Source organism: Ixodes scapularis, unplaced genomic scaffold (genome assembly GCF_016920785.2).
Source record: "Ixodes scapularis isolate PalLabHiFi unplaced genomic scaffold, ASM1692078v2 PGA_scaffold8__174_contigs__length_109621045, whole genome shotgun sequence".
Classification (NCBI taxonomy): Eukaryota; Metazoa; Arthropoda; class Arachnida; order Ixodida; family Ixodidae; genus Ixodes; species Ixodes scapularis.
The window spans coordinates 18,961,743-19,033,831 of record NW_024609883.1 but is presented as its reverse complement, the minus strand read 5'-3'; positions in this window follow the sequence as shown (position 1 = coordinate 19,033,831).

Genomic DNA, 72,089 nt, shown 5'->3' with positions numbered 1-72,089 from the left:
TTTGAGGTGCCCACAGCTCGGGCCCGGGACTAAATAACAATCTGGAAACAAAATAGTTGACCTGCATTCACGTAGGGTTATCTGACATTCATCTTGTCTTTCGTTTGTTCTTTGCATTGCTTTGTTTACCTAATAAAATGTGTTCTGTTTCATCCTTAAACTTAGAAAATTTTTGTAAGTGCTCAAAGTTGCGGAATAGTCATATTGGGTACGAATCGAATGTCATTCACAAAATCGTTGATTCATGCTCTATGCATTCTTGCAAAGACCATTCACGCGATTTTTCGCATGAATGATCTTTGCATGAATGATCTCTCCGATTCCGGTTTTTAAACATGGAATTCGCTCTACTGTCTCTAACTATCGCCCGATATCTTTAACATCTGTCTCATCCAAACTATTTGAACACATACTTTACTCTCACATCATGACTCACTTAACAACAAACAGATTCCTCTTTAAGCATCAACATGGATTCCAAAAAGGACTATCATGTGAGACGCAGCTCTGTGACTTCATTCATGATCTACACACAAACCTCGATTGTCATGCCCAGACAGACGCCGTCTTTCTTGATTTCTGCAAAGCTTTCGACCGTGTCCCCCATCAACGTCTCCTTTCCAAGCTGTCCTCTCTCCACCTTGATCCTTTAGTGTTTGCATGGATACGCGACTTCCTTTGCTCCCGCGTACAGTTCACGGTCATCAATGATCACGAGTCCCCCTTAACAAATGTCTTCTCTGGTGTTCCGCAAGGCTCCTTTCTCGGGCCTCTGCTTTTTTTAATATTTATCAATGACCTTCCTTCCACCATTTCCTCTAAAATACGCCTCTTCGCAGACGACTGCGTAGTCTATAACAATATAACATGTGTGCATGATCACAACCATCTACAAGATGACCTTCTAAAAATTAACCAATGGTGCAACACCTGGTTGATGTCACTAAACAAATCCAAATGTAAATTAATCCGCTTCACCAGAAAGAAATCTGTCCTATATCATCAGTACTTCTTCGACTCCGCCCTAATCGAAACCGTTTCAATGTATAAATATCTTGGTGTAAGACTAACATCGGACCTCTCATGGAATAACCACATTGAAGCCATACATGCTGACTCATCGAGAACTCTAGGCTTCATCCGACGTAACTTGCGCAGTGCTCCTCCACTCGTCCGCAAAATGGCGTACGACACGTTCATCAAACCAAAATTAGAATATGCAGCTTCCGTCTGGAGTCCCCATCAGGCCTACCTCATCAACCACCTGGCAGCAGTGCAAAACCGAGCCGCTCGATTCATCTTGTCTACTTACGATTTTTCTGTCAGTGTATCCGCGTTAAAAAGTCAACTAACCTTGTCTTCTTTGCAGCTCCGCAGAAAACTCTCTCGCCTCTGTCTTCTTCATAAAGTCTACTATCATTGCCCCGACCTCAAGAACTCTTTGTTATCACCTCCTGACAGAACATCTTCTCGTCTTAACAACTCCTGCACAATCAAACGTGTTTCCGGTTCCACAAACGCATTCAATCAGTCTTTTCTTCCTCAAGCCATCTCCGACTGGAGCAGCCTACCATCCTCCATCGTCACCATCGTGGACCCAGAAGTATTTCTGTCAAGCTTACGGATTCATTTTTCTTGTTATTAGTATTTTTTACCAGTTTGTACGATTAATGAGCTTGACCTGGATGTGTAAATTAGCTTGTGTTTCTTCCTTTTCTTGTTTCTATAACGTGTATATACCCCCCTCATGTAATGCCCTAACCGGGCCCTTAAGGTGAAAATAAATGAAATGAAATGAAATGAATCCGCGAGCTCAACACGAAAAACCAGAAAATTGCGGTCCGAAAGATTGGTTCTGTCAACAACTGTGCCCTCTGCCGACGCCTGTGATGGCATCCTGCGATGCAATGAAGCACAAGAAGTGAAGGTAAGGATGCCTCTATTTCAAATGTTTCCTGCAAAATTGGTTGTGCAGCATGTCCAACCTGTTTTGGCGACCTGTCCTCAATTTTAGAGCGCAGATCTTAGGCGCCCGTTTCCGGCTTGATTGGCGTCGCCGTCGCCGTCGGCGTAACCAAGGTCACCCCAAGGTCACGTGACCCCCATAGGTCACCCCAGGGTCACGCGACCCCCCAGGTCACGTGACCCCTCCCAAGGTCACCCCAAGGTCACGTGACCCCCAGGTCACCCCAAGGTCACGTGACCCCCAGGTCACCCCAAGGACACGTGACCCCGGTCACGTGACCCCTCCCACGGTCACCCCAAGGTCACGTGACCCCCAGGTCACCCCAAGGGCACGTGACCCCCCAAAATCACGTGACCCCAGGTCACGGTCTCCCAGGTCACGTGACCCCCCCCCCCCAAGGTCACGCAACCCCCCGAGGTCATGTAACCCCCCCCTCCCCCCGAAGTCACCCGACACCCCCCCCCCCCCTCGAGGTCACGTGACCCCCTCCCCCCGAGGTCAGGTGACCCCCCGGAGCATATTAAAGAATGAGGGGATGAGGAGGAGAAGGAGGAGGAGGAGGAGGAGGAGGAGGAGGGGTCTACCCTCCCCTCAGTACCCTTCCCTCCTCCTCCTCAAGCGCTGCGCTCCAATTCGGCGTTACAGGGAGTTGTAAATGGCTTTCACTTTTTTTTCCAATTATTAATGGGAAAGCATTATATGCCCCATTTTGCGAAATTTCGTCGTAGTTGTGACGGAGTGATGGCACCAAAAATTGCCGACGGCGTACGTAGAGCAAAACACGTCACAGATGTTCAGAATGACGTCACATTTCTTAGGGAAGGTCCTGTGAACAAAGTAAATTAAGTACTTTGAAAATAAATGTTAGACGCGGTGGGAGTCGAAACTGGGCCCCTGGGTTGCCAAGTTGTTTTATTCTGCGGGGCGCAGAATGAAAGAGACATAGTCGCTGTGGACTAGCAAGACAAAAGGGTTTATCTTACACTAAGGTCAGCAACGTATGTACAAAAAGAACACCAACCAGTCCGCCATGCCAAGCCATGCACACGCCTGCGAGAGTCTCACCGCGCGTGAACAACCTCGACGTCTTTTACTTACGCGCGTGAACTCCGACATGCTATATCCAACATCCCCCTTCCTTAGAATATTGGGAACATAGCTGGACTGTATACAGTTCTACAAGTCTTTCTTGAGTTCCGCGAGCTCATAGCTCTGGACACATGAATTGCTCCAAAGCTCTCTTCACGATGGCTGAAAACGTTTTGGAGGAATTATGCACCTCCCACTCCTAGTGTGCTCGTGTGTTGGGTCGTAACACTACGTAGGGACTTTAGTGCTTGTAGTTGTGTCTCCACTGTCATCCATAGCAGGCGAAGACTGCTCCGGAAGCGGTACTAAGTGAGTGCGGTCACGGCGTACGGACTCTTTCTCAGTTTCTACCCAGTAGGATCTGGGCTCATCGGCTTGACCACTGACGACGCTTTGGCGCTGGAGGTCTATCAGCCAGGCGTCTGTACCATCGTCTAGAGGGGACAGGTCTCGTACGCCGTGACGCCGATCGAAGTCTTGCTTGTGTTTTCGACGACTTTCTCTCTCGAATAGCCTCAGCTGTTTTCTCGTCGGGAGTATGAGGACGAAGACTCTCGGAGGCCACTGGGAGAGTCGTACGAAGCTTCCTTCCCATCAAGAGTTCGGAGGGGCTGTACCCGTTCTTGAGGGGGCTTGTCCTATATGCGAGCAGTGTCTCGTAGGGATATTTTGATTTGTCTAAGGACCCTTTTATTATTTTTACCGCCGCTTCGGCGAGCCCGTTGCTCTGAGGGTAGTGCGGACTCGAGGTCACATGGCGGAAGTTATACTCTTGTGCAAACTTCGCAAATTCAGAATGGCATGTCTTAGAAAACTGTGGTCCGTTATCTGAGATAACCACTTCCGGAGTGCCATGTCTGGCGAAAAGAGACTTGCAGTGGTTGACTACCGTGGCTCCGGTAAGGCTGCTCAGGCGGACTAGCTCTGGGTAACGCGAGTAGTAGTCAACCACTATCAGCCACCACTGACCACCGAGGTAAAAGAGGTCCATTCCGACCTGTTGCCATGGTCTTTTAGGGAACTCCATTGGCTTCAGTGGCGTTTGTCTGTTTCGGCTGTGTTTTAGGCTGATGTGGCACTTTTTAACAAGATTTTCCACGTCTGCGTCGATGTTGGGCCACCATACAGAACTTCTGGCTCTTGCTCGGCACTTTTCTATGCCGAAATGTCCTTCATGAAGTTGGACGAGGACTGACTTTCGGAATCTTTGAGGAATGAGGATCCTGGTTCCGCACATCAGGACGTCTCCGCCCATAGCAATGTCGGACCTGTGAATCCAATAGTCTTTAAGGTCGGCTCCTATATCTCGGCGACTTGGCCATCCAATCGCACAAAATTTGCTGATACGTTGGCATTCGTTGTCCACTTTCTGCTCAGCAGAGATTTGCTTAAGGCTTGGCGGAGTCACCGGCAGAGATGACGTCATGTGGTCTACGAAGCCTCGGATCTCCTCGGCGAGCTCCGTCGTTCCAGGCCGTTGAACTGGAGACCTAGACAGGGCGTCAGCCGCGGTGAGATCCTTTCCTGGAACGTAGGAAATGGTATAGGTGTATCTCATGAGACGCATTCGCATCCTCTGGAGCCGTGGCGTTAAGTCGTCGAGTGTTTTGAATCCGAAAATTGAAACCAGGGGTTTGTGGTCAGTTTCGAGTTGTAAACTTCTCCCAATCAGGAAATCTCGGAACTTTTCACATGTCCAAACTAGGGCGAGGCCTTCCTTTTCAATTTGCGCGTAGCGGCGCTCGGTGTCGGTAAGGACTCTGGATGCATACGCGACGACCTACGACCTTGAAGTGTCCGTTTTCCTGCTTTTGTCTCAGGACGGTACCAAGGCCGTACGACGACGCGTCAGCCGTGAGAACTGTCTGTTTTTTGGGGTCGTAGATGCCGAGTACAGGAACCGATGACAGGAGAGCCTTTCAATTTTTGAAGGCTTCTTCTTGGGGGCTTTCCCAGACGAAGTTCTGCTTCAACGACATCATTGACGACAATGGCCGCAACACTTCGGCCATGTTGGGCATAAATCTTGCTAGATATGTTGCCATCCCCATCACGCGCCTCAGCCCTTTTTTAGAGGTAGGGTGGGGCATCTCGGCAATAGCACGAAGTTTTTCCCTGTCGGGCCGCACCTCGTCGTTTTCAAGGATGTGCCCCAAAAACGATATGCTGCGCTTGCTGAACTCGCATTTGTCCTTGTTCAGGGTAACTCCGGCTGCTCTGAGACGATCCACCACTTGTCGGAGTCGTTGGTCGTGCTGCTGTCTTGTCGACCCCCAGATGAGTACATCATCCATATGGCAGACGACTCCATCCAGACCTTCCAGGATCTGAGCCATGCGTCGCTGGAAGTGTTCGGGGGCGGAAGACATGCCAAACGGCAAACGGTTAAAGCAGAAGCGTCCGAATGGCGTGATGAACGTAGTCAGGAGCTTGCTGTTTTCGCTGATTGGGATTTGCCAGAACCCAGAATTTTCGTCTATTTTGGAGAACATTTTTGCACCTTGTAGCATACCCAGAGTGTGTTCCACGGCAGGCATTGGATGCCATTCTCGCAGTATGTACCTGTTTAGTTCTGTGAAGTCCACGCAAATGCGGAGTGCCCCAGATGATTTTGGCACAACTACCATTGGCGCGCACCAAGATGTTGGCTCCGTTACTGGTGATATCACTCCTTCGTTCTGCATGCGTCGAAGTTCCTGCTTTGTTTTCTCGTACAACGGCAGGGGTACCCTCCGAGGAGACGTCAGCGCGAAAGTCTTAGCTTCTGGCTGTAGCTTGACGTCGTATTCATCTTTCAAGGTTCCTAGACCTTGGAAGAGGTCAGGGTACTCGGATTCGACGTTTCCTTTTTCGATAACGCCGATGCGTGCAGCGAGTTCAGTTAGAACATCAAGCTTCTCGATGGCAGGCTTGCCTAGAAGTGGTGACTTTAGGCTCTGAAGTACGTAAACTTCTTCAATGCTTGTTCGTCCGTTGAAAGTCATGTGCATCTGGAACGTGCCGACAACGATAAGTGGCTTACCGTTGGGGTCGTCGAGGGGCCGTTTCGCTGGCTGGAGTTGTACACCTTTGAACAGATGGCGGAAAAGGCCTTCTGGAAGCACTGTTTCATCCGCTCCTGTGTCGGCTTTGAATACAACTTCCTTGTTATTGACGACCACTGTGACGTCCCAGTTTGAAGACCTTCCGTGACTTGTGAGACCCAGGAAGCCTGGTTCTTGCTCTTGAACGCTGCGTACAGCTGGCGCCGACCGACAGACGGTGGCGAAGTGTCCTTTCTTTGAGCACTGTCTGCAAGTAGCGTCTTTTGCCGGACATGCATTCTTTGAATGTCGTTCGCGACCACACCAGCCGCAAGAGCTTGTCTGGTTCTTGCTTTTTGGGACCTTTGCAGTCGTTGACGGTAGAAGGCTCGATGCACCATCGGGGCTTTTTGTGAGGGTCTTCCGTGAGGACGGTCGATGTTTCCCGGTCCGCACGTTGTCTATGGTGACTTCGCTTAATGGCTCCTTGTGCATTACTGCTTGTTGCAGATGGACGGCCTCGTGTTGGCGTGCCACAGTCAATGCTTTCGTATAACTTAGATCCGCATCGAGCTGCAGTTTTTCAGAAACTTTCCTGTCTTTGAGGCCAACAACGAGCCTTTCTCGGATTAGCTGCTCTCGAAGGACTCCGTAGTTGCAGGTCTCTGCCAGAGCATGCAAAGCCGTAACGAAATCTTCGACGGACTCAGCGTCCTGCTGAATTCATGTGTTGAAACATGCCCTTTCAAAGATAATGTTCCGACGGGGAATGAAGTAGGTGTCGAACTTGCTCAGGACTAGATCGAACTTCTTCTGTTCAGCATCGCTGAGGTTGAACGTGTTGAACACCTCTTCAGCCTGTATACCCATCAGGTAAACTAGTGTGTCGACTTGGCTGGCTTCTGGCCTGTCGCTCAGTCCCGATGCCGTGTGGTAGCGAAGAAATCGTTTCTTCCACGTGGGCCAATCATTGGGATTCGCGAAGGCAAACGGCTCCGGTAGCGTAATCTGGAACGACGTCTTTTTTCCCCTTTTTTCATCATAACGGGACACGTCACCACAAGCCTTCGACGCCTGGCGGACATCGTCATCTTCCCGCCCGAGTTGCCACTAGCCCACAACCCTGAGCCCAGGACACGTCGATCGAAGCTCGATAAAAGGACAGCGCTCAGCGAGATCCGTCACACTTGCACGGCGGTGGTGGCGATAAAGACACCAGCAGGACGCTAAGAACTGCTTTTGAAAGCTGCAGACTCTGGCCAACACGAATTCCTGACTCTGATGCCAGGAGGACATTGTCATCTTCCAGCCCTCACTACCGCCAGCAAACAACCCCGAGGTCGGGACACGTCACCACAAGCCTTCGACGCCTGGCGGACATCGTCATCTTCCCGCCCGAGCTGCCACCAGGCCACAACCCTGAGCCCAGGACACGTCAATCTAAGCTCGATAACAGGACAGCGCTCAGCGAGATCCGTCGCACCTGCACGGCGGCGGTGGTGATAAAGACACCAGCAGGACGCCGCCAACTGCTTTTGAAAACTGCAAGTTAGTACGAGTACACGCCATTTTTTTTTTGTTTACTTGTTCAATTGCCGCCGCCGCTGTTGCTGTTCGTGTTGAATTGCTGCATTATTTTTTCTACTCAAATTAGCGAGCCTGATACGTGCCTGTCCTGCAATTAAATACTTCCTGATAATGATGCATATCTAACGTGTTCAGAGTGTAATTATGGCTACCATGTAGGTACATGCTCGGGCGTAGCTAAAACGAGCTACAGAAAAAGGAAGAGTCGTTAAAAAAGTGGGTATGCTTAACGTGCCAAACATCGAAGACGCGTGGAGGAGAGGGTGTAGCAAGCCTCAAACCCGAGTTGGAAGCTACATTTGCTAATGTACTCGCAGAAATAAACAAAAATTATCGGAAATTCCGGAAATAAGAAACAAAGCAGACTCCTTGATGTCGATCAAGGAGACTGTCGACAGTATAAAATTTTCTGTTCAGCATATGTCAAAGCAATATAACGAAGCATTAGCCGAGATGAAACGAGAAACCACAGGCAAATCAGGAAGTACAAATCTAAGGCAACAGGTGAATAATCTGGAACAGTATAGCAGGAGACAAAACATTGAAATACATGGCTTTCCACTTAGTAGTAATGCCCGTGTCCCACTAGAGCGACAGACAGAAACAAAAGACAACGACAAGCCTCAAACCAGAGTCTTTCGCGATTTGAGAGGATTTTTAGAATAAAGGAAGCTATGCTCAAACAGGAGCGTCATGCACGCGAAGGTGGCTTTGGCAGGATTGCCATCACTCGTGCTTACTTCACGAGCACCGAACGACTAAACGCCTTCCAAAGGTACCATCGCGAGCGTGCTGCATGGGTTTGAGGATTGTCGCTGTCTGTTGTCTCTGTCTGTCGCTCTAGTGGGACACGGGCATAATGAAAATCTACTCAGTAAGGTAAATGAACTCGCAAAACAGATACAGCTTGCTGATTTATGTCAAAACGAGATAGAAGGTCCTCACCGATTGCCCGCTAAGCCAAGAAAAGTCCCAGCTGTGCTTGTTCGATTCGTGTCTCGTATTACGCGGTATCAGTGGATAGAAAAAAGGGGTCACCTAAACCGAGACGAAACCGCTGTGCACCTCCTTGTTGGAAAATTTCGATGATGCAAATATGTTGGAAAAGGCTCATACAAGCGTAACAGTAATATGGGACTTCCTATACAAGCGAAAAGCCGGCTCCAGTATAGTGGATTAAGGCGGAACGATACAGGTGGGCGGAACCATACAAGCGTGTCGTATTATGCGACGTCCTACACCAGCGGAATGGGTTATTGCGGAACCATGTAGGCGGACGGAACCATACATGCATAACGTGATATGGGACATTTTATACCAGCGAAAAGGCGATACCAACATGGTGAAGCCCTATGGCTCCAGCATGGTGGTATCGCCTTTTCACTGTTGTACAGGGCGATTTAGTTTTAAGCTTTTCATATATGTTTAGCAAAGGCGTGAAATCTAAATTAATGCGGTTTATGCAGGCGAGTTGTACGGCCAGGCGTAGGTAGTATAGGGACCTAATCGTAACGATCAGTCGGATAATTAAATACAATTTGTTAATCAACTTTTTAATAAGTGAAAATTATCATATTCTTTCAATTAGCAACTTACCGAGTCATTGAAAACCAGAAAATCAACTATATTTAGAAGGGTATAATGCAAGGGTAGCATTTTACCCGTTCTGTAGAAACGCTTGATTTGGATGAGTTTCTAGGTATCAGTTCCTTATCGGAGCGAATTTCTGCGCCCACGGTCCTGTTCCCCAGGGGCTTAGACGCTCAACACACATGTGCCTTGCTTCCCTCCATCCTACGAGGGAGGCGAGGGGGTGGCTTTGCACTGCGGCCACTGGGCAGCAGGATTGCAGGTGCAGAGATGTGCTCTGGTAAGAAACCGAAGTCTGGAAACGCGTCCAAATTGACAATTTGTTTTAGAACGCCGTAAAATGCTGCTCTTGTCTTATATCTTCACAAAGAAAGTTGATTTTCTTTGTTTTGAGGATACTTAGCAAGTTTGTAATTGAAACCATGGATCTATTTTCACAAATTAAAATTTTAAGAAACATATTGCCGCGCGCGCAGCTGGCCAAGTAGGCAGCGCGCGCGTGGCCTAACGGTTATCGCGCTTGCTTCCCACGCAGAAGGCCAGGGTTGGATTCCTGGCCGCGGCTACACATTTTTGTTGACAGTGTGATTTGATGTTCTGGTGAATTCGAGAACCGTCTTGTTGATTCGAGCTTAGAATGTTCTACGCGCCGAACCTTGTACGCCGAACGATCCAGAAACCCACGAGGGTACATAAGGGATTCCGCAAGGCGAGCGGAGTCAGTCTCGCCCCAGCGTTCGACTCTGCTGCTACGCCGACTTCGGCGCCCGCGACGCTCTGCTATTATCTTTTGTACCCTTTTATTTTTCGCACAAGTTCGCTACATTAAACGTTTATTTATTACTGTTTATTTATTGTTTATTGGTCACCACCCGTGACATTTTGGTGGAGGTGCGGGGTACCGCATGCCCCTGCCGCGTACCCCTCCGAGGGCCCGCAGTGCAAGTCCGACGCCTAGCCCACGAAGAACCAACGAAAGCACTTCCGAGATCCGGTTCAGTCGTTGCACCCAAGGCCTACACCCGGAATTCGGACATCTGCCGCCCAAGACTAAGCAGCCAACGAGGCCAACGATGGACAGCCAGTCGTCGCTGAACCCGTCCACCGCCAGCGTCGTATACCTGCCCGGCGCACCCAAAACTCCGACGCCTTTCCACGGAGACGCCCACGAGGACATCGAGGACTGGCTGCAACATTATGAACGTGTGGTCCGACATAACGGGTGGTCACCTGAGCACTGCTTGCAGAACCTTCACTTTTCGCTGGAAGGAACTGCGAGGCACTGGCTGGAAATCCACGAGGCTTCTTTGACGTCGTGGGAACTGTGCAAGCTAGAACTGAAGAAGACGTTTACCAGCCAACACCGAAGCCGGAGGGCCGAAGACATCCTTCGAACAAGGGCTTAAGGTCCTAATGAAAGCATCACCAGCTTCGTCGAGGATGTTCTTCACCTGAGCGCCCGCGCCGACCCCAGGCTACAAAGGAGAAGAAGCTGCGACACCTGATGAGGGGTGTGAGAAGCGAGATATTCGGAGGTCTCAATCGCAATCCTCCGATAACACCACAAACAGTGCTTACAGGGGTACCACAAGGCTCTGTTTCGGGGCCCATTCTTTTTCTCTCTACGTCAATGATTTTCCTTCTGTTTTATGTCAGTCTGAAGCACTCATGTATGCAGACGATACGGCATTAGTTTTTGTCGGGGACACAATAAGTGAACTACAAGGTAAAATAAATGAAGAATTAACAAGGGTCTTAACGTGGTACACTAGTAACCAACCCAAGCAGCACGGATTTTGGCCGAGCAATGGCCAATGTCTGGCGATGGTCTGTTGGCCAGTGGCCAGGGAGTGGCCATTCATCGGCCAATGCTTGGCCGATGGCAGTTGTCCAGTGGCCATTGGCCAATGACCAGATAAAGGCCAGTCACCGGCCAGTCTCTGGCCACTGTCTGGCCACTTGGCCAAGTACCATTGCCAGCCATTGGCCGATGACTGGCCAACTCTGTTCTGCTTGGGAACTCACACTTAACATTAAAAAAACTATGTACACTGTGTTTCACTCTAGGAGAAGGCAAACAAATTCTGAAGAACTAGATATACTTAGACAACCTGCAGTTGCTGCATGTTTCCTGTTACAAATATGTGGGTGTCTTGTTTGAAACCGATATGCATTGGAAGAATCAAATTAAAAACATAAGCAAAAAACTTGCACACGGATGGTACACACTACTAAAGGCTCAAGAGTTTTTTTAATTCGTCTATACTGCGCATTCTATACTTTGCATGTGTACATAGTCACTTGAATTACTGTATAGAGTCTTGGGGCGGAACATACACCACGTATTTAGAGCCACTCAGTCGATTGCAGAAAAGGGCTATGAGACTCATTACTTATTCTAGATATACCGAACCATGTGGTCCTCTATTTCGATCAGTTGGTGTGCTGCCACTAGACCTCGTATACAACTTAAAAATAGCTGAAACAGTCTTTAAAATAATAAAAACTAACGACCCACTCCAATTACAGATATTTAAATTACCATTACGGAATACGAGAGCTGCAACAAATAATCTGTTTGATTTGCCATCTTGTCGAAATGTTTATGGAGAAAGGCTTATTGAATTCAACGGTGCCCTGGTATGGAATGATATCCCTACCGACATCAAATGTAAACTCAATATATTGCCATCCTTAAAGAAGTATTTAATTAAATTGCGAGCCAATGAATAAGTTCAATATCATGCCCTATATATTTTTCTTTAATTAGTATGTATGTTTTGTGAATACTTTGATGTGAGCGTACATTTGTTTTGTTTGCCTGCCGCATTGTTAAGGTTATTTCTAATTTTGGACCCGCGACTAGCCTCCACGGCTATGGGTCCAAGCAACGATTGTGTATTTAAAAAAAGAATAACAAAGGAATAATAAAGGAAAGAAGAAAGAAAGAAAGAACTGTCGACGGGTTCGTCACGGAGGCGATGAATGTGGAGCGTGTCCTACTAGCACGCGCCAGACACTACGAGTGACACCCTGGCGTGACTACTCTGGCGACATCCGGATACGACCTTGGTATACCGACCTCCCAGGCATCCGTGACATCATCCATGAAGTCGTCCGGGAAGAAATCCGCAAGATGTTCCCAGCTACGGATCGCCCGTCCTCCCTGTCGCTCGCCGAGGTCGTCCGAGAGGAAGTCCACCGAGCCTTCCAACCTGAGGTTCCGATCAACACGACGGCGCCAGAGGAGCCGACTTTGAGGTACGCCGCCATGGCCCCACGACCGCCGCAAGCTAACCGCCAGACCACGGCGCCACCCCGACGAGACCCTCCGATGCCACAGTATCCTCGACGCCAGGAAGGACAAGTCCAGGACGTTCACCCGGAGCAACCCTCGTCGAGCAAGACCGACGTGTGGCGAACGGCCGACCGACGCCCGCTCTGCTATTACTGCGGGGAAGCCGACCATGTGTACCGCCGATGCCCATACCGAGGACTCAAACTGCGAGCATTCCACCCAAACGATTCGCGCCCCCGGTATGGTGAACGCCCTCGGGAGATCGACGAGTACCTGCGACGACCCCCGTCCCCCGAGCCTGCGTCCCGCCGAGAGTTCCGGTCGCCATCGCCGCGACGTCCAGCTTCGCTGATGCACCGACCCTGACGTGAAAGCCTGTCGCCCCTCGCTCCTCGCCGGGGAAACTAGGAGCGGCAACCCCTGGAGGTGGAGTTGCCGAAGACGACCGACGTAAAGAGCCTCCAAGAACGACGGAGCGCTCCCACTCTCCCGACGCCACGCATCACAACGACGCTCCTGCATCAGTGTCCAACAACCTAAACGTTGTGATCGACGGCCTTGACGCATCGGCACTCGAGGACACCGGAGCAGACTACTCAGTCTTGAGTGGGAGGCTCTCCCGCCGCCTTCGAAAAGTCATGACGCCGTGTTATGGACCACAAATAACAACCGCCGGAGGACACCTCATTACACCAGTCGGGAGATGCACTGCTCGCGTCGAGATCCATGGTGAGACGTGCCCTGTCAAGTTCGTCGTTCTTCAAGACTGTTCGACGGACGTTATCCTCGGAATGGACTTTCTCTGCGAGTATGGCGCCGTCAGCGACCTCGGGGCAAACCAGTTGACGCTGCGAAAGCCTGTTCTGCCGCCGGTGGAGGCCAACACGACGTCATCCGCGATCCGAGTTATAGCCGCCCATGTGAATCTGCCGCCGCGGTCGAGTGTTTTTGTCACCGTCATAACCGACACAGCCATGCACGGTGAAGCTCTTCTGGAAGGCAGCGTCCAACTACTCCTTGAAAAAGGAATTGGCGTCGCACGAGGCGTAACGGATCTTGAAGAAGGACAAACAACTGTTCTCGTGACAAACTTTCGAGAGGAACCGCAGCACCTAACGAAGGGTACCACCATGAGCTACGTCGAGGAGCTTCAGGCGCCAGCCGTGGTCACTGCAGTCTCCGAGGAAACCTCGTCGCCACAGCAGAAGAACACGACGCCGCCGCCGCTCGAGATCGACCCCGAGCTCCCAGCTTCGAAGCGCCGGCAACTAGTTGATCTCTTCGCTGAATACAGTGACTGTTTTGCCACGACATCGAAAGTTCGCCAAACACCAATGGCAAAACATCTCATTATTACCGACGACGACGCATTAACTGTCCACCGGTCGCCGTATCGAGTATCCTTAAAGGAAAGGAAAGTGATTCAAGATGCTGGACGACGACATCATTCAACCCTCAAAAAGTCCATGGGCGTCCCGAGTCGTGCTTGTAAAGAAGAACCCTGTGATTCTGCGTGGACTATCGTCGACTGAACGCTGTGACGAAGAAGGACGTCTATCCGCTCCCCCGCATCGACGATACGTTAGACCGACTGCGCCACTCCCGATATTTTTCGTCGATGGACATGAAGAGTGGTTACTGGCAGATTGAAGTTGACGAACGTGACCGGGAGAAAACTGCCTTCGTCACTCCCGACGGACTGTACGAATTCAAAGTGATGTCGTTCGGACTTTGTACAGCACCAGCCACCTTCCAGCGCGTCATGGACACCGTGCCGGCAGGTCTGAAATGGCAGAGCTGCCTCGTCTACCTGGACGATGCCGTGGTATTCTCACGAGATTTCGATGAACACCTCAGACGACTTCGAGCCGTGTTTCAAGCCATCAAGACCGCCGGCCTGTCACTCAAGCCAACAAAGTGTCGGTTCGCCTATGGGGAACTAAAGTTCCCGGCCACGTCGTGAACAACAAAGGTGTTCTACCTGACCCCGAGAAGACCCGCGCCGTAGCTGCATTTGCGCCGCCGTCTGACAAGAAGGCAGTGAGAAGATTTCTCGGACTCTGTGCCTACTACAGGCGCTTTGTTCGAGACTTCGCCAAACTATCCGCACCGCTGACACACCTCACGAAGGACGCCGTAAAGTTCGATTGGACAGACGAGCACCAGAGGTCATTCGACGAGCTCAAAAGAAGACTACAGACGCCCCCGATTCTCGGCCACTTCGATCAGTTTGCTGAAACCAAGATCCACACCGACGCCAGTAACACCGGACTGGGTGCGGTACTAGTCCAAAGGAAGGACGGCGCAGAGCGAGTCGTCGCATACGCAAGTCGGACTCTGTCTAACGCGGAGAGGAACTATTCAAGTACTGAAAAGTAGTGCCTCGCCGTCGTCTGGGCAATAACAAAGTTTCGCCCATATTTGTATGGAAGTCCTTTTCGCGTGAACACAGACCACCACTCGCTCTGCTGGCTGGCGAATCTCAAGGACCCCTCCGGACGCCTCGCGCGGTGGAGCCTACGACTGCAGGAGTTCGACATGACCGTGGTGTACAAGTCCGGCCGGAAGCACAATGACGCCGACTGCCTGTCGAGGGCCCCAGTCGAGGCCGGTCCTTCCTGCACCAAAGAAGACGACGATGAGTGTTTCCTTGGCGCTCTGGATGTCAGCGACATGGCAGCACTCCAACGAGACGACACTGAGCTGCGAGCACTCATTTAGCACCTAGTGGGACAAGGAAGCGCCACTCCCCGCGGTTTTGTACGAACACTGCCAACTTTCTCCATCCGACAAGGTGTGCTCTACAAGGAGAACTTCAGCGACAACAGCACGGCGTGGCTGTTGGTGGTCCCTTCCAGTCTTCAAGAAGAAATATTTCAAGCCTGCCATGATGACCCGACGGCGGGACACCTTGGTTACAGCAGGACTCTTGCCAGGATACGCGAAAAGTACTACTGGCCCAAGCTTCCGAAGACGTGCACCACTACACCCGATCTTGCCACGAGTGTCAATGACGGAAGAAGCCACCGACGAGACCGGCAGGACTTCTTCAGCCTATTGCGCCGCCATCTGCCCCATTCCAGCAAATCGGTATGGATTTACTCGGACCTTTCCCACCGTCGACGCAAGGAAACCGATGGATCATCGTCGCAACCGATTATCTCACGCGGTACGCCGAGACAAAAGCCCTTCCATCAGGAACGGCTGTTGAAGTCGCGAAGTTTTTCATCGAGTACATCGTCCTCCGGCACGGTGCTCCCGAAGTCCTGATCTCAGACCGTGGATCATCATTCATGGTCCAGCTGACGCAAGAAGTCCTTCGTCTCAGCCACACCAGGCATCGCCGCACCACGGCGTACCACCCGCAGACCAACGGGCTAACGGAGAGACTCAACAAGACCATCGCCGACATGATCTCCATGTACGTCGACGTGGAGCACAAGACATGGGACGAGGTGCTGCCGTACGTTACATTTGCCTACAACGCCCAGGTGGTTGCCCAAAAAGCAGAAGAAGTCCGTCAGCTCGCCAGACTCCGGATTAAGGCTCAACAACGTGTCGACACTGGCCGCTACAACCTTCGTCGTCGGGACGCCCACTTCCAGCCCGGTGACAGGGTGTGGGTGTGGACACCGATTCGCTGCCGCGGTCTCAGCGAGAAACTCCTGAAACGTTACTTTGGACTTTACAGAGTGCTTCGACGACTCGGGTATCTGAACTACGAGGTAATGCCCGACGGAACACGGACTTCGTCACGCCGCCCTCCACGACCGGAAGTCGTCCACGTCGTGCGACTGAAACCGTACTACGCTATATAGGACTGTGGACCTTATGTGTTCCAAATGACTCTTTAGTTTACCGTTCAGTTTTATTTGCTTCGTTTTGTTTTTGGGTTGCAACGAGACGATACACTTTTTAAAGGGGGGAGTAATACGGCGCGCGCAGCTGGCCAAGTCGGCAGCGCGCGCGTGGCCTAACGGTTATCGCGCTTGCTTCCGACGCTGAAAGCCAGGGTTCGATTCCTGGCCGCGGAGGCGCATTTTTGTTGACAGTGTAATTTTATGTTCTGGTAAATTCGAGAACCGTCTTGCTGATTCGAGCTTAGAATGTTCTACGCACCGCACCTTCTACGCCGAACGATCCAGAAACCCACGAGGGTACATAAGGGATTCCGCAAGGCGAGCGGAGTCAGTTTCGCCCCAGCGTTCGACTCTGCTGCTACGCCGACTTCGACGCCCGCGACGCTCTGTTATTATCTTTTGTACCCTTTTATTTTTGGCACAAGTTCGCCACATTAAACGTTCATTTATTACAGTTTATTTCTTGTTTATTAGTCACCACCCGTGACAATATTATACTTAAAGAGAAGCTGAAGCGGTTTTGCATTTGAGGAAACACATTAAAATATTCCTTTTGACCTCCAGGGTATCAAATATCAAAATTATTTCTCAATTTGGTTAATCGAGGCTGCATAGAATCATTTGTAAAGTACTGCTGGAGGCACTTCCCTGGAAAGCGACGTCACAAAAGAAGCTTTAGCAATCTTTGATCACGCATCTTCAGCGCCTATCAAAGCAATGAACGCATATGCTATTTTTTAAAAGGGGAGAAAATTATGTCACGACTGGTGCCAGTGTGGGAGGATATACCAAGAAAACTTGCGATCGGACGCGCGGCCCTTAAGCGACACACGCTTGGCGGCCGAAAGGTCTTCTTACGATGTCACTATTGGTACGATGTTTTTTTTTTTGTGTTTTCTCACGTTTAGTTACATCTTTGTGGAAAACGAACGGGATATTCAGATTCGCAGGATAAAACTACACTCTCAAGAAAAAAGGGTGTCAAAAGGTGTATTTTTACACCCTTTGTCCCATATAATACACCCCCAAATTTCAATTTGACATACAGCGCCCTACAGTCGAACAGACGGCCCGAAATTTTAGGAAGGGCTTGATAGCCGTGTGGTACAACTTATTAAAATAGCTAATGTACGTTTTACTGAACACAAAAAAAAATAATCCGGGTTTTCTTGGCCTTACTGAAAAAACTCGGTGTTTTCTCTCTGTGGTCTTTGATGCGTACTTTAGTTTTTAAAATGTTGTGCCACGCGGCTATCAAGCCTTTCTTAAAATTCCGTGTCCTTTGTTCGACTGTAGGGCACTGTACTATCGGGGAAAAATGAAATGCGAACAGAAGAGCGCGTGGCTCGCGGTACAGGCTGCGCCGCCTGGAAGTGAGCCTAGGAGCGAGGGTGCGTGGCCTACTCCGACATGTTCACGCCCCTCCCTCTGCGCTCCCCAAGCTTCAGCAATGCGCCTCTTAGTGCGCTGAAAGCTATCACCGCTATCTTTGCTGGCTCAGCGCGTGCGGTGCAAAGAAGCTCGCCGCACTCGCCGAGTAGGCAAAGATAGCGGTGACAGCTTTCAGCGCACTGAGAGGCGCATTGCCGAAGCTGCGGGAGTGCCAATAGAGGGGCGTGAACACATCGAAGTAGGCCACGCACCCTCGCCCCTAGGTTCACTTCCAGGCGGCGCAGCCTGTACCGCGAGCCACGCGCTCCTCTGTTCGCATTTCATTTTTTCCCGATAGTACATCGAATTGAAATTCTGGGGTGTATTATATGGGACAAAGGGCGTAATTATACACCTTTCGACAGCCTTTTTTCTTGAGAGTGTACGCTAGAATGAACCTCCATCTAGTTTTCTGCATGGAGTCTGGCACTTCTCTGTAATAAGCCGACTGATCATTACAAATTAGCCTTTCATACTATGCCGCCCTGGCCATATAACTCACGTGAACAGACCGCGTAAATGTAGCTTTTACGGCTTTTTTAGAACAAATCTGTAAAACATAGAAAAAAACAACACCCTGTAGAATCTCCCCCAATACAATAAGATTATATGGTTCCTTCCCCGCTTGTATCGTTCAAGAAGGACTTGTGGCAATCCAGACTTTCATTGGAATGCTTGATGTCAGCGAGTCTCTACACCAGTGAGTGGTTTTAAACAAGCATGACGTTTGCACACCAGTAAGCCCTTATCCGAGGCCCTCTAGGAACACTAAAAGCAGAGACGAAATGTATACTGACCTTGTAGATATGATTGCAGGTATTTATTTTTAGAAGAATCGCATGCAGCAAAGTTTAACTTTGCTCAAAAGAAGATAATTATAAATTCAATACTGAACAATGGTGTCCCTTGAGCTGTCAGACCGAATTCCCACTCTTGCCACTCAGGAGTTCCTAACTTGTGCGTAAAGGATCAGCACAACCCATATTTGTGCTGCGAGCGCACCTGCAATATAAAAGTTGAATAAACATGAGATAAAAAATAATACGTTTACAATTCTCTGTAATGTGAAATTGGAGCACAGATCTTGAAAAGGAGGATGGGAGAGTTCCCGTCCTCCCCCTCCCCTCCTACTCTTCTGCTCCCTCCCATTTAGGGGGAAATTTCCCTGAATTTAGCGGGAAAATTTCCCCACTAAATTTAGCGGGTTAAGTTTCCCACTAAATTTAGCGCGGAAATTGATGTCACGTGACCTCAACACCAATGCAGTTTTCCCGCTAAAAGTAGCGGGAAAAATGACGTCGCATGACCGTGTCACGTCATCCATAAAAAAATTCCGTTTCTCAGCCAGATTTAGCGGAAATATTAACGTCACATGACCTCAACATTAATTCAATTTCCTGCCAAGTTTAGTGGGGCGGTTACGCCGACAGCGACGCCGCGAAATGCGGAAACAGGTGCCTAAGAGCTGCGCTCAAAAAACGAAATGCCTCAGGTGAAATAAAGTGAAAATGAGAGATAAGACAAAGAAAAGAGAATCTAAGATGCCGTTCTTAGATCCTTCCTTTTGTCCGTTCTCAAATGTTTTGATTTCAAGAAATGTTTTCTCTTTATTCATTTCCAGGGAACCCCTCCCAGTTTCAGCACGAATGCAATAAATCAATGCAGACTAAACCCTGTGAACTATAATGCACATGAAAATGAATGTTTGCCACATGGTCATGTATGAGTCGGTGGCTCAGATCTCTAAATACATTTGTAGTGAGGAACATTCTTGAATAAAATTTCTAGCCTTCGAATCCAACAGTTTGAACTTCCATAAAGAACACTGTATGGCAGATATTTTTTTTGTGACATATCTGAAACGGTACAGCATTCTCATCCTTCCATACCTAACAAGAACTGGCATTTTTTTAGCAGGGCATACAACCCCCTTTAGAAAAATTCCTTTGTAGAGCTTTTGATTGGTTCTTACTTAACTCGCACGAGAGATTCTGTACCTTGAATTTTCACCCGGCATCAACAGTTTTATATATTGAAGTAATAGCGAAAGACAAGATGTATGAGCTTGAGTACGACTGAACAAGCACAGATTTTTGAAAAAAGTACTGTCGAAAACTCAAATGTCAAAATAAAGAATAGGTAGAATGTAGATACAATTATGTATATGGTCGTGAATACAGTAAGCAGATTCAATATAAAGAATATGTGTTAGACGCACGCTCAAAGAAACCTGTTGCATCTATATTCATTCAAATTACTTCGCAGAACCCAGCGCTGCAGTCTCAGCTGGGAGTTCGCTCAATGAGTCTACCGAAAATGAGTGTAGACGAAAAAAGCAGTTCGATCTGCGACAATGAGCATTAAATAAGTGACATGTCATTATTACTGTTATAGTGCCGAATGTTTCAAACTGCCAGTCGCGTCATTCTGTGAGTTTTCTCCGTACATTACGGGTTTGGCACTCTCGAATGCTTTGCGATAAAAATGATGAACTGGAAATATCTAGAGTACTTCTAGAAAAACTATTTCCAGAATCTTATCTCAGCATCGTAAAGAATATAAAAAGTTTCTAGAGATAAGGATAGTGCAGGAGTTAAATAAACTAAATATTTCGTTTTGCGAAACCATCTTGCCGTAGTAAACGTATAAAGTTCCTCTAGGTAGAGCTAAACATTACGGACAATTGTGCCCATTGCATACAATAAAAATTTACTTTGCGACCTACAATATTTACAAACTCAATTAACACTGAATAACTGGACCACTTGGCATTAAAGATTGGTCTCACCATGACTGTCTGCAAACATCAACATAATAATTTCCATGAACCTATGTATTTCAAAAAAAAATATTTGGTGCGAGCTGCTTAAAACACAATAGCACTTTTTAAAACTAATAGAAAGCCTGTAGTGGGCCACAACTTAAGCAGTATTCATTTCATTATGAAGAGCAAATACACATATATGAACTATGAATATAGGCCTGCACTGAATTGTTTTCTTAAGTTGAACGTGCTATGCTCTGTTTACTATATAAATCTTTGCAGAGCTGACAATGTGCAAGTTCCTGTTTTTTTCTATTTGACATCTCCCGACTGCTGGGTGTGGTAGATACATAAGATTGATGACACCAACGAAACACAATGATTATTTTAAGAATTTGTTTGGGTATAGCACGAGCAAAGCGATCTGCGGGAAGTTATTTCTGTGACACCGTCGAACCTACATCCGCGAGCTTTAAGTTCACATGTTAATCATGTCTGCAAACTCCTTTTTGTAATTGGAACTCCATCCAACCCAAGATTTGAATATGTTTTTTTTTGCATTTTAGGGTTAGTAGTGCTTTTGCTGTTCTATTAATAAGTAAGAAGAATGCTTATTTCAAGTGGCATACCTAACACCTGGTGGCATAAGGACTCCCCTGTCGTGACGCTGATCGAAAGTCACAGGCAGGGAGATACGGCGATGCTCTTGTTGCTGGGATTACCTCCCCCATGGTCCTGGCCAGACCACAGAAGAAGATTGAGTCCACCCTATTGAAAATATTTCTAAAAGGGCCCGTCAGCCTTGAAGGATTATGGGACCTCACAGGCCTTCAAAACCCTTCAAAAATACCTCACAGAAAAACCCTTCAAGGATACCCCATAGAAAACCCCTTTAGCCCCACAGCCCTTTAACCCGTCAGGCCCTTTAGCCCATCAAGCCTTTAGACGCCCAAATGACTGTGAACCATAGACAAAAATGCAGGTCAAAACACTGAAAATTTATTGCCGACATTTAGTTTTACATGCATATTATAACTCAAAAAGCAACGCTTGTTCAAACCCGGCGCAAGGAGCTGTAGACGAAAGGGATCACATCAAACAGGGACAACTGACATCCTTATCACAAAGAAAAATACCTTTCAAAGTACTCACAATGCCGCTGGGTATATTCCTGATGTACGGTAGTTCAGCTAATAAAACCGAGCAGGTGCACCTCACGGACACATACACAGTCTCAGTAAGCACGTTTAGCGAAAACCACAAACTCGTAAGCAGCACCCGCCGCCGTTGAGAAATCCCGAGCACAGTCACGGTTTCGTCCATGATGACGTCGCGCCGGCGTCTTCGGCGTATTCTTTGCTCGCTGGTCTGAAGTCGGACGGACGAAGAGGCGCAAGGAACAAGTCCGGACAGCGGCCGTCATCCACCGTCTCAACACCCACAGTGCCATAATCCCGGTGCGCAGGCACAACATGCGGTGGGACGCTGACCCCGACTGCCAGGCTTTGCAGCGAGTAAGCCGACACCGGCCACCATCTCCTTGAATGCGCTGAACACAAAGGCGCTCGAGCGGTGCTGAAGGCGGCCTGCGCCGAACTATGGTTCACCTGCGGTACCAAGAAAGAAACTGCACGGATCAAAACAGACCAAGGGGCGAGCCCTCAAAACCATGCATGCTCACCTTCCTGGAGGAAATTGGTCCGCTCCAAACATCCCGGCTCGTGGGATAACCGGAACCGCACACGAGCAGAGAGAAAATGGCTATGGCCTCCCCCGCTTGCACACACCACCCTCCTCCCCCCGACCGCTGGCCTGGCAGCCCTGCACCCTCTCCCCATCGCCGGGCGGAGAGAGGCGATGGCTTTTTGGGGACAGTCCCCCGTGGGGGGACCGGTTCCCGGAACGAGTCGCTCCCGCGTGCGTCCCTGTTCCTGGAAAGCGCGCACTGCTCTCGGCTTGTTTTTTTTTGTTGTTTTTTTTATACATGGTTGCACGTATTTCGCCTCGAGCGGACAGGATTGCGTTCGCCTCAAAACGCCGGCCGCTCGGCCAACACCACTCGGCCCGCGGCTCGTCAATTCTCCACATGGGCGGTCGCCCTCAGTAGCTCTTTCGCGACCGAACACCCGGGCAGTGACAGACGGGTCCAGGAGCCCACTCGTATTTGATAGAAGAGCAGTAATAAAAATCTGACCGTACTCACACACGATCGGCATGCTCCAAATACTTATTTTTTCCCCCGTAGCGTACAATAAGCAGCTATGTTCATTAATTCGGCGAAATGTGTTTTTTCCACCTGGGCCGTTGCCCACACAGACATATCAAGAGGCCTGAAGGTTTTCCCGACCCCATTAGAAAAGTCCTTGACAGGCCTTCAGACATTTCAAGGCATCGTAAAGGGGACTTTAGTCATTTCAGGAGAGCCTCTGACGGGGCCAGTGAACCCACCAGGAAATATCGGTGCCCCGTCAAACATCTCAGAAATTCCTGAAGTCCCTTTCACACCCTTTAAAAAAATCCTGAAGTCCCATCAGAGCGATTTTCAATAGGGCAAGCTTGTGGCCACTAGGATCTTCAGACCTTGAGGCACCCAAGTAGCTGAAAATAAAAACAAATCAAAATCAAGTACTTGGCAGAGCTACATTAGAATGGCTAGCATATTCTTTCGTGATCAGCAAATAGATCCTTTTATATTAGTCATAGTCACCCCCGAGGACAAGGCCACGTAGGCCTTAAGAGGGGGCGCACCTCAGAGCTCCATAGAGAATACATGAGGTTTTTCGCCAACATAGAAAAATTCTCAAATAATAACGGCTGCTCGGATCTTCTTGAAATTTCGGCTTTAAAGACATTGAGGTATTATCGAGACATTGAGCGCAACAAATGTTTTATTTTAAATTTAAATATATTATTTAAAAAATCATGAAAATGGTCAAAATCGGCTAATTCGGCACTCTTGCGTTCGGAGCGAATTTACAAAATTATCTAAATGCAAACGGAAAGAGTATTCGCTTAATGTCTTCTAAATTTATCACGGAATCGAATGATATCGAAATTATTCATGTAAGTCGATCTCTTGTGTAACTACAGCGAATATAAAGAACCAAGGTGTCGGTGCTTGTCATTGAGATCAGTGGCGCTTGTTTTCATTGTTCTTAAGGTACCTCTCTCTCCCGTGAGGTGGCGCTCGCTGTCCACGAAATGCGAAATCGTCCGTTCGGCGGTCGGCCGGATCGTCACTGTGCAAGGTATTCTTCCGTGCCCGTATCGCCCGTATCACCCGTATCCTGTTTCATTCTGCACGCTGAGGCGTCAGTGTGCGTGTCTCGCTTTCGTGGTTCTCGGTGGATAGGTCTCCGTATTTTCGCACGCGGCAAATTCACCTTGGAGCTATGGGTCGAACACAACCTTCCTATGGCAAGCGAACGCGCCAGAATAGGTTTTACGGTAAGCGTGTCCTCGCGAAAGCTGCGGTTGATGAGGTTGGTGATTTTGAGCGCTCGTTTGGTAGCCCGCATCGTTCCGTGTCCCGGAGCAACGACGGCAACGATGAAGCGGTGACCGTGGAAGACTTAGCGCCCAGGCTTCCTAGTGAGGGAGGATCGGTATGTTCCGTAGCGGCCGAATTCAGTTCTTCCGAGAGGTCAGGGGAAGCTAGAACGAGCTTTTTTTCGTTACAGTATCAATACTTCTTGAGGTTCTTTTTCTTCAACGCGATCCTTTAGTCAGTCAATCTTTTTGCATGGAAAAATATATGAAATAATTTTTTTGTTCTTAGACGATTTTTGGACCGTGGTACTCCTGCCTCCAAGGCAACCATTTGCTGTATACATGTGTGTATGTTTTTGGCAATTTTGAAAAGTGGATATAAAACTTTGCAAATAAAATACCTATGAAATACCAGGTATCATTGCAGTCCCAGTGTTGAAGATCTCGCTCCAGTTGGTTTTGGTTTGTTTTTAGGGAAGTTATATATTGCCGCGATCCGTTGTAATCTGGGATAGTAACGCAGCTTCCCGCGAAAACTTTGATAATTTAATTGCCTCTTGACACGACGTCACATCACATTCACGTCGCCAAAAATTCATATTAACTTTTGAAAAAACAAAAAAAATGCCGATGAGAGTTTGTAATTTTTGAACCTGGCCTACTGAGCACGCCCGCACGTGGAATCAAAGCGTTCCTCAAGGTGACACCCCTCTGCTTGTAGTATCACTTCATGGGGGTTTACGTTACGGATGGGCGAAAGGCGCTACAGCTGGAACAGTCCGAGCTATCTTTAGTTTTCGTTTTTTTTTTTTTTTTTCTTTTTTTGCTTCCCTTTTCACGAGGCTAGTATAGGCGCTTTCAGGCAGCTGTGCATGGGCGCCGCCATAACCGACCTTCAGTTTTTGTTCCCTTTTATTCCGTTCGCTCTACTTCATCATTACCATGGCAGGGCAGGTCATTGCCATTTTAGATTCTACCGCGTCCTTCTCCCCAGCACTGGCCCTTGCGGAGACTCGTCAACGCCCGCTTCACTGGCTCGGCATCTCGGTAAGACAAGAGAAGGTCGGCTATGGCGGCTCAGTTTGGCGCGCGCTGAAAGCGTCTATAGCCCCTATGTGTTTCTCGTTCCTGAGCTGAGTGGATGAACTATCTAATGAAAGGCGCATGATGTTGAGACCTGCAAGCTTATATTAAAAAAAACAAAAAACATCCAAGCAATCTTTTTACTCGCAGAACAGTTTTGTTAGCCTCATCCTGCAAAAGCGACAAACACCGCATTTTGTCCGACGACACCGCCAAGTTTCGTTTGGCTGATCCTATACCACGCTGCACCTCTCCGGACTCGCCACACAGCGCCGGAGCTGCCTCGGTCGAACACAAAGATTGACACTCTAAGTGCAGGCGAACGAGAACTGTTCCGCTCCTTAGATTGCAGGTGGCGAACATAACATTTGAGTGAAGTTCGAACACATCATTCCCAAATAGTGTAACCGGTCAATGAAACAACCAACTCCGAAGTGCGTTTATTTTTTTTTTTATTTATTTACGCGAGGAAATGTTTGCAGTGTGCAGCATCGTGGCCCTTGGCTTGGCACACTTTGCAGCCCAAAATGAATGGGGTCCGGAGAACTCCCGGGTGCTTTTTCACCCAAGGTCCGAATGCCTTGCTCAGAACGCCCACCAGGATGCCCGCCAAGGCCGCAGTGCCGGCACCACCGGACACGTGGTAACCGTCGGCCGCCAGAAGCCCAGTCTCTACCTTTCTCTGGTGGTCGAGAAACTTGTGCTGAAAAAGAACAACGAGGAGACATGTCTATGTACGGGAATGTTGGTTTTTGTCAATATTAGCTGACGGCACTTTTTCGAATGAGTGAAACAAAATAATTGAGTATCATTTTTTTAACGTGCACGCACAGTTTTGTTTTTACTTCAGGAATTTCGTTACAGGCTAAACATTTAATTATTTGATGGATAGCAGACAACGGCAATAGAGGATAGTATATGGTAGGCACTAAAAAACAACGGAGGTCCAAGCTTTACGCCGCCAATTCGTGAAAATTACTGCCGGCACAATCTTTTACTTTCGTTCAATAAAAACAATACTTGCTAAAACGTAGCAGCCGCAAGTTGCAGGCGGACTTCGAAGAAGGCCGCTTATTGCTGCAGAACTATTCTCGGATAGTGTTATCGGTATTTTTAATGTCTTCGATTTACGCCATATAAAAATAGTGAAAACGAAAAGGTGCCAACTTGCATCCACAGTCAGGGAGATCACGTTTCTGTCCCCGCTGCGTTTTAGGGCACGTGGAAGTGCCCTGTTGAAGTAACGCAACTCTAGGTCCACTGCCTTGTTTCGGTGTTGGGGCAGCAATTTAAAACAAAACACATACTGCGCCTGCTGCCTCAGACGCAGGAGCAGTTCCTGAAAAGCAAATTCCAGATGGTAAACGTATTTCGCAAAAACAAGCGCGTGACGTCACTCTATGGAAGGACGGGGCCCCGCACGATAAAGGTCCCCGCACGACTTCACACCGCGCGGATGCGCTTACCAAGGCGTAGGGTGCCGCTAACCTGCGCGACACGTACTCGCCCGGACTCGGCCGGGAGCCCCGAAGGTGTGCTCGAAGCGTGGAAACGGCGTTATGTAACGAAGGCCAAAGGCCATAAACACCACGAACGAGCAAAAGCCGAGGCAAAGGCGTGCGCGAACGTTACCAACGGTTGAAAAATGCCGTCGCTCGCCGCTATGAAATGCGTCCCCCAAACTGGATAATCCGCGGCCGCATCCCTTTCCTGTCGCTCGTACTTTCTCTAACTTGACGACTACACTGTTTCGCAGGGCATGCCGACGAGACGATCGGACGATCGTCGGGATACGTAGCAATTGCTACAGCCGAGCGCGGCGCAGTTTACCATTGCTTTCGCTGCGAAGGGCCGTCGTGTCAACCACCAGCATGGTGCATACCGGTGTTCGACGTCAACATGTGATGTAGGTGCAAGGCATGTATACACACAGACACTGATAGCCTTTCTCGGGAATAATAGCAATAGCAAAATTATAGTCCCGCCGGCCTACAGATCCCCGCTTGTTAGGTTCAAACGTTTGCTGAAAGGCTACTCACCACAACTTCTTGAACAACTGCTGACCCCCTGCCGCCGTTCTGAAGATTATTTCCCCCTATGTACACTATCAGAAATTCCAGCTTCTTCAGTGGCAGGATGTCTATTCTTTCCCGCAGCGTGCGTACCGTTGCCCCAGAATAGCTAAAATTGCATACTTCAATGCTCGTTTCCAAAAACAAGCGGTCTCGCCAAAGCCACTTCAGCTGGCTACTACTGAAAATTGCTCCACGCATCTTGAAGCGTCAGGACACAGTCCGAATACGGAACCAGGAAAGAGAAGTCTGGGCGTGTACACAGAGTTTTTATCCCAAGCAGTTGGGGAGGAAGGGAGGGAAGGACTACCCCCTTCCTTTGTGCATCCCAGACGGGAGTTCCTCCCTCTCTCTCTGTCTCTTTCTCTCTCTCTCTCGCTCGTGACTCTCACTACACTGCGCAGAGTGGATGACACGATATAGCTTTCAGGTATGAACGACAACAATAAAAAAAAAAAAAAAAGCTTCGTTCTGTTATCTATATTCATTTTCTATGAAAAGAGTAGGCAAAAGAAACAAATAACAGTCGACGAATCTCAGTTCCCCGAGCGAGGACACCGATACGGAGGAGAAAAACGGCCTGCTAAATCTCGATATCTCCAAACCTGACCGGTAACGTCGCGCAGAGGAAACGGCTGTCAAACATTCCGGGCGTAGAAAATCAACCTCCCATCGAGATACGCTCATGAAGGTGGTGCATGTGTTATGTTTGCAGCGACGCATAGCAAAGGCCTCAACGATCGCGATTCCTTTCAAACCCTGACCTACGCAAATGAAAATCTACAACGCGGTCAAAAGCGATGTCTTTGGCACCCCGATAAGTCGTTTTTGTTCGCACTGCGGATTATCGGTTTCCCCAAGTTAGCACAAAGAAGCTCAAAGTGGGGAGTTTCTGTGTGCCTAATCAAAAACGAAGCACCCTCAACATTCCATAGCTTCGCTTAGTGAAGTGGCCTACTAATCCTTGGGTTCTCGTGCCGAGTTGTTCTGAAAACGGGGAAAAAAATAAAGAAGAAACTCTTGAACGTTTTTGTTTAGACCTGAGTGACACACCCAACCTCTTTCGTAACAAAAGTCGTAACAAATTTCTACCTCTCTCCAATATATGTGGCCTCGTAGGACCGCCGAGCTCGTCAAATAACCCCAGCGAAACACAAGGAACCGCTCTTTTGCGGCAACACAAAAATATTTCGTAATATAATTTGTACGTTCGTTACTTTCACAACACCATGGTACCTTGTATTTTATCCTTTCCTCGTTCATATTTCTTTCTGCGCGTTATGGTTGTTATGGCGACAGGTGCGACTTCACTCTCGATTTTGAACGTTAGCTGAAAGAAGAGACCCGAAAATTGGGGTGGGTAATGACTCAGGATATTGCAGGGCGTCCCGAGATTTATGTTTTTATACAGTAAATAGATCTGTTCTGTAGAGTTAACAACCCACCGCTGTTCTCCAGCCGTGATGTATTTGGAAGGCTGCCATGCAGTGAGGGAAAAATGTGATTTCCGTTACCACGTCTAGTTTGAGGTCAGCGGGGCAGACAGCAGCGTAGAGGGCGGGGGGGGGGGGGGGGGGGGGGGGGGGGATTCAATGCGGACTCTGACATCGTCGGCCCCGAGATACAGAACGAGGCGAAGCGCGCTCGCTTTGCATCTACGCTTTGCCTTTGTTCAACTGTTCGTCAGCGTGAGTTGTTTCTGATACAATGACTTTCGCCGGTTGTTTCTGCGAAAATAAAGCAAAAGAACACTAAATATTGTCATTGCAAATTATGTTTTACCAGCTTTTGCGTTTATGACAGCAAAGCATAAAAAGATGCAGGGCCTTTTCCTCGATATTATTATATGATCTCTATGTTCGATGTAGACCATCGCGATGCTCGTAAGAGCCATCAATGCAAAGTCCTACTTTTCTCTCCCGCCCGCCTCTGTAAAACCGCCGAGCTCGTCAAATACCACAAAGTAGGAGTATCAGTTCTTCTGAAAAAGCTCCTTCAATAGATGTAGAAGCCTCGTCTATGTTATACTATTTTCAACCGGATATAAACGCGACGTTATCTTGTAAAACCTCCAACAAGTGAAAAGTGTACAATAGCATCCGTCGTATATTCATTACTTCCGTAACATCGTGGCACCTCGTACCCTAGTCTTTCCTCGTTCAAATGTTTCTTTTTTTCTCGCATTACGGTTGTTACATCGCCAAATAAAAAAAGACGCAACAGTTATTTAATTACATGCACGAAGCAAGTAATCTAAAGACCGTACAATCTGTGGCTTCAGTCCACCTAAGCTTATGAGTCCACCATGTCCATGTGTTGAAACAAGTAAAAGTCATTGCCAAAATGATTAGAATAGAAAGTGAGTCTGACGCGGGTATCTTCCAGCAAACGTTCGCGCGCCTTCAATACGATTTCTCAATAAATCGCCACTGTGCCCTTTGGACACACTTTGGGGACCAACACATGTTTACGTCCTTCTGTCAGCGTGTAGTGCTGCACCGCAATAAAATGCAAAACGAACTCTACAGGCTGGTTCACACTGTTTGTTTTTGCTAGCTTAGGAGGGGGTCACAGAGCCTATATTCTTATCTTCCTCTAGGACAGACGTACAGAGTCATACCGCAACACGCATATGTGGAACACACAGAGCTATCGCTCTCCTGTTGGCGGTACAGTAGCAGACGACACGACGTAGCTCCGTGGTCCATAACTCTATGCCGAGGTCTATCGAGGGCATGGCTTTTCGCCCTCGCCCCTCCCTAGGTGAGCCGCGGCCGTTGAAGACTAGGGAAATGGTCTCGAAGAACCGAGAAATGGTATCTTGGGGGGGGGGGGGGGGGGGGGGGCGGGGGTATATAATAATTACTTGCCGTCAGTATACTCTAGTTGCTAAGCCAAATAAATATTTGCAGCTTGTGAGAATGTTTGCGTGACGATTTACCGTTCGCACTACTGACGGATGTTAGCGAATCCTTCATGTTCGTGGCTCGCAGTTATCGGCACCCCTTCAGGGTGACTTCACCATATATATATATATATATATATATATATATATATATATAACGGGCATGGTGGCGGGAGGCCGAAGGCGTGGGTATAAAACTGAGAAGAAAAAAACCCTTAGTGAAAACAGCAACAACGGACGATTTAATCTTCGACGTTTCGGCCGGAGTCCGGCCTTCGTCAGGAAGAAAAAAGTTCTTCCTGACGAAGGCCGGACTCCGTCCGAAACGTCGAAGATTAAATCGTCCGTTGTTGCTGTTTTCACTAAGGTTTTTTTTCTTCTCAGTTTTATATATATATATATATATATATATATATATATATATATATATATATATATATATATATATATATATATTGCTTGCAGGGCGTTGTAAAAATCACAAACACGCGAGAAAAAAAATCTTATTGAGTACGCGTGATTTTGGACGTCGCAGCTCTAAAGATGCCCGATAAATGTCGTTCAACTTGGGGAGAAACCCATCCTTTTTGTTGGAAGTTTGACTAGCGTATGCTCGCAGCTCGTTTCCTGTCTGTTTTGTCTATACTTCGTTTCACCGTAATTTGGCAAACCTCAGTTAGAGCTGCTGTGAGGGAATCACAGTCGCGGAGCAAAGCACGTGACAGCTACTTTTAGGAGCAGTTCTATGAAACCTGGAGCGCGTTTCCGACTAGTGTGTTTAGCGTCCTATCCCGCCCACATATTAAAAGTGGTCCCACAGTGGTAAAAAATGACGTCACAGAAGCCGGAGTGTCATGCTGTTGCCTGTCGCGGTCCTGGCGATTCATCGTAGAAATGCTGGCGAAAAGTACAAGGGAACGCAAGTGTCGCTGTCGCCATAGCGTCCCAACGAAAAACAATTATGCAATTTTGACGTTTTTGTAATTCGGTAATTTAAATAACTGTATATTTTTAAGGAAGTGAAGACATCATAATTAAATAAGAACTTCCATGCTAAAACATGCAGTGCGAAGGGAAGACTACTTTTTTTAATGTCCAAAAAAAGAGGCTATGCCGCATCGATCGTACATTTTTTTCTCGCACATTATGTGATGTTTTCTAACACGAAACTACCGACGTAAAAAGCTGTGGAGATGACATAAAAAAAATTTTTTTTGAAGTTAACCCAGTCTTGTAGTGAAACGAAAAAAAAAACAAATATTCAACGATTTTTTATGGTAAACGCTTCACTTCTAAGTAGAACTCCAACCAATTGAAGGTTACGCGCTCTCATGCCCATTTCACCGAAGTTGGGAGAACGATGTATCGCGTCTTGTGAATACGCATGTGGAGCAGCATGTTTATGTTGGCATTGTGCGTAATCGCTGCGCAGTACCTGCCAAAAGAAGATATTATTTGGGCACAGTCTCCGTTTCCGTCTACGTGTGCTACGAATACAGCAACTCTGTTCGTAGAAGAAGTGACGAGGAAATGGCGTGCTCTTGATGATACGATTGTGATTATAAAATACAATTTTTAATGAACCAATAATTGCGACCTGTCCGGTCGCCTGGAACCCCGACAACTACTATCGTTCTCTAGAAAGTTATTTAGCTATACCTACACCAGTTCCCGAATCCAACACAGCGCTTTTGAATGTTAGCGCTGTAGATAGCTCTGGAAACAGTGTATACTTGTGTGCAAATATTCGTCTAACAGTTTTGCAACGTTGGAAAGCATCGGAATGATTCAGAATCATTGCGGAGTTGATATTTGGGAAGATAAGACTGGTATTTGGGAGAAACGGACCGTGGCATTTGAGGACAGGGGAACTGCCGCGGGACAAACGTGCTACAATCGCATACCCTTCCAAGGTCGTCGCTTGGGCGACCGCGTGCGAACAAGAAACCTTTCTTTTCTTCTTTTTAGGGGGGGGGGGGGGGGGGGGAGGTGGTGTAGGCGCTAATAATCTTCCTCCTTTGTGGCTTTTGACAGACGCACAACGGGAGTGGCAGAACAAGCGCATGATTCAATTCTTTCGATGGAGGCGTTCTGTCTGTGTATGCGAACATTATTTTTTTCCCCTTTTAGTAGTTAGTTGTTCTTGCCTTGACTCGGGACCCAGTGGGTGCGTTGTCATTGTATGCCCACTATTTTTTTTTTTTTTTTTTTAGTTTATGGTAGTTTTTGCGCTGATGGGGCATCAAGGTAGACAAAAAAAAAAAAAACTGTGCCTCGACAAAAAAAAAAAAAAAAAAAGTTGCAATTAGGAGCGTTTTTAAAGCCCGGAGCACCTCGCCTTCGTTCCCGTGACCATGTCGCTCGCTTTCGCGTGAAGGCCACCGTGTTTTTCAGGGAAGGAGGCGATTTTAGGTGCGCGCAGTGTTACCAAAGGTGCAAGATTGAAAGCGTAACCCAAGCACTTGAAGAGAAGGGGAAGACGGAGCTCTCTTTTTGTCGGGACTCTCTTTTATGGGTCTCCACGTCGCGATTGTCCTACAATATCAACTTTCATTTATTTCTCGCTGGTGGCTTTCAAGTACTGCGCGCAACTATTGAGATTGGGTATAATCATAGCTGATTAACAGGTGCATATTCTAACACACAATAGTTTTGCGGAATCACGGTTTCGCTGAAATGGATAACTCATACGTACAGTTCGACGCGCAGTACCTTTCACGTATTGACTTGCGAGAGGTGCTCCCAACACTGCTGAGTCTGGTGGTGTTCCAGACCTAACGTCTACATTTTGTTGCCTTACCTGTTACTATTTCGCGCGCAATTTGCGCCATATCGAAATGAAAGCGCATGATGAAAGTGACGCTTGTTTTCCGAAATTTCACGCCAACTCGTTGTCTTCGCTGGTACCTTGAGCGTTTCCCAGCGATGCAGACCGTTCAACAAGAAAAAAGCGTACGATGGCATCATTCGATCCTACACTTATTACTTCTATAACACCGAGCCGTCTCGTATCCTTTTGTTTTTCTTTCACGGTACTAATTTCTTTCTGCGCATTACGGCTGTTACGACGCTAAGTCTGGCTGCACCCTCGAATTTGAACTTAGCTTAGATCAGGGACGGACCAGTTTAAATCGGGAAAATATAATTAACACTGTACCAAAGTAAATCCATCATATCGATCGGAAATACGATTTGACACATTCCATCTGAACACATGCTGTGCACAGCGAATGCAGTAGAGAGTCAGCGTGCAAAACGCCGCAACACTAGGCTACCATAACATCTAAGCGATTTTTGCATAGCACCGAGCACGGAAAAGAAAAAAAAAGATATTCATTCACATAAACGAAGCAAATTTTTTTAAAGGCCGGACACTCCGTACGTCCAACCTAGCTAAGGTTATCAATTGACTCGACCATGTCATTTGTCGAAACAGATAAAAGACGTTGGCAAATATGATTAGACTGAATAAGTGAATCTAACGCATGTATTTTACCAACCGACGGCCGCGCGCCTTCAATACCATTTCCAATTGACACAGCGCACCTTGGACACACTTTGGGAAGCAATACATAATTACATCGCCGCCCGAGGTCTTCATCCCTATTGAAAATTCCATCAAGCTACGTAATTTGGGACACTGACTGCCAGTCAGCAGCGTTGGTGGAACGTGATGGACCATCAGACGTCATCTGATGGTCCATCAGATGACGTCTGACTGCCACTGCCAAGGGAATTTCATCAACAAGGGCAGCATTTATATAACAGTAAAGCTATACGCACTCATAAATATCGCCAAATGCCTCGATAAAACAAAATGCTCGAGAAAAAAAAAGAAAAAAAAAGAAAAAAAAAAAGCAGCACCACCGCGCATGGAACCCGCGACCGCATGCGTACAAATCGGACACCTTAACCGCTATACTACGCCACCGTTAGAGAAACTCGATTTGACTGTTCGTTTTATACGAAATGCTTTGGCTGCAAATGCAGTTCAGCCGTCAGCATGTTATGCAAAGCACTCGTACATCACTCGCCGTACTTCAGTTCTACTCACCTGCGATGTAGAGTACTTTCGCGTCGTAGAACGATCCTTTTGTTCGCGCATCACCGGCCCAGTAGACCTGGTACACCCTGTCGTCTTCAACTACACCGCTAAAGTACCTTACATCGTCGGAACTCACAACAGTCTGGGTCTTGTCGAGTAGAAATTCTACTAAAACATAAGACATTGTAGAGCCCGGGCAGGATCGACAGGTTGGAGCGAGCGGGCAAACAAAACGAGTCGAGAGCGATCGTTTATGAAAGCTCGGCGAAGCCTCTATGAGCGAAGCGAAGTGTGTTCGGCGCTTCGGCGGGCTTCTGATCAAGGTTGTCGGTCGGTTGCGTGTCATATCTCTAACGTCAGCGGTTTTATGGGCTCACGTCCCAAAATCGTTTTCTCGTGCATAGATTACTTTTCGTATTCATAGATTTGACGAAATAGTGGTATCCGAACGAACTTTACGTCCTTTGACGGTACGTCTGTCTGCACGTCAAAGCTTTCTGACGTATAGTCAGAGACAATCGATGTACAGTCAGAATCACCGCCAAGACATCCTGATGGCATTTCGCGGCGGCCGACTGCCACCAGGAAACCATCAGAAAGCCGACAAGTGGGGTCTGACTGGAGTTTGACTGTCGGTCAGAGTAACTTGTTGGCCAATCAGACATGCTTGACGTACAGTCAGGCACAGTCAGCGGTCCACTAGAAAACATTGACTGCCAAACAGGGTTACGCTGATGGATTTTTCCTTCGGGATTGAACGTGTAGTGCTGACCAAAAGAAAATGCTAACCTGACTCTCAATCGCTCGCCGCAAAGAACGATTTCGAAGGGGTCACTCTAGGTCACTTAAGATAAAAAAAAATAATAAAAAACAAGCTATAAAAACGAGCGTCCCTATTGAAAATTCCATCAAGGTACGTAATTTGGGACACTGACTGCCAGTCAGCAGCCTTGGTGGAACGTGATGGACCATCAGACGTCATCTGATGGTCCATCAGATGACGTCTGACTGCCACTGCCAAGGGAATTTCATCAACAAGGGCAGCATTTATATAAGAGTAAAGCTATACGCACTCATAAATATCGCCAAATGCCTCGATAAAACAAAATGTTCGAGAAAAAAAAAGAAAAAAAAAAGCAGAACAACCGCGGATTCGAACCCGCGACCACTCGCGTACAAATCGCACACGTTAACCGCTATGCTATGGAACCGTTTTTGAAAATCAATTTCACTAATCGTTTTATACGAGATGCTTCGGCTGCAAATGCAGTTAAGCCGTCAGCATGTTATGGAAAGCACTCGTACATCACTCGCCGTACTTCAGTTCTACTGACCTGCCATGTAGAGTACTTTCGCGTCGTAGAACGATCCTTTTGTTCGCGCGTCACCGGCCCAGTAGACCTGGTACACCTTGTCGTCTTCAACTACACCGCTAAAGTCCCTTACATCGTCGGAACTCACAACAGGCTGGGTCTTGTCGGGTAGAAATTCTACTAAAACATAAGTCATTGTAGAACCCTGGCAGGATCGACAGGTTGGAGCAAGCGGGCAAACAAAACGAGTCGAGAGCGATCGTTCATGAAGGCTCGGCGAAGCGGCGAAGCCTCTATGGGCGAAGCGAAGTGTCGTTTTCGGCGCTTCGGCGGGCTTCTGATCAAGGTTGTCGGTCGGTTGCGTGTCAAATATCTAACGTCAGCGGTTTTATGGGCTCACGTCCCGAAATCGTTTTCTCGTGCATAGATTGCTTTTCGTATTCATAGATTTGACGAAATAGTGGTGTCCGAACGAGCTTTACGTCCTTTGACCGTACGTCTGTCTGCACGTCAAAGCTTTTTGACGTACAGTCAGAGACAATCGATGTACAGTCAGAATCGCCACCAAGACATCCTGATGGAATTTCGCGGCGGCCGACTGCCACCAGGAAACCATCAGAAAGCCGACAAGCAGAGTCTGACTGGAGTTTGACTGTCGGTCAGAGTAACTTGTTGGCCAATCAGACATGCTTGACGTACAGTCAGGCACAGTCAGCGGTCCACTAGAAAACATTGACTGCCAAACAGGGTTACATTGATGGATTTTTCCTTCGGGGTCGTAAAAAAGGGGACCGACATTTTTATTCCTACCTCCGAACAGAAACGAGCGCCACCCACTGCATCACACAGCGCAGAGGCCGGACTCGGCCACCGCGCGTATTATCACTGACGTCCGATGGTGTGCACACTGAGCTGACTGCCCGCAGACATACCAAGCGCGCGCGAGGGAGGGAGAAACTTCCTCCGCCGGGAGAACACGACACATTTTGGGGATCTATTTCACGCAGCGGATAACGCGGGCCTTTTCACACTTCGATACTGGCGCCATCTAGAAGTTGCTCGTTCAACCACGTTACGATCTGCGCGCCATCTGGTGGCTGAAACGGACGAATAAATAGAGGTACCGCGCCCTCTTAAAAGGATGGGTACCGAATTGAGGCGAATGATCAAATGCATTCATTTAAGTCTTTCGCCCAAACCTGAGTGATTTCTGTCAAATATTCCCATTCAACTGTAAAGACTAAAAAAAACTACTACTGTAATGCAGAGCCGTATATTGGGAGAGTTTAGCCAGTGGGTGTGGCGACGAAGGCGCCGGAGAGGAGGAAAGGGAGGAGAACGCCGAAGGAGGGAGAGACAAGGCAGCAAAGAGGCAAAGAGGAGACGACCGCCATTTTGACGCAAAGCTTTTGGCACGGAGCGCTGTTGAGGCTACGCGTCGTCTGCTACAGGCTTATTTCTTTTTGGCGGAATAAAATCTTGCGTTCAAACATGGAGGAACTTTTTTCTTTAGGTTTTTAAGCCACCGAGGAATAACACTATATCATTTTATTGACAGAGCCTGCCAAATAAAAGGAAAGAACCGAAATTTGGATATCGATCCCATGCCTGGCGAATGCAACGACGACGACGACGAGGTTAGCATCCTGTCCTGATACCTGCTCCTGATCTGAATCAATCTAAGTAATCTGCAGTTTGTTCCATTAGCCTGTTTTATAACACTGATACGAACAGAAAAGGCCGGCAGTCCTCTAGGGTGGATTTTGGATGGCCTAGCCATCTGCCTTCAACCCAGTGAGGCATGTCCATGCCTGTTCCGCTGGGCGACCTTACGCCTGTTCTATCTCCTGCGCTTCTGACCAATGATGTTTTGGGGAACGGACCGCCTGTCTCACAAGACAGTGCCCAGCCCACTCCAATCAATGCGACGATCCCGATCAACGGAGGTCCCAGCATACCTTCAGCGCTGCCTCATGAAGAGCAATCAAGCGATATGCCGTACCAGGAGGTCACCTCAGGTAAACGGAAACGTTGCAGAGACATCGACACGAAGTCGAAGCCGACCACCGGTCTCGTCGTCCTGTTTACCCCGGTCGATCCGACAGTGAGCGTCGAATCCATCAACTCACTGCGCCTCTCGGACACCTTCCAGGAACTGGCGCCTTCCTGCATCATTGAGGTGCGCCCAAACAAGTGGAAAAACGTGATTGCCGTTGACACCCGAAACGGTCAGACCACGCAATTGCTCTTGAAGTTGACCACCCTTTGCGGTATAAAAGTACGAGCTTTTGAACCAAGGGGGAAGACCTCCAGTGTCGGTGTTATTCACGACGTTGATCCAGAACTTACTGACGCTGTGTTACTTGCGTCAATGCGCTCAGACGCGCCCATAAAGGAGGTGCGCCGTCTTGGTAAGTCGCGCACCGTTCGTATTGAATTTCAATCACCGACGCTGCCAGAACATGCCTATGTTGGATTGGTCCGACACCAAGTCACTCTGCATGTCAACAGCCCTCTGCAGTGCAAGAAATGTGGTCATTTTGGCCACGTGTCTGCGTCGTGCAAGCGAGAGGTACAATGTCTCCGGTGCGCAAAGCCACACTCCACTGACAAATGCGACGCCCCCAGCCCGTGCTGCATTAACTGTAAGAAATCCCACGAGACAACGTCAATGCGTTGCTCCCAGTGGCAGAAACAGCGAAGTATCTGCCGCTATAGTTGCGAGAATAACATCCCCTTTGCTGAAGCTCGAGCTGAGGTCAACAAGAGTCACGGAAGCAAGGCTAATGTATCTAAGCAAACCCTGCAAGAAGACCCAGCAGCAACTGGGGACCTTGCCGCCTCGGACAAGCCACGGCATCCGAGACGTTCCAGACGTCGCTCGTCAGACCACCGACAACCATCATCGCAAGATCCTGCTGAAGAGAAGGTGAGCTCCATGGAAACAGAGATGCCTACCAACGATGTCTGTTCTGTGTCGGCCCCGGCTCTGGTATCAATTCCAGAACTAAACCTTCCACACACCTACGCCGAGGCACTACGCAGTGAACCTAGGCTGCCTACAGCTGCTACTGCCTCTGCTCAAATACCTCTAGCTCCTGAAGCATCACATTGCAGAACAGCTTCTGAAGGTCCACGCAGTACAACGCTGTCCGCCTTGATTCGCCTTGCGATTTCCACCGCACGGGAATTTATTTCCATCATGACGTTCCCAGGGGCGCGTACACTGCTGCAAATTCTTTCCTTCATTGAGCCACTTATCGACAGCATTCTAAAATGAACCCAACTTATATATTTCTTTTCCTAATAACAATTCAACATTTATCTTCATACACGTACAGCGTGGCAACACAGGTAAAGAATAAAGCCAAGCCGATCATACCTACAGTTCTACAGTGGAACGCTCGTGGCCTTCGAACACGTCTCCCTGACCTCAGACAGCATCTCTTCTTGAATCCTGTGGACGTTCTTGCCATACAAGAGCCATTAACGAAACCTGGGGACTTTAGACTCTCACCATACGTGATTTACAGCAGTGCGCCGGCGCTAGCAAATGGACGAAGCCGAGCGCTACTGCTGGTGAAAGCTGGACTCTCGCATAACCACGTCGATCTCTCTGCGTTTTCCTCACACAGCGCAGAATACGTGGCCGCCACGATTCGCGTTCGTGGGGTGGAGTTCACAGTGGTGTCTGTGTACGTGGCTCCGGGTTCCACAGCCGACTGGGACGCAAGAATCTTGAGGGACATAGCGCGTCAATGTCCCGGCAGACTTTTATTTTGCGGGGACTTCAACGCCCACAATACCACATGGGGTGATAATCGGACCACACCAAGGGGGTCAGCACTTGAGGAGGTTACCACCTCCCTTGGCCTGGAGGCCCTTAACGACGGCTCTGAAACATTTGTCCGGCAGGGTGTCCACGGCAGTGTTCTAGATCTGACCTTCGCACCACGGGACATTGCAGCCTCTTGGACAGTAATGGCAGACACGTGGGGGAGCGATCATGTCCCAATCATGGTAGTATCACCTCATACGAGAACCAGGAAGTACAAGAAGTACGAAGTTACACACTGGGATCTATTCCGCCAACATCTCAGCAAAGCCCTGGAACATGGACCAATGAACGATCTTGGCACAGCAATCACGAACGCCCTCAGCCTATCAACGAGAACAGTCAATTTGCCAATCCAAAGGCCTGCACCGGATTTGGAATACCTCAACCTGCGCGCTGCTCGCAGGAGAGCCCAGCGGAAAGCTCGCCGAACGAACATTGCAGCTGACTGGCAGCACCACCGGAAGATTGACGCGAAATTTCGCCGACATACGACACGACTTCAACGTAAGCAATGGAACCAGCTATGCGCCTCTTTCGCATCCCCAGGAGGCCTCACTAAAGCGTGGAAAATAGCCAGAGCACTCTCTGCGGAAAAAGTGCCGACACACCCTTCTGCTGGACTCGCCATTTCTCTACAGCTAACACTAGAGGCGACTGCAGAGCTCCTTGCCGACGAATTTTCTAGAAATATCCCGTCACCTGCGGGGTATCGTCCCTTCACCATTTCACCCCCGGATGGCCCTCCTCCTATTTATTTTGACACGGATTTCACAGTTGACGAGCTGAAGGCAGCCCTTGTGCAATGCACGCGCCGCAGTGCTCCAGGACCAGACGGTGTCACGTATCAAGCCCTACGCAACATCGACGAGTGTCATTACCCTAATCTTCTTCAGGCGCTCAATCATGTGTGGCAAACTTCAGAGATTCCCGATGCCTGGAAGCTCTCGCACGTGATACCAATACCCAAGTCTGGCAAACCGCTCACGTCACCCGAGTCGTATAGGCCAATTTCGCTGACCAGCTGCGTTGGAAAGCTTCTCGAAAGGCTAGTCCTCAGGCGCCTAACTTGGCATCTGGACGCAACAAAGGCTCTACCTGGTCAACTTTCTGGATTCAGAAGACACCGCTGCACAGCGGATGCTATCTGCGATATTGTATCTGCACTGGAAGAGGCCCGCGCGACCCGCCAAGTGATGTACTGCGTGTTTTTGGACATACGCAAAGCATTTGATGCTTTACCTCATGACACAATTCTTCACCAACTCAGCAATTTTGGAATATCAGGCCGGGCTTATAACTACATCCGCGCCTTCCTTCAAAACCGATCATTTGTCGTCAAGGTCCCCAATGCCACGAGTACTCCAAGACATGTCACACAGGGAGTACCGCAAGGGAGTGTGATTAGCCCGTTTCTCTTTAACTTGGCGATGGCATCCCTCCCTGGAGTCATACCACAAACAGACAACCCTCTGGATCCGCGCGTCAATATTGCAATATATGCAGACGATGTGGCAATATGGGCGGTAGGAACCACAGATAAGGCAAAACTCACCGGCCAAACTTTGCAGGTAGCGCTGGACAAAGCGGTGGCAGAAATTTCGCGCCTTGGACTGACCCTATCCGCGCAAAAATCAACCCTGCTTTTCAGCCACCCTACCTATGCAAGACAGACTCATCATATCCTTATTGAAGGCACTGAGGTGACAAGAGAGAAAACGCACCTCTACCTTGGGCATCTTATTGATGAGACGGGGAGTTGGCGACCAGCAGTAAAACGACTTCTCATGCAGTGCCGGCAACTACTAGGCCTACTGAGAAAATTCCGTGCCCACAGTCAGCAGGGCCTTCCTCCCAACGGGTTGCTCACCCTCTACAAAGGCCTGATAAAGTCGAAGTTTCTCTATTCGCTACCTCTTGCAAACATCCGCGGTCCACAGAGAGACCAGCTGGAAAGGTTTCACAGAGTTGCATTACGCCTCTGTTTGGGATTACCCTCCAACTCCCCGAATATACCTACTCTCGTAGAGGCAAGAGAACAACCGCTATTCCTCAAGGGAGAGGAGAGCAGCAAAAGGCACCTAATTCGCATTCATGTAGCGCTATCTACTGATTATCTTCTGACGAATCTCCACTCGAGGTCCTCGTCACACTTCGGCCGAATCGCTGCAGAGTTCACTAATGAGATCGGTGACCCTGGACCTCGGTTCCCCATCCGCCCACCACACTCGACAGAACCACCTCTCAACGTGCAGGGATCACTCCCCGACGTCCGGGCGAGAAAAGACGTTCATCCAGTTGTCGCACGCACTGCTGTGGCAGTAGCACTTGAGGAGAAGTACGCCAGCAGCCTTGAAATATATACAGATGGTTCCGTAAATAAAAGCGCAGGTACAGCAACCGCCGCTTACGTGATTCCATCCATTGGTAAAGAATACGCCGTCCGTATAAACCTTGAAACATCGTCCACGACTGCGGAAATGGTCGCTATACTCTTGGCCCTGGAATACCTTAGGACCACCGAGTGGATGACCGCTGCGGTAATATTAACGGACTCCCGCACGGCCCTGCGCAATTTAGCTAATGCCGGCGAGGGATCACTGCTCGCTCAAGAAACAGCCCATCTTGCAACGACACTACAAGAACGCGGGTGGACATTAGCATTTCAGTGGGTCCCGGCGCACTCAGGAATTGTGGGTAATGAGCGCGCCGACACCCTAGCCAAGAACGCACACGCTCTACCCTCACCTACTTACCACCTCCGACCCTTTCATGAAGCGAGACTTCTTATTGCCAGAAATATCAGGAGTCGGCACCCAGACCCATCTACAGCGCGAGGCACACCCCCCATCCCAGTCCCTGATTCCAGACTGACAAGGGCAGACGCATCGCTACTCCATCGACTCCGGACAGGGAGTGCGTTTACGAGGCTAGCACTTCATCGCTACGGCCGAGCCGGCAGAGTTGACAGCCCGGAGTGCACAGTGTGTGGGGACCCCGAGGACATCACCCATATACTCCTCATCTGCCCAGAATACGACGCAGCAAGGAAAGTGCTCTTCGCCACTGTCCTAAAAGCAGGAGGACAAACGGCTACAACCACGTGTCTCCTTTTTCCCACTGGTAGCCGGCGGCAAGCATGGAGCATTTTCCGTGCCGTGCTAGAGTTTCTCCACCAGACAGAGCTTGCCGAGCGCCTGTGACCCCTGCATGTCTTCTCATCACACTCCTATCGCGCCCGTCACCCACTCCCCCCCCCTTTCCCCCTCTCCCCTCTCCCTTCCCAACCTTTAAATCTGCCTGGAACTTTGAACTTGTGATTCCTCTTTAATACCCTATCCCACTTTTAATCCCTCATCCCTTTGTTCATGCGAGTCTTTTCCCCTACTAGGGTGAATAATAGTACGCATGGACATTTACCCCCTTTTCCCGTATCTCAACACTTCCCCCCCCCCCCCCCCCTGGCGAATGAATGAAAATGGCGGCCCTCCCTGCTCAGCTGGGAGCAGCCTAGAGTTCACGCGCATGCGCTTACACCTCTCGCTCTGTGCCGCGGGCTCATTAGCTCACTCGGAAGGGAGACGTTACGGCAGCGAAATCATAGACTGCCAGACTCTCCTTATATATGGCTCTGCTGCAATGGAAAGATTTTCCTACCTTCGTGCTCAGCTAGTGTCGACTGGGGATACAACTCCAGTTCATACACTCGCTGAACATGAGGGTAGAGTGTACCAGCAGAGGGCAGGTATCTGGATAGAAAGAGTTTAGTTGCGCACCAAAGGGCTAACGAATAAAAATGGGTACTACTCCGAGCAAAATGCCAAAAAAGCGTGGATCTCGGCTTGACACTAACAGCGGCACACAGTATCAATTTTACTGACAAAGGGGTACTAAATCCTTATTTTCAGCTACCTAATCAAACTAAATAATCCTCCCGGCTTGCTTTTTGGGAAAGTATCTAAATTTAGAAGAACTATTAAAACAACGGCTAAAAAAAAAAAGCAATGGCAAAACCAACAATCTAATCGAATTGCAGGGAAGGCTCTCGGAGCGACTCCCTGCAATGGGCCTGCGCAGACCACAGAACAAGATCGGTCAGAGCTTGCACCTATAAGGTGCTTAACGCCATGAAGTTACAGAAGCGGGTGAAATTGGAAGCAAAGTGCATTTCATTTCTCTGCGGAACGAAGAGAATAATAGCTAATATGCATTCATAAGGTGATACAGTCATGAATGCACAGACTTTTCAATGCAGCACTATACCACCAAATTGTTAACCATGCCGGGCAACACTAAAAACCGAGAGCATTATTCCAAACTATCTCAGCTTAAAGTTAACCACGAAAGAAGCTTCAAGCCATCCTTGCAAATTCAGTGCACAAAGCAAGCCATATGACCTTCTAGTTGGACGCCATGGTACGTCGAGCTTATAATCATGTGTCATGCTGTTTTTGCTGCAATGGATTGTAGTGTAAAAAGTAATCCAGCTTAAAGAGATGCAAAGTATAAAAATTTGTGAGTAAGGCCCTCACCTAGTCTGCAGCTACATTGCGAAATAGGACGTTCCAACCGGGATGTTTGTTGCCTTTAACCCCACGACCAGCTTGTGCCCAGCGATTGTTCCAGCTGAGTACATGTCCTTGACATTGCCTTTATTTGACAAGCATTTTTATGAATGTTAAACATGACTGACTTACAGACAGACTGCACCTCAACGACTAATGACTTGGGATACCTAACTGAATACTGATATAGTAACTAAATGCAAAACAATTACCTGGCAGGTATTAAATTTTTCAACAGGGTGGCTCGACTCCGCATTAAGTTGAAGGAGTCGATGCGTAATAGGGCAATACAAACAAAAATATGCCTTAGAATTCCTTTAGCCCCCCCAAAATGATGTGTTTTTGAAGGTAAGATACACAATGTTCTTGATTCAGAAAGTGCCTCAGCTGTACAAATGCTTATGCAGTAAGGTCACTCGCCAAGCCTATTCTACTCAGCTCTGTGCAGGTTAAGCTAAGTTAGAGTATAGAAGTACACGCTCACTGACACCATGAGAAAGGCAGGGAGAAGTCTCCGTTGCTCCACCACCAGCCCGCCTGCTACCTTCGATGACGCTTCAGCGCCTCATGAGCCTGGAGCGAGCACATCTGTCCAAAGCGGGGTGAAAAGCACAAGCACGTGCTGGAGGACGCCCAGCCATTCTTTTTTTGTCATCGGCTATACTACATATCTTTAGTATGACATATTTTTAAGTGAGAAAAAGTATTGCAAATATGCACTCCACCTTTGACCATAATACAGAAGTCTGATAAAGACAAAACAGTTGCCATTCACCTTTTCCAAATATGTGCTCCCGCCTATCGGAACATCTGCACATGTGGTGCGTGAGTGGGTTCAGGACTGAGAGGCTAGAAAACGGAGCGCTCACAAGGCTTGTTTGGCCCTTCCAACCATGCGGGTATATTCGTCGCAAATCCCCGATTTCTAGACAAAATGATTTATAATGAGCGAATCTTGTCTACGCCCGAGGTAGAACATTGAATTGTGATTCCCCCATATTGTGCGAACCATCCTTCAAGCTGGGGTACCACCTGCAAATGAACTATGTTGTGCTGCGGCACGCGTCCATGCTGCCTGCTTCAGAGGAAAACCACTGCTCGTGTTGAAGACGACATCCCACAATGTAGAGGCAACAATGTCTAACAAACTAAAACAAAATTGATAGCATTCAATAGGCACAGATAGGCTCACAAAGTGTCGACACCATGATTGTTGTTGTTGGTTTTACTCTTGCATACAAACAAAAGTGACTTCCTCTTTCCTCCGATGTACAGTAAACACGCTTATCTTCGTGGCCCCTATTTCTCCTCGAATCGGTCACAGAGCACATAATCGCAGCCACTGAATTCCGCAAAATTAAAGGCTGCGAACATTAAAGGTTCGCCAACATTAAGGGTTTTTCTGTTCTTCCGTGTGTCACATGATGTTAACATTTCAAGGAAGCTGAAGGTATTGGTTTAAGAAACAGTTGACCTATGAAAAAAAATGCCCTTCTCCAAGTTAGGCACGCAAGGTTATTTTGCACTACCTATAAGGTGGCAAGTTTGTTTCGGCAGAGCTTTTGGTAAAACGGAGTCACAAAAGTAGCTATACTTGGCGTCTCCTATTTTGTGCTGCATTATAAAGCTAGAGTAGATTCCACAGTGCTTCAGCACAGCACTGTTTGTTGCGAGAGCATATGTGGTTTAGTGTTGCATCCCGTTTGCATGATCTAGAGAAACTAGCGCTGACAGGGTTGGAGCACTCCAAATAATAACAGCCGACTGTAGAAGCATTGAGAGATGCACACATGCGAACTGTGCATTTCTTAAAAGTGGATTCGAGCAAAGGTAAAAACAATATGCATACTTACGGCGGCCATGCTTGCATTTCCCAAGCACGAACACTTTTCCCTCGGTAGCATCATCCAGTTAGAAGCACCACCAACACGACCATGAAACGCCCCCGACTCCTGGGTTGAATGAAGACACGCCTGAGGTCTTGGAAGGAGATCCGGAACACTGCTTTAGGCCAGATGTTGTATCTGGTGCGGCAGGGACTAAAAGTAAAAATTAACAAATTTATCTGAAGCGCTACATTCCTATAGGATAGCAGTATTTTTTTTGTGCCAGTGATGCGTTTTAATTAAACACAACTGGTTGGTTTATACGATGAACCAGCAGCCCCTATTTTGGTTAAGTGTAACGCAGTGTCTAATGTTACGTCCGACGGAACCCGAAATAAAAATTAAAGTTACGCCCAACGTAACTGTCAAGCATTCGAGTTGCGTCCGACGTAACCCAAAACAAATACTAAAGTTACCGTATTTACTCGAAAAAAGGTCGAACCCCATTTGTTGGACCCACCGAGAATAAAAAAAATAATTCAAATATAGGTCGACCTTTTTTTTTATTTTTAAGAACAGGAGAAATTTTGGGCAAAGGAAACAAACCTTTATTTACATCACTCTCAGCTAAATCACGGGGCGATGCCAAAACCTTAATCGCGGTCAGAACTTCTGGACAGGTCATCGTCGTCCGAAGCTTCGTCGGCTTGGTAGACATCCTCGCAAATTCGCAACAATACTTCACTGACACCGTTGTAAAGTGACGACAAGAACAAACTAAAGAAGGGGCGAAGCGACGAAAGACAAAAGACGCAAGCAAAGTCGCCGTTTCGCCATGAGCAACACGCGAGCCGACCGTTGGCCGAGCCGCCTCAAGCAACAAACAAAAATAACCTCCGTTTTTTTTGTCTTTTTTTTGTTTTTTCTTTGTGCGCGTTTTACGGGGATGGAGGACAAAGTGCATGGCGCATCGCGTTCCTCTCCTACCCCGTTGCCCAGCAAGGGGAACGCTAGTGGCTAGCGGCGCGATGGCGAAAGCCGACGCCCGAGAGATGCGCGCGATAGCGGCACCGGCCACCGCGGGCGGGCCATTTCGGTTGTTTTCGTGCACCAAAAGCTTTTTGAAACAAGAAGCGGCGCGGCTCTACGGCAACGCCGACTCGGGGACTCGATAGCTCCATGCCTCCGGTAGGGTCGCCAAATTTGGTCACGAATGTAGGTCCAAATTCCTTGATCACGATTTCCGAAAAAAAAAGGTCTCGTCGCGCGGCCGGCGCCGCGCGACGAGACACACATTATGAAAGCGATTGGTGCGAGCGACCAAGGTGATGAGCGACGTTTTCTAGAAGCCCAAAAACTGAGCGGCGCAAGCAGCGAGAGTGAAAAATCTTAGTCGCTCGGCGCCGGCACTCGTAGCTTCTCGCCGTCGCTCGTCTCGTTGATCGCTATATTGTTTACATGCCGTTCAGAAAAGCGCTCTAAGTGCTTACCATTGCATTGGGACCAGCCTCGCATCCAACCGTAACCAGCCTTGACTTTTTTTAAGCCGCTTAGGTAGAAGTTAGCATCGTACGTACATACATCGTTTTGAAGCATGGCTCCTCGTTCATTGCTCGATTTACATTTTCGGGAAATGACAAACCGCAATGAAGCACAATTATTCTAGTTAATATTGTAACGAACACTTGGCGCGCATGCTTACACTGTAGCGCATTTAACGTAATTTAAAAGTAGAACAAAAACGGGACGAGATTCGCTTACCGCTTCACGGAGCCAGACGCCTTCGGATCCTAGGCCTAACGGCCTAACTTGGAAGTCACCTGCGGTCCGGCGACCGGACGAGTCGAGCCGGCCGCGCTGCGCTGACCCAGGCTGACCACGCCTGGTTGAACTATGAGAGGCGCCGTCGAGTTGAGAGCCAGAGACGCAGTAGAAACGGACCGTAAAACATATGTCCCGTAAAACGTAGAACGAGCCAGCGACGCCAAAACCGCTACGTCGCCATCTCCGCGACGACCGGAAGCGTGGAAACCGGGAAGTTAGAAAAGCCGCGGGAGCGGAAGCCACTGGGCGGAAGCTTTACGTTTCGGTTTCGTTTTTTTCCGACGCCGGCTACGGTTGCGGGCTGGTGGGTTTGCGGCTGCTTGCGACGACGCGAGGGGCCACGAAAAGACGCCGAGTTGGCAGAGTACGAGTCACGGCCCACGATACGAGCAACGGGCCATTTGCCGCTGTCGACCGGCGATGCGGTATCCGCGGCTTGGTGTCACGATCGGTTTGTTGCCGTGCACATTGACTCAAAGCTCGAAGTTATGCAGTTCCGTTCCGGCACCAGCCGCACCACATTTTCCGGTGCATCGCACGTGGAGGCCTTTCGACGCCTTCAGTATACATAAAGATCGTGCCCGCTGTCTTTGGTGCCGTGGGAGAAGTTGCGAGATGGAAGAAGCATCAAAACCAAGGCGTTTAGGACTCCAGGCCGGGCCGCCGGTTCACTCTTAACGAGAGGCGACGTGTGTGCGCACGCTTTGAGGAAGCCTCCGCGTTTCGCCGCGCCATACCTCGCCGATCGCGACCGGACCCGAGTCCGAGAGGCTCTTACGCAGCCAGGAACGGCACCGAGGTAGGAGCGGCTTGTTCTGCGCTACCATGCAGTGCTCCACAGTGCTTGAACCTCTCGGCGGCGTTCGTGCTTGCACCGAAGCCTTTGTGACCCCTTCGGACGCCAAGTTGTACTTCGCAAAGGTTTGGACGGGACCGCCCTCACCGAGCAGCTCCGCTATATTTCGCTGACTTATGATCGCAATAAAAGCTTGCGTTTGTTCTCGGGAAAAAGTTGCGGGACCGCTCTCCGCGCCGCCGACGGGGTTGGCCGCCACCATGTTGTCAGCTCTTCACCCGCTCCCGCAGCGAGCGCCTTCCGATAATCTTCCCCGTTCCAAAATGCGATGCGACCTCCGTTTACATGGGCTGAACGAATGCGCACTCGCCATCTCGATCCACCTCTGTCTAGCGACTTTAATGCAATGCACTTTCTTTGCGCATTATGTCGTTTACATGACCGCATATTGAATGCGGCAACTCGATTCAATGCGACTAAATCGCATTCATGTAAACGCGGCTTATGTTCTTTTTCGACATGTATGGTGTATGTAACGATACCGGTGGTAAACGATGGACGTTTTTGTTGGACGATGGCGGTCGTCTTTCTGCATGTATGATCTGGTTATACCGGTGGTCCTGTGGTATAAGCGTTTTTGTTGGAAAGATGCGGTCGCCTACGTCAGCGGACGAAGAATCATACCAGCCATACCGAATCATATCGGCAAGCAAACTGGCTGCCAGTATAGACAGACCCGGAGCCATAGCGGTGCCGGTATCTCCAGTTATGGAGAACGCCAAACCAAACTATACTCGGCGACAACTTTTCTTGGCAATGCAGTGGAAGGTACGTCCCGCGTACGTCCCGCGTCCTGCGTACACTCAAAATGGGAGAGGGGACGCGGGACGTACCTTCCACTGCATTGCCAAGAAAAGTTGTCGCCGAGTATAGCTGCATCCATAATGACAAGAAATTAAGGTGGTGTCATACCAGAACTGTACAAGCAGGAGGTTTGTTTCTTGTACGTTTTTTTTCAATAGGGTAGAGTCTCAGGTTCTATATTTTTGATACCATGCAGCGAAAGTGAACTATTCGTCTTTCTGAGGTCCCTACGGAATAATACTGCGGCAGGAGACGATGATATCAAAGCTTAACCAAGCAAAGGTGCCGCAGATTTATTGTGTTCCCCCTTACGACATATATGCAATAATGCTTTGGCTACAGGAACTTTTCTAGGTGGCATGAAAATCGCCAGAGTAGTTATTTTTCACAAAGGAGGCATTGTTGATAACATGAGCAATTACAGGCCGATATTTGTCCTTCCACTGTTTTCAAAGGTACTTGAACATTTGATAAAATAGGAATGAGTAAATGTCTTGATGAACAACGTGTATTTGTAAAAGAACAATACGGATTTCAGAGGGGCAAATCTACGGAAATGGCGCTAGTAAATATTAAAGAACAGTTGTTAAATAATATTTAAACGAAAAAATTCATTGTTGGAGTATTTCTTGACTTTAAAAAGGCATTCGATTCAATAAAACACGATATCCTGTTTCACAAACTTCCTTTTTATGAAATCCGAGGTGTGGCACTAGAACTGATCCGTAGCTATCTATCGAATAGAATGCAGCATACTTCTCTAAATGGCTACCAATCAATGCGCGAACTAATCACGTATGGGGTTCCGCCGGGGTCTATTCTGGGACCATTGTTCTTTATTATCTGTATAAATGACATTGTAAACATCCCACAATCTCCGGATATAATTTTATATGCGAACGATACGAGCTTGTTCTTTTCTGGTGATCATTTGCGGGGCCTTGAAACTGCGGCTAACATGTGGCTAAGGGAGCTGTGTTCCTGGATGGGATCAAATCAGCTGCAATTAAACGTGAGCAAAACCAAATATGTAATTTTCAAGCCACGAAATAAACTTGATGACTGTAATATTATCTTAAAGTTCCAAAACAGTGTAATTGAACAAGTCTCCATTTACAAATTTTTAGTTGTGCTTTTTGAAGAAAACTTATCATGGACCCCCCATATAAATAAAATTCATAGGAACATCTCTCGATCCATTGGCATCTTATATAAAGTTAGATCTTTGATTCCTAATTGGTTAAAACTGCAATTGTATTACTCTTTAGTGTATTCTCATCTTAATTACTGCTTATCAGTCAGGGGATCGACAACTAGGACAAATTTCGAATGGATTTTTATCATGGAAAAAAAAGCAATACGGTGCATAGATCATCTAAATTTCATGAACCATACTGCCCCGTACTTTATAACTTCCTGAGACCCTGCGTCCACCAATGCGGACATTAAGTTTTTAATTGTTGCAAAGAAACGGAGCCGCACACAGGAAGATTGCTGCTTGTTCACCGTCATGGACATAGTCTGTGCTGCCATTTGGAGGAGCGTTGAGCAAACCGCACTGAAAACAACTGGTTACTCGCTGTTACAAATGCCGACCTGCAACACTCGCACCAAATACGATATAGCTTCGCCAATACTGGAAACTCCTCCGAAATCCCATAGGAGCGGCGGCGAACGTGACAGTGGCGCCTCTAGCGGACCCGGAGTCCACGGAAGCAGACGACGCAATGGGCGCGTTCAGTAGCGGCCCCGGAGTCAAGGAGTCACTGACTCCTTCCACTGGACGGCCAAAAGTCACTTCCGGTGCACGTAACTCCGGGGCTTCGGAGTCAAGCTCCGAAGCACCGAGTCCGGAGACGGTGCACGTAGAGTCAAAGGAGCTAAAATGACGTCATTTCCTGACTGGTGCCGATTTCCGGCGCTAAAAGAGGAAAAAACAAACAATATGGCGGGATAAGCTGCTTCGGTTCTGTCGCGGGTGCGCGGTTTGCTCGCTTTTGTTAATGAAAAGTGCTCAAGGTAAGACGAATAACGCGTTTGAATATCTTTTTGAGGTAAGGCTCTTTCGGAAAATGCATTGGACCGTATTTTGTTTGGTTTGAATATGCTAATAAACAACGCAAACGTTCATTTGACGCGCCGTGTCTTGATCGCCGTTGCACGGAAACTCGGTAATATTGACGATAGTCCTGTCCGCGCGCAACAGAGAAAAACAGGGTATGAACGCGACTTTGGAAGCCGGTTGGACACTCACGCAGAGCATGATACCGATTAATGTTTTGTTTGCGTAGCTAAATCGGGGTGCACGTTGGCTGAGGCTCGCTTCGGCCGACAAAACCTTGATCGCCGAGCGCGGCCGAACTTCCCGTGTGTATACAAATACATTTTATAGGAAGTTCGTTACGAAGGGCAGAACAAACTTATGGCCGTATAAAAGTATCGCAACCGGCGGGGTAGATTCGCTGAGCTCTATTTTGCGTGTACTGTCGACGATTTTTGTCGGCTTTTATAACAGTAGCTGCCTTTGCACAGCCAAGCGAAGGGCTCGATCGCGTTGCATCGCTTCGAACAGCAGCGCTGATGTGTACAATCACCCGCTTTTTCTTCAATGACCTTGTAAAGACTTCTTCAATACCGGCGTCAAATAAAAGCGATCGTGCTCGCCATCGTCTGCTTCCAGTTTATTCGGAGACCGTCTGGCACAAGGGACGAAGCGGAAGTTGCGTAGAAGCAGGTTTGGAGCCGCGGTTTTTTTTGCCGTTCAGTAGGCGCTCCGATGACTCCGACTCGAGGCACTCCGCCCGGAGGCAAGGGAGGCGCTACTGAACGCGCCCAATGGAAAAGTATAGGCTCCGCGACGACCTCGAGCTTTGCGAGTGCCCTTCCATCACCCCAACAGCTGAAACAATTTATTAAGGTAAGATCAGTCCGCTTGCAAAGCGAAATCCACTGATCGCAACTGCAACGACAATCGAATAACAACGCGCGCATAAGCAAAGATAGAGCAGTTTATTTAGCGGTCTCAAGCGCCTCTCGGGGGATCCCACGCGTTTGAAACGCGTCTGGAAAGCGGAAAAAAGCCGTTTAGGTACTCGAACTACGTTGTACTCACTAAAACATGCAAAAACGACATGTCAATATCACCAGAGCAAGCGCACGAGCTGCTGGAGCATAAAAAGAAAACAAAAAGTAAGGATAAAAATTACCGTGCAAACACTTACCGAACTTTGCAGAAAAGATGGTTTCGCCATTCCCGGCGAAGATAAAAAGAAACGGGGAGGAGAAGCGAAGAACAGCGACTAAAACAAAGAAACTAGCAGACGATACAAAGATACCCAGCAAAAAACTATTGCAACGACGACGATCGTAGTGGCGCTTATAGAAACAAAGAAAGAAAAATGGAAAGCAGCAAATGAATAGCTGGTGGTCGCCGTTGGTGTTGAGTTCACAACAAAGCGGTAGCAGCAGACGAAACGAATGAAAAAAGAAGAAAGCGTCCCTTTTTTTTTCAACTGCTTGTTGTACGTTTGTTTATTTGCTTTCGCGGCGTAGGTACGAATTAAAAACAAAACAGGGGAAATAAATAACGCATGCAGCTCACGTTGCCCGGTAAAAAAAGAGTCACACAAATGATTTGGTTGCAGGCAGCAATCTTCTATATGTGCTAGCAGTGAGTAAGCTTTTTTGCTTTCGCATTTCTTTTTCCAGTGACTTTGGCGGGTTGTTCGTTCGCTCGCTTGACGAAGCAGTTTAAAAGTACATTCAAGTACTTGTTGACGTAGGTGTCCGTAGGTTGACGTAGGAAGCGGAAGGAAGTTTTTCCACCACATCGCAAAAACTTGTTCTTGCAATGGTAGGCAGCACATAGCATGCTTGCCATCTCTAAGTATGCTATGCTCGAATGCGGCCGGTTGATCAACAAACGATGACCCGTAGCAGACGTGCCGGCCGGAGTACACAAATAAAATTCGAATAAAAATGGATAACGATCTTACACTTCTTAATATATTTAATAAATATCAAAAAGCACGTATGACGATTTTGGATTAGAAACTCAATCGAGGGCGAAAATAGGCAGACGACGGTGGAAGAAAACAACAACAACAACAACAAAGTTGCAGACTGCCCTCAAAATGCCCGGGCCTAGTGTAGCAGACAAACCGAGGGTAGTAAGCGATGAAGCGAAGGAAAGAGAGTGAAAACTAAGCCAGACAAAGCAAGGATACGCGATAATTTACACGTCGGGCAAACAAAAAAAAAGAGCAAAAAGAAAAAAAATACACAGCAACATATAAGCAGGAGGAAGAAAGAGCGCGGCAGAGTGCCGTCGCCTCAAAAATATAGAAGAAGACTCAAAAATGGAAAGAGTGGAGACGGTTTAACGGGTGTCGGCCTTTATCGTAGAAGTAAAGAAGCAGCGAAGCAGAAGATGTTAGTCGCCCCCGCGCTAACAATCGGAATTTGTGCGCTGTATATAACGTGACTGAAATCACCTTTTTTCGCGGTGCTACGACGCTCTCCCCTTCTTTCTTTGCAAGCGCGAGAGGTCTGCTTTTTTCGTAACTCCGCTTTTATTAATCTATAATAGCGTCAGATTTGCATATGCACAACGACTTCTTTCAGAGCACACTGACATCGCCGTAACGTACGCGGTTCGAAATTGACTTTTGCTTCTTCATCCGGAGACCATCATAACGGGATTAGCCAGCTCGCCTATTCGACGAAACGGTTATAAGCAAGGCATTCATGAGAAATGGGAATTGCAACAACAAAACGAATTGACTGATAAGAACAATAAAGTTGAAACCAAGCTATGTTCTGAAATGTTTGTACATTGCCCTTTTTCACGGAACAGCGCGAAGGCATACATTCGTGTTTTGCTTGGCTTACATAAGTTGTGACAGAATGTTTGCTTCGGGAGAACTCGAAACTTGCACCCAGAAAGCTGTAACATCTTTCCCACGCATAGAGAATGTCCTTCACTCATGAGCTGGCACCCATTTTTTTAACTTTGAAAGCAGCGAATGTCCGTGACAATTTTTTTTCGTTGGTCACCTCGCACGGAGATAGGCAAAACCAATGCATTTTGGAGAATTTGTCTGCTAGCGGAGACTCCGAGCTCGCCAGGGGCGCTTCAATCACTTTTCGCCCGTTCTCCGCGAGAGTTGCCAGTATTGTCTTCCACGGTATTTGCTCGCACGTTCTACGGCCGACGCCAAGGTATGTAATGAGTTTACGTGATTTGCACAAATATATGTGGTGTTAATTTTTATTTCTAGTACTCTTGAATGTTCACAGATGGTTAGTAAAGGGGTCATGAAACGCTTTTCCAACTTTTTCCTGTTTAGCTTTCCTCCAGATCATAAATCGAGCATTCTACCAAACAGTTCCAGAAGACGAAAAGAGGGGAGTCCCCTCCAGCTCGGAATCTCGTTTGTATACCCGGACAGAGCCATTGTCCCCCCAGAGGATTAGCCCGTTGATTAAAATTCAGACAAAAGTTGCTTTTCCCAACCCGTTCGCCCCGAAGCTGACAGTGCTGTGGAAGCTACGTGCTCGTTGGGCGAGCCACACTTTTGCTACGTGATCACGCTCGCGCATACCCACGCGCGGAGAATGAGGTCAGGTGATGAAAGGGAGGCGGCGGATTGGTCGGGCAAAGCGCGTAGCTTCCACCACAATGTCAGCTTAGGGGTGAAGGTACTAAGTGAGGTCCGGTTTTGTGTGACGTGCGTTTGGACCCGGTGACGCGCTTTAGGAATCGCGGATGGATCACAGTGAAAAGGCAGAGAGCTTACGAAGGGGAGGAGGTACGAAATAGTCCGCCTTGTTTTCAGATTTTCGCACTGAAAGTCAGGCTTTTGACTTTCTACCTTTTTTTTTTGGTCCACTGACCGATGTGCTATTAGTAAAATCCCAATCTAAATTGATTTATACCAGCTCGAAATTTGTTTCATGGACCCTTTAATGCTTAATATTTACAACAGTATTAGCATGGGTGGCGGTAGTCGCTTCTCAAACTGTGTGTCCACGTGGGTGGACGCTGGGACCCAAAAAATGTGACATGAGTTTCGCGATGACCTTGTTTTGCTCGCCATCAATATGAAACTGTCGCGGAGTGAAAACAATTGGTTTGATTGAATATGCTCAATTTTTCAGGACTAACAACAAGTCAGGCTGATGCCATTTTAGAAAGCCTGTGCGGTGCCACAGGTATCGCGCAAGAGACTCAAGCCGCTGCCAAGCTTGCCAGTCCGGACGGTGCAGGCACTTCACATGCCAAAGAAAGACGACATCAAGAATGCTGCATAATGGAGGAACCCTGGTTGCTCAAAGAAACCTCAGCACCGTTGCACGTCCTGTGATATGTACCTTTGAACTGAAACTGACTGGCACTGCTTCTTTGATTTTCATACCGAGAAATGAGCCTCATTTGTTTGTCGGTATCACTCTAATTTTGTTATTCTTCCGCCCGAAACCTAACTTGTAAAAATTAACTCATAAAATGTTGAATACAATATGTGTTAATTTTCCTGACTTGAAGTGTAGAGTCCACTGTTCATGTGGGTAGACTCCATTTTTACTGAGCCTGGAAACTCAAACTGCAAAAAAATGTCAGAAATGCTCAAACTGACCCCTAACAAAGCAGTTAATGGTATTTAATATTAAATACCTATGCCGGATTTTCCTCAGGTCTCACGAGGCTAAAGCACAATTTGCTTAACGTTAACCAAATGTTTGATCTAAAACTTTCAATTTACATACGAAACGACATAATTAACGACCACGCGACTTTTTTTAGAAATTCCTTCGGAATAATACTGAATATGATTTAAGGCATGAATGCTATAATAGGATACCTCGGTTAAGAACAACCTATGGAAACAAGAAACTAGAATACATGATACCTAAATTTCTAAACAAGCATCCAGATGTTATGGGAATAATACTAAATAGTGCTTCACGTTGCAGCTTCAAATACGAATGAAAAAGGTATCTTCTGTCCTGTTGTTCGGAATAAATTTGAACGTCAATTTGTCTTTACCTACACTGTGTATAGTATTATGAACAGGTCTATTTTAGCTACTGTATATAATATGACGTGCAAGTTTTATCCTTGTGGAGGTAATGGTATCAATGACATTGCACTGCTCTTGCTTGCCGATGTCTTTTTTTCTCGATGTTTTGTATTTTTTTATTATTGACTGCTGATGCAGTGTACTGAGGCAATTGGGCCCCGTCAGGCAGAGCTTATCTGCCTTTTGTCCTTTCTCCTTGTGACCCTGGGTCTGAAATAAAAAAAAACAAAAAAAAACAAACAAACAGAAAGCCGATTGTGAGCCGCCCACAGATTTACTGCATCTGAGTTAGGAATGAACGCTTGCATACCTCTTGTGTTCCATTTGTACTTCGCATCGTACTAACCCAAGAACCCTCGCATATCAGCTTAGGAGCATGTTCGACGTCTTCTTTTATCAGTCACTAGAAAGCCGCCATTGGTACCGTTCCACAGGCGAAGATAGTGATAAAAGTGCCCAGACTGAATTTCGGAAAGTGTCTATAGCCAGCAAAACTATTCGGCTAAAATGAGATATTGACCAAATTTCATTTGAGTTGCCGTGTAGCAGCGCCTAAATATCACTTACACTGAATGTCACTTGGCGTACATCGGATTTGAGATGCCCGTGTTGCATAAATATTATAAGTTAAACAATTTTAACTTAGTCACAGATATAGTTACTTGCGTTTTATTGTAAATTTTTGAAGTATTTAGTTAGAAAAATGCAAATAATTAACGTAAATTCGATACTTGCAATGGAAAATCGCAATCTGCCTTTTTTCTGCATGCCCCTTTTTCTAGTGACGCCAAACACTTCCAGCCGGCAACTGCAAAATGCTTTTTCCTGTATTTTTTTTCATTTTAGCACTTGCCAGACCTGTCTCGACCAAGAACAGCGAAAACGCTTAGCAACAGAGAGATTGAGAAGCGCTTACGCAGCATAGGCACTTGCACACAATAGATATCAGAGTCCATTAACCTAACAGGAGTGCTGCTATGCCTTCGAAAGATTGTTTGCCTAGGTAGCATGCGGTCAAACTGTACTGTGAAAGGAACCCGTGTCAGCGCCGCCTATTGTTTCACTATGGTCATCTTTATTTTTTAATGGGAAAATATTTGCTCGAAGTCAAAGTAAATGTAAGGGATACAAGTCCAGAGTTACTTTTGTTTCGCCATGTTACTTCATATTACCTTTCTTTAAAATAAACTTGAGTAATAAAACTGAATTTGACGTACCTATAACTGTGATTGCCATATAACGCTCTTTGAAGCAAAAAATACGTACATTTTTTTTGCGCAATTTCAATTGAAGTTTGGCGCACGCAATTTTCCAAGTTTTGTGTACTTTAAAGGGATACTTCAACGAAATTTGAAATATTCCCGTCGTGTTCAAAAATAGGTTAAATATGATGCACAATATCCGTAAATGACAATCGCACGTTTGTATTTTGATCCTGGTGGCTGTATTTTTCGTTATAAACGGCCCACTCTGGCAATCGCTCGGAGAAGGCCCAGCTTAGAGCACGTGGCATCCAACGCAATCGTGACGTAGGTCGTCTCAAGACGAGCAAAGCTACGGCGAGGCTGACGTCGAGAGGATGGCCTAGTCGTTCCAGCCACCGAAGCGGCTGCCTTTGTACAAATTTTGGGTGACGGGTTAATCTTCTATAATCTTCTAGGGGGACAATAGCGACTTCTGCGACACACAAAAAGGATTCTCGGGAAGAGGGGAGTACCTCCTTCCCCCCTTCTCTCGTCGTGGCCGGAGACGAGAGAACCTCCGTCACTAGCTGTCAAGGTTCCTAGACGAGCACTACAAACGAGGCGTTAGCGACATCCATCATGTGCTCTTTGCTAATCGTTTAATTCGTTTTAAAATTCCTTTTCGAGACTTTTTTAACAAGATATTGGTATTTTCCATATGATACTGCTCTTTTGAACACATATAGACCAAAAAATGAGCGCCGAAATTCCGTTGTAGTATCCCTTTAAGGTCCAAGGGGTTTTATTTTATACCGGTAAGTTTATGATTCAAAGAAGCACACCAAAATATTTTTTTCCGTTAACGAGTATCACAAGCACGACTCTAACCAGTTGAAAATTACAAATTTTATCATGGTCGTACTTGCAGTTCCTTTGGCAATGATTACGCGTGTGATGTTCGCAGTAGCCTGGGACAATAATTGTGCTTAATGTTAAATGCTATAGCATTTTTCCGGCAGCACCCCCTAGAACAATCTGGTCTGTAACACGAAACGAATGCACATTCGGGGTAGAATGGTTGGGGGATGCATTGAGAGAACAGAACAAAACGTTAAAAGTTCGGCAAAGTATCGTGCTGTAGGCTCCAGCGGATAGCTCCCACTCCTGCTGCACGAGAGCTCGTGCGGCCTTGGCGTCATCGAACGTAAGGAGCTCGCGTTTGTTTCGGTCATTGTCAAGGACTGCAGAGCGTCCAATAGGTGGCACAATTTTCAAAGGGGCCATAGTGCATAGTACTCCTGGCAAATATTCAAAATACATTGTGGGAGCTTACTGTGATATGTGAAGAAAAGATAACATAAAGCGCCTGAGTTCTAGTGGCGACAAATCTGGAAAAATGATATTTTACAGCGAAAAAATTAAACCGCTAGGAAATACAACGCATTGCAATAGACCATGTAAAAAGTGAAAGCCGTTTACAACTCCCTGTAACACTGAATTAGAGCGCCGCTCTTGAGGAGGAGGAGGGAAGGGTACTGGGGGGGGGGTGAAGTGACCTGGGGGGGTCACGTGACCTTGGGGGGTCACGTGACGATGCCGATGATGTCATCTGTGACGATGACGATGCGGACTCCGATGACGTCATCAGCGATGATGACGAATGACGAAGCGCATGTCGGTGACGTCATCAGTGACTTCACTGATGACGTCATCAGGGATGATGACGATGGCGATGCGGATGCCGGTGAAATCATCAGTGACGTCACTGATGACGTCATCAGTGATGATGACGTTGACGATGCGGATGCCGGTGACGTCATCGGGGAGGTCACGTGACCTCGGCGGGGGGGTCACGTGACCTTGGGGGTGGTCACGTGACCTCGGGGGTATCACGTCACGTGTCACGTGACCTCGGGGGTCACGTGACGTTTTGTGTCACGTGACCGGGGTCAACCCGGTCACGTGACACACGTGACCTTGACCGTGACCGTGACACGTGATTCAAGGTCACGTGTCACGAGACCTTGGGATGACCTTGGGATGACCTTAGGGGTCGCGTGACCTTGGGGTGACCTTGGTTACACCGACACCGACGCCGACGCCGCTCAAGCCGGGAACGGGCCCCTAAGAGCTGCGCTCTAAAATACAATTACGTGTCTGGACGTATGGCTCAATAAGTGACTAAATTATCTACAGGCAGATGAAGGACATACAATTAGAATTAAGGAAACAATAATTTCAAATATAAAACTCAAGACAGTAAAATTACATAGACGCGAGGTGGTCAGGTACGTATAAAAAGAAGTGATGATGCAGTCTACTACATTGGGACGCAGTTTGTCATGGTAATGCAATATGTCTTTAGTGGATACCAAGTCACTGCGGCATTCAAGGCAACAATTTGGCTGATGCTGTGGCAGCAGATGCTCAAAGCTTTATACACAAAGTTCAAGCCCCATTTACTAGAACGGATGTAAATAGTACAATAAAAGTCGTGGGAAAGACTATAACTGCGCGCCTCTGGGCTACCTGAACCGATCAAGATACACACTTAAGAGATATTGATCCGCACCAACGTTTCGCGTACCTCGCGGTCTCACTCGTCGGCGCCAAGCTGTAGTACACCGAACCCGTTTAAAAGTATCTCACACAAATCAATACTTATACCGCATAAGCAGAATTGCCTCTCCGCACTGCGATCACTGCAGAACTATAAAGACTTAGGACACGTCATGGCTGGAATGTCCTCAGTTTTGAAGAAGAACGCGCACAAGTGCAAAAAAACAACAACACTTCAACTACGTTCTAGAGAAGACCTCACCATCTGCATGATACTGGGACCGTGGGAAAACGAAGCCTCGAGCTCTGTCACAACAGCAACAAATGCCCTCTTGCGATACCTATCGGCAACAGGTCTCAACAAGAAACTCTAGCGCTGTGACAATATATACACTGATTTTAATTTTCTTTATTTTATTTTTATTATTTTCGTGTGTTTTTAACTCTTACTATACCTTTGTATCCACATCCGTTCGCCCTAATCAGAGTAGTAAGTCAGGAGATGCTTCCCGGCTAATTTATCTGGCTTTCTTTCTCGAAAAAAAAAAAAAAATGCGAGGTAGTGTTGGGAGCGGAGCGGCTCGCATGTGGCGAGCAGCTCCGCTCAGCGGTGCATCGGCGGCAGGGTCTGTATGATAGTGGTTCTGCGCGTGCATCACGTGCACGCGCACGTGCGGCGGCAAGTGCGGAATTCGGCGACTTTTTGTTGCCCTGTGGACTCCAATGCCGCGATTGTTGTCTACACGCGCAGCCTCACAAGGTCCCATTGTCGAGCCGCGACGGTCTAAACACTACCCCGTATTCTAGTACACTGTAGTCATGGTGACTGAAGTCTCTTTTGGCAACAGGGTACTGTGCATCATGTCAGAGGTTTATTCGAGATTAAAAATTTGAGCAAGAATGGTATGCAGATTGTCACAGAGAGCATATTGGAACACAACAAAAATGGAGGTGCAGGGGGACATGGGCGTGGCGTGCTTGGATAGTAGAGGGGCAATGATTAAATTGATACTTGAACAAATGTTTAAATAAATGTACTATACGTGGTAGGTATGAAAAGTGTACAAAAATTATATCGTTATGTCCTGCATTACGGTGGCGGAAGCACGGGCTTCGTCCTGAAGCGCATTCCTGCACGGACTACGATCCGGACTGGCCGCCATAAGGCAACCTGAGTAAATCTGTTTTACCTTTTACTGGTAATCAGCCTCCTGATTACTTGACCACATAACATTGGCGACGAGGGCAGCCAGGACTGCACATGGGAATTTTCTGATCACCGCAACGATGACAGCTCTACAAGGCAAGCTCGAAGAGTTCGATGGTTCAGGGCTGTCGGCCTGGACTGAGCGCTTGGACTACTATTTACGAGCGAGCGATGTGTAAGACGCCGGAAAGCAGAGGGCACTACTGCTGGACATTATGCGGCGCCGAAACCTTAAAGACGGTACGAGCGCTAGTCGTACCCCGTAATCCGGGAGAATTAAGCTTAGCAATCATTATATCCACGCTACAAGCCAACCACGATCCTAAACCGTCGAAACTCTTTTGTCGAAGTAAATTTCAGAGACGTGATCAACATTCCGGGGAGTCAATTGCTTCCTACGTAGCAGCGCTGAAGAAAAATAGTTGCTGACTGCAATGTCGCCGTCTTCACGACGGCTGCAGCGCCAGTTCCTATGGTGGGGTCATCGAGACAACGTCGAGCCGGCACGTCTTCAAATCCAACGAAACTACACCCGAAAAAAAAAGGGGGGAGGTGAGGGGGGTTGTCGTCTTTCACCCTTCTGTCTCATATAAAACACCCCAAAACTTCAATTGGGCGTACAGCGCACTGACTTCGAGCACAATGCCCAAATGTTCTCATAGAGGTTGTTAACGATGCGATATAGCTTATTAAACAGCTAAAGCACGTATAACAAACTACAGAAAAAAAAAAAAAAACGCTGAGGTTTTGTAGTTGGATCTACGAAACACCTTTTTTTTTTGTAGTCAGTGAAAGGTCCATTACCTTTTTTAGTAAGTTGTACCACTCGGCTAGCAAGCCGCTCGTGAAAGATGCTCCCGTCGGTTTGATGTAAGTACGCTGTACATCGAAGTGAAGTTTTGGAGTGTAATATACGAGACAAAGCGGTGTAAAACGACACCCTTTTCTTTTAGATCGTAGCGTTGCATGTGATGCCCCGAGATCACTTTGTACGCAGGGTTCCAGATGAGCGCCTGCAACAACGCCTGTTTGCAAAGCAAAGGCTTAACTTCAAACAAGCGTGTGATAATGCCATCAGACTCGAAAGTGCCGTGCAACAGCAGCAGGAGCTAAAACTCTTCAAAACAGATCTACACAAAATATCTGGAACTACAAACCCACTCCCTCCTTCCAACATGGGTAGCCTCATCGACGATGTTGCCGGTGCGATGGACAACAAGTGCTGAGACGTGTTCATTCCGCAAGGCAACAAATTAAAAAGACGTGCCAAAATAACGTTCGTCGTTTGATCTGCAGTGTTGGAGCACCTAAATGACAGTTACACTGACTGTCGTTTGACGTAAATGGCACTCTAGTTGCCCGTCTTACAGAAGTATTATAAGTTATAAAAATAAAACTTAGTTACATTAGTTACAGATATCGTTACTCACATTTTATTGTAACTTTTGAAGTATTTAGTAACAGAAAATGTAACTAATTATAGTCAGTTACATAATTGAAGTTATTCACTCTGCAGCTATGGCTGAATGATTGTAATCGGCCGAATTTCGGCGAATATGTCTATTTCCGCTGACGGCAAACGTTCCCAACCGTCAGGTGCAAAGTGATTTCTTTTTCATATTCCCATTTTAACCTTTTTGAGACCTGTATTGACCAAGAACAGCAAAAACATGTAATAGAAAAAACGAGAAGCGGTGAGGCATCCTAGGCACCTGTATACAATAAATATAAGAGTTATTTAAACTTACGAAAATTCAACAATGCATTTGTAATATTTGTAGCCTGGGTAGCGGGTGGTGAACCTGTTCGGTGAAAGAAACTACCCGTGTCAGTGCCACCTATTGTTTCTACTTTTTCATCTTTCTTGTTCATTAAAAAAACAAAAATCTTTGCTCGAATTCAGATTAAACGCAATCCCAGAGTTTGCCTTGTTTCGCTTTGTCTCTTTACATTAAATTTTTTTTTATACAGAAATCCTAATGCAAAAACTGAACTGCACTTTTTCAGAACGGTAGAAAGACCACAAAAGCTTTTTGAAGCAATAAATACGCTAATTTTTTTTACGAAATTTCAATGAATGTGTCGCGCTGGCCATGTTTCCAGTTCGAGTTCCGTTAGGGTCCAGTAAGTTTTTATATTACTCCGCTTAGAATATGACCCAGGGAAGCACAGGAAATATTTTTTCCGGTTAACGAGTATATGAAGCACAATTCCAACCAGTTGAAGATTTCAGCCCTTATCGTAGCCGTCCTTGCACTTTCTGTGGTCTTAATTATGCGTGTGACATTTGCAGTAGCCTGGAACAATCATTGGGTTCAATATTAAAGGCATTTCTTTCGGCAGCACCCTCAAAAAATTCTGGTCTGTATCACAAATGCGCATGCGCGGTAGAGTACTAGGTGAATACATTGAGAAGACAAAGCAAACCATTAAAAGTCCCCCAAAGGAAATCGAACTCCGATCTCGAGATTGTGAACCCTGCGCTCAACCACAGAATCAACAAGGAGGCTTGCGTAGCGGTAGTTATTAAATGCGATACATTTTCGTTCACCAACCGACAGTACAGATCGTACCACTGGCTACAGCGGGTCGGTCCGACACTTGCTCCTGCTGCAAGAGGCCTTTTGTAGGCTTGGCGTAATCGTAATGGAACGTAAGGAGTTCGTGCTTGTGTCCGCCATTGTGCAGTGATTACACAGCGTCCAACAGGGTTCAGCCTTTCGAAAATGGTTATAAGATATTTTAGCCAAGACGTTTTTTTTTTGCCTGCTTTTTTTATCCATCGGGCTTGTTATTTTCTTCTTTTAATTTCAAACTTGCTCTCCACGGTTAAGCACCGCCAGGAAACGTCTCAGGCTCTATTTCGCTGCCTAAGGGTACTGAACAGTGTTCGTTCTACCACGGCTTGAATTTCTTTAGGAAATTACCGGAGGTAGTTGGGATAACCTCCTTAGCTGATTGAATTATTTCTCTTGCAACCTGAACTCTATCTTCCTCAGGCGACAAAACGACTAATATTCAGGCGACAAGTGTAGCAGCTTGGCTAAAACGTTCCCAGTCAGATTTGTCTAATTTCCGTATGCGTCTCTAAAGTCTGGGAGAATCTACAAGGCTTCCTAAAGCCACTGAGAAGAGGTCACTGCCAAATGGATCATTTAAACAGTTTCAACAAAAATAAGCGAGCCCCTGATGGTGCTGAAAGAGATAAATCAATTCCGGTGAAAGAGTTGTGTGCAGCGCTAAAGATGTTAAAGATTTGTTAATTAAATGATATTAATTTGGTGAAAATATGAATCGCTCGATGATTGCTCTACGAGATCATATTTGTGAAATGCCCCATATGGTGTAATGAGTATTAAAATCACCTCAAATTAAAAAAAAAAGAAAAGGCTGTGTGCTGAGTTTGAAACTTCTGTCGGTCATGCCTGTGTACGGCAAAATTTATCGCGGGATATTCAGTTAAAGAACCGCAATGAGACGTACAGTAAAAATTCGTGCCGACGATAGCCTCAAGAGGAGTGTCAAGAGGGACGTCAGCACAAGCCACTCCACTGTACACGACAATTGAAACACCGTCAGGTAAAAAGATGGGGGTGGTCTTTGCGGAGAAGATTATAGTTCGATCCGGAACACTTGTAAGTGTGTGGACGTCAAATGAGTCTCCTGTAATGGTAGGTCTATTCAACGTAGTTCATTTAGAAGAAAATTAACTTCATCAAGATTGTGCGAAAGACCCCGACAGTTCCAGTGCATGAAGCTAAGATGGCCCACAACTAGTTAAAAAGAAAAAAAAGTGAAAAATGAAGATGATGATTATAATCGCTTGCACCTTTGCATTAAGTGTAGTATCGCAATGAAAACGTACATTTACATAAAGTAGACGCAAGCTAGGTGCCATGATTTGGGGCAGTGAAGCGTGGTGATTTATTTTCCTTCGAGCCCCAATATCAGGAGGTTTTGTGGCGCCTTGGCAGGTGGAGATGTTTCTGTCGAATCGGCGGATAACTCCATGGTCTCCTCCTCCTGCTGCGAAGAGAAAGTAGGCGGCCCCTCACTGCCTTGAGAGGGAGTGGCGTTCAGCACCATTTGAGCCCTAAAACCAAGACGATGGCGCATCGTTTTCGTACGTGGGAGTTTTGGAAGAACCGCCGGGCTCTGAGGACACACTAAGCCACGCTGAAGGTTGAGGGTACTGGAGCAGCTCTCAAAGTCTCGAGGACTGCACTGAGTGCCCAACTATGCCTCAAACGGCGGCGCTGCCGAGCTGGCAGCCGCCTCGTCATAAGTGCCTCCATGGAGGAATGAAAATGGTTTCCTTCTCTCAGAATATGTGAGGTTTTCTTTGATTTTTAACCTTAAAATATTCGACTGTTTTTTTAAAATTTAGGACAGGTTCGAGAGTAGGTCGGGTACCAGAGCAGTAGACCCACATGAGAAGTGTACCCTCGCATGTGTCAGCTGAATGACCTGTACCTCCGCACTTGGCACGTCGTTTTTTCGCCACAAGTGACTGAGCTGGGATAAAATTTTAAGACGTATATTATCGTATCGGGTTCGCTATTTAAGGGCGCACCTTACAGTGAAGATGACCGGCTTTGATGCCTTCAGGCAGCACGTTGTAGGCCAGAGATAGGACAAAATGCTTTGAGGGTCTTTCCTTTCCGTCCCTGCGTATTGAGATTCGTCACACGGCGACCACTTCTGGCCCAAAAAGGTCATCCAAGATCTCCTCCTCGCTAGATTATAAAAAAGTCATCCCCTGAGATGACTCCTCGACAGCTGTTAAATGTGCCATTTGAGTTGACGGGTACCTAATCAGATATCTTGTTTAGATCTGACAAAACCGCAGTCTGTGCTCGTGACGGGTACATTGTGTTCATGTATCTTTTTTTAAATCTAAGAGAATCACAATGTCTGCTCCATTTTCAACCTCAACAGGCAGGTCGCTTGATGCCTGTTTCGTGGCCTTAAAGTTTTCACCAATTGGGCTGTCTAAACACCTTGAAATAAGAAAGAGAAAAAGCTCGACAAGTGTTTTTCCCCATTGATCTGAGCGGATTACCGGAAAAGGGATGAACCTATTCAAGGTGTAGCTGACGTACCTAAATATTTCGGTCCGCATCAATTTCAAGGTCTAATCAGGTTTTGTGTTTAGCTAGGAGCCCGTAAGAAACAAGGAGAACTTAATTGTTTGTGGTAGGCCACCCACCATTGAGCCCAAGATGTGGATAGGTGGCGCCCCTTGACATGGAAGAAGTCGATTGTACACATGCAAATCTGACGCTATTAGTGAAATTAATAAAACTGGAGTTACAAGAAAAGCAGACTTCTTGCGCGTCCAAAAAAAGAAAAAACGTGGAGAGCGTCGTTGTGCAAATAAAAGTGATTTCGGTCCGGGACGACCAACGTCTTCGTCGTCTTCTACAATAAAAGCAGACACCGGCGGTTGGACCGCCAGCAACTCTTTCCATTTTTCAGTCTTCTTTATTTTTATTTTTGAGGAGGCGCTACGCCGTCGCGTTCTTTCTCCCACCGGCTTTTATGCTGTTGTTTTTTTCTCTCCTTTTTGACGCTCGAACCGTCGTGTATTTTGTTTTCCTCTGTGCAACTTAGTTTTTACTCTCTTTCCTTCACTTCGGCGCTTGCTACCGCCAGTCCATCTGCTACGCTGTGCCCGGACATTTTAAGGGCCGTCTGCAACATTGTTTTTTTGTTTTGTTTTGTTTTCTTTCACTGCCGTCTGCGATAACCTCCTATTTTCGCCTTCGATTGAGTTTCTAATTCGAAATCTTCATATGTGCTTTCTGGTATTTGTTAAATATATTAAAAAGTGCAAGCTCGCTATACATTTATATTCGAATTTTATTTGTCTACGCCGGAACGTGTGCTATGGGTCATGGTTTGTTGATCAATTTGCCGCCTTCGGGCATACACCAGCGCATACTTGGAGATGGCAGGCATGTCATGGGCTGTCTACCACTGCAAAAACAAGTTTTTGCGATGTGCCGAAGAAACGTGAGTAATTAAGCTGCTGCAGCATTCAAATTAGGCTGAAACAAAAAAACGGAAAAAAAAGTGGAGCCCTTTTTTTATAATACATGCTTTCGGTTTTTTTTTTTTATTTATTTATTTATTTACTTATTTTTTTCATAAGCGCCGCAATGATCGTTGTCGTTGAAGGAGTTTTTGGCCGGGTGGTTTGTATCTTTCTATCGTCTGCAAACTTTTTGTTTTATTCGTCGTTGTTCGCTACCTGTTCCCCATTTCTATTTATTTTCGTCTGAGAAGGGGACCCCATCTTTCTTGCAAAGTTCGGAAAATGTTTGCACGGTCATTTTCTCGTTACTTTTTTGTTTTTGTTATGCTGCAGCGGCTGGTGCGCTTGCTCTGGTAATCTTAACATGCTGTTTGCCCACGATTTAATGATCACCCACCTATTTAATTAAGAAACTGTGACAACGCAGTTTGTAGAGGATCAACAGTAACCTCTTACAACGTAGTTCGAGCAGCCAAACACTTTTCTTCCGCTTCCCAGATGCGCTCCAAACACGTGTGATCACCTGAGTGGCGTTTGAGACCGCTAAATAGACTGCTCTATCTTTGTTTATGAGCGCGTTGCTATTTTATTGTCGTCCCAGTTGCGATCAGTGGATTCCGCTTCGCAAGCGGACTGACCGTAATGAATTGTTTCAGCTGTTGCGTGACGAAACGGGGATCGCAAAGCGCCTGCTTACGTAGGCTCCGAGTCCCAGAGAGGTGTTCGCCACCGCTTCCATGGGTTTTCGGAGGAACTACACCGCATTTACTGGCGGCCACAGCTGCGTGCGCAATTGCTTAGCGCCAGCTGATAACGAGCTACCACAGTTTATTTGCAACGTGCATGCGACACCATCGAGACTGCCGGTCTTAGCAATGTGAGCTCGTTCTGAGCACGACCACTGAAGCTGGCGATGGAGCAGACGATGTAGCAGACGATGGTGCTCATCCGGGCTACCTAGGGGGCGCTGAGGGGATCTACTAGTGATGACGTTTAGAGGAGGAAACCTGCAGCCGTTGTGTTCTAGGTGGTATTGGTACTAGACGCTCTCGTGCCCCGGAGATCGCGCACAACACTTCAGTAAACAATGAATACCGAGGGGATGCTTCACGCCACGCCACTTCGAGCCATGGAGTTTTTGTAGCGTAAGCTACACTGGCCGAGGTTGAGCAGTTTCGCGTGGCTCCTGGAGAGCCGTGCTGCGCATGCGCGAGAAGCAGTGACGTCACGCATGTCAGTCCCCCATGCACGCGCCGCGCGCATACACCCGCTCGAGATCATGGCTCGCGCTGTCCCATTGTTCTGGGCGGCACTTGGTTGCTTGATACCACGGTGCTTGATCCTTGATCCATAACAACACGGCGCACAGCTTAAATCATCGGATCCCGAAGTAGTCACATAATACGTATACCGTGTATGTGTCATTGAAGCAGCAGTAAGCATGATAATTAAGCTAATCCTGGACAACGAGGAAAGCTAAGAATAACCAGCTGAACTTAAGCTTACGCTACGCATATCCTGGCATAGCCGAGCTAAGCCATTGCATTTTTTTTTATGATGTACGCTACAAGTTACAGTGGCGCTAGTGTCAATGCGACCTCAGTGTGGCAAACTGAAGCAAACAGCAAGCAAAAGAGCTTTTTAGTGAAGGCTTGGAAGTGAAGGCTTGAAGCCGCAGGTAGCCACCAGACCAGTTAGCTAGAATGACATTGCGTTCAAATTAAGTGATTCGAGTTGCCGAGTGGCAGCGCCTAAATGTCTGTTCCAGTGAATTTAATTTTGCAAAAATGGCATTTTATTTGCCCCTTTCACAGAAGTATTAGAAATTAAAAAACAAAATAACTTGTTACAGATATAGTTACGTACGGTAATTTTTAAGCATTTACTAACAAAAATGCAATTAATTATAGTCAATGAGGTACTTGCAATTAGTCTCTTTACAGCTATGACTGAATAATTGTAATCTGCCGAACTTTGGCTGATACGTTTGTTCTCGCAGACGTCAAACGTTTCCCATCGGCAAGTGCACAATGATTTTTTTGTTTTCATACTCCTATTTCAATTATTCTCAGACATGTCTTTATCAAGATCAGCAAAAAAAAGCTTAATAGAAAAAGCGAAAAGTGGTGACGAATCCTAAGCACCGGCAAACCATAAATATCAGAGTTTTTTAACCTTACAGCAATGGTACAATGCATTCGTAACACTTGTTGCCTGGGTTGCGTGTGGTGAACCTGTTCGTCGAAATGAACAGCCCGTGTCAGTGACGCTTATTGTTTCCACAGCGTCATCTTCCTTTCCCAGCTGAAAACTTTTTTTTTTACTGGCATGCAGAACAAACGCAAGGCATGCAGACCCAGAGGTCGCCTTTTTAACGCGAAAGCATTAAGTGTCGCATGGAGCGAAGCCGGCGGCATCTGTAACCGTTGTATGTAGCAGCAATAAACGTCACTTAATGGCCCATTGGACGAGTGAGACGGCGTTCAAACTCCAGTTGGCTGCAACGCGTCATGTCAGGTGCTTCGTCAGGGAAGCCGGCGAGGACGTTCAAGGTCAAAGGCGGACGCGCCTCAGAAATTAAACAGAAAGAAAAGCACAGCAACGCACAAGCATCGTCACGAAATTCGTGGAGCCGGCGGGCGTGCCGCGCCTTCGCAGCAGGGCTGAGCAGAGATACTCGAAAAGTATTCGGGAATACAAATACTGGTATACATATGTTTTATGGCCCAATATGCAGGCACTGACATAAATGTGTATTTTATGCAACGGGATATCCCTGAGATACTTCTGCCAAACCGGCGAGAAAGTATTCCGGAATAGAGAAACAAACACTTATAGAAATACATTTGTTCCTGAACGGTTCTAGGTGGGTACGGTGTAGTTCATGGCGAAATGAATGGTAATTTATGCTTGTACTTTTTTTGTTTGCCATTTTATGCTGGTCCCCTTACCTCAAACTCTTTATATATCATTATTGCCGCTAAAGAAAACATGTCACCCCCGTCGAACCATTTAGCTACAGAACGGTAAAGACTGCGTCCATGCTTGACAAAAACCGTCTGCCCGAAATGCAATGACTTGCAATGAGGGCGCGTCTCCAACTTTCATAGTATAAGCCTCTGAATCATAAATAGTGTGGGGTGATTCGTCAAGAGAACCATACGTTTTTTTTTTCACTCAACTTTTTTTACAGCGTTTTTTCTGCTAAATTGTATAGAGTGGAGGTTTTTGTGAGATGGAGCTGATATTGTTATTCTTGCCCGTAACCTTTTCTGAACCAGAGCTTTTTTAATGACGGTGACTGAGATGAATCCTGTTGTAGGGCAGGTTCACATCATGAATTACGAAGCAACTTGCACCAAACAGATGTTTTTATCTTCTAAATTTATCTTAAAAAAGGACAACAAACGGAACGAGATACCTAAATCTGTCAAAGTATCGCGATACAAGTGATACCTCTTAAATGTATTTCACTACTAAGATACAAATGTATTTTTCAAATGTATCTCGATACAGAGATACAGATACTCTAAAGTGTATCTAAGATACTATGGAGATACAGCGTCGTTCTCAAGTCTCGGAATACTGGTCGGGGCGGTCTGCGAGGCGCACCGCCGCACTCCCAGCCGGCGCTGCGGCCGCATCTGCCCCTCTCGGCGCGGAGAACGTTTTCTCATTCACAACTCATAAAGAATGCTTGGGTGGCCTCGGAAAAAGAAAATTGTTTTGCCATGTTACTTATATTACTTGTCTTTAAAAGAGCAATCAAAAATCTTGAATATGAAAACTGAACTGCAAGTTCCTATACATGTAGATGGCCATATGTGCCTTTTTGAAGCAAAAAATACGTAAATATTTTTGTGCAATTTCAATCGACTTGTTGCGCCGCAAATTGTTAAAGAGGAGCGTTAAGAGCGCGTGTCGCAGAAAAGCCAGCGTCGGTGGTGTGACGGGAAAATCCTCATTGGTCATAGTGTCATGACGTCACAGGCACATGACCTTGAGCGGGGAAACAAAAACCCACAACGTTCACGTAAAACATGACGTCACGAGTGGAATAAATGTGATGAAAACATGACATGTAATGCGAATTAAAGCTCGCCGCATGTCTTAAATGGTATGACTCTATAAAGTAATTCATTTGCCTTGAGTAAAATTTGAAGAATTTTAGGCGGGATTCACACCCACGACCGTTCGGTTACGAGTCAGACACGCTACATGACTGGGCCAAGGAAGGCACGCTTGCACGGCGAATAAGAAGGCGGTGCGAACGAGGTCCGATAGCGCTATCGCGTTCTTCTCTGAAAAGCGAAGTTTAAGCGTCCTCCAAGCCTTTCTGGTTCGCTTCCCGTTAGAGGCCAGTAGGGTTTAATGTTTTTCCGGTTAGTGTATGATTGACGGAAGCACGCGAAAGAGTGGTTAAATTACGAAATTAGCAAGCACGGACCCATTCTGCCCAGTTAGTAATTGGACGCTCCATCATAGAAAAACGTGGATTCTGTAAACAAACAACCAAACATTTCATCATATGCGGCAAGAAATTTCAAGACTCGTCGCCATGTTACAAATTCGATTTCCTATGGCAAATAATTATTCCAAATAAATAATTTAGCAATGCAAAATAGTAAAGAGAAGTCAAGGTCGAGATGCACGAGTGGCCGAATAAATATGCGAATTAATTTAGTTTTGTCGTATTACTCCGTCCTAGCTGAGCGAGTCGTGAACCTGCCCATGTTCGAGTTCGACAAAGTTCGACTTTCTAGAGCTTGCAACGTGATGTTCGTGAAAAGGTCGACTG